The following is a 72,089-nucleotide window of genomic DNA, read 5'->3' as shown; positions in this document are numbered from 1 at the left end:
TCTTCTAGATCTGTTGCATTTAACTCTTTGCTTTCTACTTTAGATTTGTCATGATTGTCAAAGACAATCTCCAAAACAAATAATCTTTTGGGATCTTATTGGTTTTTAACCGCACAACTTCCTGCCCAAAGACAATTTCCTTACCATCAGTATTCTCAACATAAGATGCACAATCAATTTCTTGTCCCTTGAACTGATCCTCACAATTTATAAATCTAATTATATCTTTATCTTCCTCGAAAACTTGTCAATTCTAAATATTTTCAGGGTTTGAAGGCCTACTCTGCACTTCAATATTTGACACACTAGCAAATTATGTCTTTTGGCTTAATAGCTACGTTAGATAATAAATCTGTTATTTTGTTATTACTTTTCTCCTTCCAAATTATTCCAAAAGCATCAAAACACTCAATCATATCCTAGATAGCATTTCTATATTGTTTCAATCTTTTATTCTTTGAAACATACACTCCTCTAACTTGAGAAACAATTAATTCAAAATCCCCAATAACATGCATTTTCTTAATTCCATGGTTTACTACAACTTTTAATCCCAATAAAAATGCTTCATACTTAGCAATGTTATTGGTACATGCAAAATTTAGAGTAAATGAATATTTGAATGTATTTTTCTGTGGAGATATAAATACGACCCCTGCTCCTGATCCTTCCTTAGAACTTGCTCCATCAAAAAACATAGTCCATAAGCTCTATGAGTCCATACAACAAGTCACCTCTTCTGCAATCAATGGTGGTGGCTTCTCAATTTCTTGAATGACCAATTCAGCTCTAAATGCATTAACATTTGTATCCAAGAAACATGTGGCATCTTTGTCAAAACTATCTTCAAAAACATAAGAGACCCTTGGTTGTCTATCAATATTGATAGCCTTGTCTCCTATTTGAAATGTAGCATATGACAAGTCACACTGTAGGCTACCTCTCATCACAGCACTCCATTTTCTAGAGAGTAGCATTCCATAGTGGGGAGGAATATCAACTACAAGGATTGTCATGGTCATTACAACATCAAGATAGGCAGCTAGTTTAAAAGGAAATGCATTTATTGTTCCTATGACAGGCACTTCCCTTGCATCCATTGCTCTACATCTACCATGTTTGGTTTCTACTTCTAAACCAAGAGCTTCATAACTTTGAAAGGCATTATGGTGTTTAATACTCCTAAATCTATCATGCAATATTTTAAGGTTCGGCCATTTATGACTAAACTGAGGAAGAAAGGGTCAATATCTTGCAAGTAGGCTATAGATGAGTTGTAAAAATACATTTGGGGTATTTGGGACATAACTCCATTATCTTCTATTACAAGTGGTGCCTCCTGCATGACTGTGGGCTTTTTCTCAACAATATTATTGCTTCCTATCCCATCCAACCAAGCAAGAGCCTTATTTTTATGTTCCTCTATTCTAAACCTTTAAGACAAAGGAACTTTGAGAGTAATCTGAGGTAACATGGATATCATGTCAACAAGGTCATAAACAATAGGCTTAATAGAAACACCTGAAACTGATAGTGCTTGAGTCGTATGCCCTATCACTTGATTGATGACATCAAGTTCTAATTTCTTTTCATGCACATTGGTCTTGACTATTTCAACTTCTTGAAATTGTACTTTTTTTAGGCTCCCATTTCTTGTTCCTACTGTCCTTAACTTTGATTGTCACTGTATTATCCTTTTTACTATCATCATTCATCTTATGAGTAATATCTTTAATAAAGATGTCAGATGCCTTATCAGAATCATTGTTGACAATTTTGTTTCTCAAATTATAACTACTATGCATTTGGGCCACCATCTCTGTAGTGATCTTCTCAATCTCTACCTTAGATGGTTCTTTATGTGACCAACACTTGATGATGTAGTGCATACCTTGTCTTCATCAAAGTCTTTGTTATCTGAAAACACTTGCTCATGGTATAACTAATAAACATTTCTCTGATCAACAACATCATTTTTAGGTTCTTCTCCAAACTCCTCACCATCATCACATAAATTTATCATGTTGTGGCCTATGTCATCATGACTCTTTTCCTCCTCTCCTTTACTTTGTTCTTGTTGATTTGTAGCAAATGACTGAGTGAATGCACAATAGTCAGAAGAATGAGGGGACTAACATATAATACACCATGGTACATCATGTGTCATGTTCACAAAGTTTCTTTGTAGAGGGTCTGCTGTACCTTTATCCTTAGTTCCTTGAGCTAGATTAGGGATAGGTTTTTCATCTTTCCAATAAGTGGTATATGGATAGTTTTGCATTCTAGGCTACCTAATGTAATGGTTGTTAAACTGGGGCTTAGCACCATTTGTTTGCTTATTCGCATTATTGGTTGATAGATTCATATTTTTTAGCAAATTTAACACTTGACCCATTGTATACTCCTCAGGTTTCTTACCTACAATAGGCTTATCACCTTCTCTCTTATTATTCCTTGGATTGAAGGATTTAGGGTCATCTCTTCTTCCTAGCTTACCAGAGTCCTTTCTGTCATTCTCAATATTCATTGTCATCTTGTAAGCATCTCTTAGTGTCCTAGGATCTTTTTCTCTGAGGGTATAGGTCATCTTACTATCAAATGCATTAAAATATGTAGTAAGACAAACATCCTCTCCTAACCTCATCACTTGGAAAAGCTTGTACATCCCTTTCTAAAATCTCACATTGAAATCAAATGTGAACTCATTATGGTTCTTAATGTTGTTGAAATCATTCAACATGAAACCAACATTTGTATTATCTCCATACTATTCTTTAAATAGTTTCTCCAAGTCACTCCATGAACTAATGATGTCATCTGGAAATCTTCTGAACTAATCCTTGGCATCCTTTGTTACTGAATGTACAAATAGCTTCATGACCACATCTACATGCTCCACCTCATAATCATTGAGCATGTCTACAAATGTTCTTAGGTGCTCTTCACCAGTAATGGTATTATTGCCTGAAAACTTTATAACTTTATCTCTAAGAACATTGGAGATAGGATGTGGGAAACCAAGGATCCCTAGAAATGACATATGTTTATACTTTTCCATGTATATGGATCTTCTCTAAAATCTAGCAGCATTTGATGTATTGGCTCCAGTTGCTTGATTTTGGACAAGAATTTGAGGTTGTTGTATTTGTTGAATAGGAGGGATTTGAATACTAGTGGTAGAAGATAAGGCAGAGGCTGACTAAGAGACATTTTGGCTTGGTATTATTAGTTCAAAAATGGGAATAGAAGGTGTGGCTTGTGAGGACATATTTGGCCATCAAACTAATGCAAAATTAATTTTAATAAACTATATTTTCCTTCTGGTTATGTTGCTTGTGCTTCATTTTCAATTTTTTCAAGCTCTTTAGCTAATTCCTCCCTCTCCTTCTTAGCCTTTTCTAAATCTAAATCCAATTTAGACATGATTTGACTGGCATATTTGTTTGGAATGATTTGGGGTTCATTTATTTGGATTCCTACAACCTTTTTTTTCCTTTATCAAAGGTTTTTATAGTCAGATCTATAAGTTTTGGCTCAATAGATTTGTAGGATTGGACATGGGCTAAGACAAGTCCTTTTTCCTTCAGGAGATTTTCCTGCTCTTGGACTTTAGACCCTAAAACTTCAGCATCTCCAAATACATCTAAATGTACTTTGGAGGATCTTTCTTGTAGTTTCTTGTTCTACTCCTTTAGAGAAACCATTCTCCTAAGCAAATTATCTCTCTCAATGAGAGTGTTCATTGTAATTTGCTCTTTCTCCTTTTCCAAACGAATGAGTTTAGCTTCTTCTTTAGCAACCCCTCTTCTAAGGGCTCCTACCTCAAAGAGTAAATCATCATAGTTTTTGGTTGTAGCTTCAGACTCTAAAAGGTCATCCAAATCTATCAAGTTTCTCTCAATGTAAGGGATTTGCTCAAGATTTGACCTATTAGATTGAATACTTCTAGGTTTAAGATGCAGGTTCATCTCCTCTACAACACTAGATTTGAAAATAGTGTCTCTTACAAATGATACCATTTTGTCTTGGTAAAGCCCCTCTTCACGATAAGGTGTCATCAAAACATTACCCAAGAGCCTGGTGGTTTCAGATTCAAAAGAATGGGATGAAACCTCCTTCTCAGATAAAGGCCAGTATTGTGGGCTATCTCTAGGTTTCCAAGTATGACTGGATTCCCCTTTCTTTTTAGGCCAATTCTTTCTACCACCCTTTGGTAAATCTATATACAATGGAATATTAGGGTTCTCCCTCACATAAGCTCTCATATTTTTCCTTTTATCATCCATCTTTCACTTTTATAACAAGCACTAGTAACAAAACCTAAGACTAAGTCACCACCCACTAGGGGAAAATATCTTTTAAAATGGATAAAAGAAAAGGGACTTCATGAGGGAGCCTTTTTCTAAAAACAAATCTGACAAAAGGGACCCAACCCTAATACATTTTATATTGTATACTTTCAGAAAACAACTCTATGCAGCCAATAAGGCAATTTACAAACCCATTCTACATCAAACAGCTTTTGTGGTACTGGAACTTTCGGATTCTCAAGGTTTGTCGCTTAGCAGCAACCAATACCCATCCATGGTTTTACAAGATAACAAATAATGAAAGTAGATATGGAATTATAGCAGAGATTCCAGAACTTCAGAGTTTTTTCCTATCATCGACTCCCCAACAAAGTTGTCATTTTGTTAGTGTTTTAAAACTACTAGGCAAAAAAAGACCTAATACCAGAGTTCAAAAGATAAAAACAGTCTAAGGGTAGATACTTCCTATACTCAGCTGGAAAATCTTTAGATATGAACCAACTTCAATAGAATCACAAGAATTCTCTACACTTTTGGTTCTGCAAGACCAAAGCAGGTGCACCTTAGGGATGGAATGACTAGATAATTAATACTTTCTTCACAATTCACTCACTAGCATTCTTTTCTTCAAAACTATCCCTTATAGAAAAAATGGTCATAATTCTTCTTGGATTGCAAATGGTTTTTTATTACAACGGCTAACTATAACACACTGAAGATTATTGCAAATAAGTGTTGACCAGCAGTTTTAATTATCAAACAGTAAAGTAAAAGTTGGTTTGATATGAATTTGTGCTTTATGCAACCATATGATATTTAACAATTTGCATTTGAATAGATGATCAGTGCCTTATCTATTGGTACACAAATTCTACTCAGCAAAACATTGACCTAATTAATTGCCTTACAATTAATTCTATCAACAATTAACCCTAAACCCCATTCTTACAAATATCTATTTCATATGATTGGAAACTCTATCAATTTATTGAAGCACTTACTTAATTCCTTGAATTAAAAGCAATAGCAAATTGATATACAACTTATCCTAGTTGCATTCAATTGTATGAACCTTGCTCATTCAATCCCAACATAACCAACACATAAAAATGGAGACAAATTTTGGAGAAAACAGATATGGCAGAACACTTCATTTGTACTAATTCTCCTTGAAAATCATAAAATACTAGTATAAATTCTAGAATACTTCAAGGAATGACAACTTATCATTCAAGATTCAATTATATTCTCAATATATAGAATTAAGACAATACATAGAATTTTACATTAAGACTTAATGGACCGAATGCAAAATAGCATAAGACTAGAAATTACATAGATTTTGGACCCTCCTCTAGCCTTGGGAACTCACTTATATAATGTGAGATGCAACAAGCTACCGACAGAGAGGGAAAAGTACAATTGTCCTTAGAACAAAAGATTTACAAAAGGACAAAAGTTGCCACTGTCACAAAAAGACAAAACTTTGGTATTACCTTGCATCTTTTCAACAGAATGTCTTCATCATTCATCTTCTCCTGGTGGGACCAATTTTATTGCAACAATTGTTTGTTGATATTCTACATCTGGTGATTGGTTCACTTGCACTTGTTGTTCTTCCAACTATGGAGTTGCTTGGTCTACACTTGATGTGTCAAGATCTTTGATCTAGAAATTTATCACAATTTGTTATCTTTTGCCATGTCATTGGTTTGGGCTGCCATATCCACAATTGCAATTGGTTGTTCTTCATTTGTTACTTTTGTTTGAATTGACAGATCAACTAATTGCACTTTTTTTGTAGCCACTGCATTGTCTACAGTTTCTACTTCAACTGCTTCTTGCAATAGTTGTATTGTTGGTAAGTAGTTAGTTACCCACTTGTCAAACAGTATGTCATCAAGCCAATTGAAATTTAAAATTTCTTGCTCCCTTCTTAATACACTTCTTCAAGTCATTCTTATTTCTTGAAAATCTTGTTTAAAAGAATCAAAAAAAATTGTACATGTATTATCACCTCTGTGGTCCTAGAAAACCAAATATACTTTTCATCATTCATAGTTGTGTTAAGCCTGATGATCATCTATTCATTTAATTATTTAGCCCATTCCTCTATTTCCCTTATCTGGCCTATAGTTTTGATCACGTGTGGAAAAGATCAAAATTCTTGCCAAAATACTCAATGAAACAATTATTTATCTTTCTCTGTAATAAATTTCTCTTGTGATCAAATTCCAAAAGGTCATTAACTTGATCAAAAGTCCTCTCCATCCATTCATTAGAAAAATCTATGACATGATAACAAAGGGTTGTAATGATATCTCCTCTACTAATCCATCTATCCACAACTAGCCTTAAGGTTACCTCATTGTTCATCAGCTCATTCCATATCTCTGTTAATTTTTATAACTCTAGGTAAAATGAAGGCCAGCCAACTCTATCTACTAGATACAAAATTGTATTTCTAATTTTGTCTTCGTGCTTAATGCGCAATTCTACATGCATTGCATATAATTTTGTCTTTTCATCTTCTAGCTCCTCGGTTGTGTGGAGTTTGGGTTCTTGTGGGGTATCAGGATACTCTATAATTGGAATGGTATTGAAAGATGGTACTGGAGGACAAGGAGGATAGGCAATCCTGAGCTAACCAGGTTGTGTGCCTACCTTTCCTTTCCCCAATTGTTTTTCTATTAGAGCAATTGTACCTTCCAGTTGATCTATCTTCCTCCCTCTTTCTTCATATGCATCCAAAACCCTCTCAAATTTATTATTTAATTCCAAGACTTTATTCTTATCCTTGGCAGCAACTACAACTCCAAAACAACCATTTCTTTGGTCATTCGGGCAACTCTGTCATTATCCACCTCATCTACCCTATAAACCATGAGACTGCCTGTGTGCTCAGAATCTAAGACCTCTTGAATTCTTGCTTTGTCTTTTTTTCTAGATAGACCATATTACCAAGATTTGATGATCATCACTATACTTCAACCCTTTATAGGCTTGCAAGACTTCCTCCTTGATCTTAAACTGGGTGTCCTTTGCCTTTCTCACTATATCAAAAATCATTGCATTTGCAACATCTCATTCTGGTAGTATCAAAACCTCTGAGTCTTTCAACGGTTGCCTTCCCCCTTCAGGGATTACTTGTGCAAACTCTTCTATGAGGTTAGCTTTGACCTCTTCTTCAATTTCATATTCATGTCTATCAACTTGCTCTGTTTTAATCTGTTTGCACCTCACCTCAAAATTGCTTATATTTCTTCTCCACAAAAATTGGGTAAACGCTCTAGATTTTATGAAACTTTCATCATCCAAAAATTTCTAAGACGCATGTTCTATTACACGGTTAATTTCTTTACCTTGATAGTCTCCCACAGTGAGCGCTAATGATGGCATAGGAGACTCTTCAGGCACTCCTATTTCTACAGTAGTTATAACAATATTTCTCTCACCTCCTACCTGTTTCAATTGCTCCATTAAGGATTCATCATCTATTCGGATAGGGGTTTGAGAGGGAGAATACTCTTCCACCCTAGAAGAACCTTATTCTAGTTTCTGCTTCTTGGCAACAGGTTCAACAGGTGGGCTTTCTGAAATTTATCTTTTATAAAGAGGCACATGTTGTGCACTCTTTGTGGTCTTTTCCAATGTATATTGGCATGGGTTTATGATTGATGTGTTAGCCAACCTATTCTCTACCTTAGTGGCCTTATATGGGTAAGTTTGTGTCAAGATTGCTTTCTTCTCATTTAAAGTTTGCATAAAACCAACAAAGTTGTTCATTAGCATATCCACTTTAGCACCCCAATATTTCTTATCAGCAAGGGGATTATACTTTGGTTCAAAAGTATTGACAAATTCAAGCACCTTAATGTACGCTTTCCATTTTTCTTTTTTGACCTCTTATTCTTGTAGTAAAAAATGACTTCTAATTATATCATCAGGGAAATAAACAATATGTTTGTGAGATTGAGCTCTTGTTCTTTCTTTGAACAAATCATAGAAGCCCTCAGGATCTATAAAATGAGAATGAGACTGGGCCATCTAATATCTATCTAAAAAAAAATTTAATTGCCTCCAACTGTTTTCAACAAAAACAAAATTGTGAACAATAGTAATCTGAGGGGAAAAAGTACCTTTAGATCTGCCTATCGGCTCTTTTTCTTCTAGCACTCCTATTTGTTGTACGAGTTCTACGATCCACACCTTCAAAGGCACTTGATATGGCAACACGTGGTTTTCCAAGGAAACCATATACTTTGAACACAATAGAGACTGAATATGGGATGTCTCCCCAATTATGGCTCACCTTCAATCCTTTGGCATGATCCTTTGGTCTAATCAATTCCAACAAGAACTAAGGTATTCTAGAGTTATCTCCAGTCAATAGAATCCTAAGCTTGGAAGCAAAATACTTGTCAAATCTAACAATTCTAGCATCAATGAACTCTCATGTAATGTCTGCACTCCACAACTAAACAGGGATCTTTTCTCCATCTTTCTCTAGCTCTAGCTTCATTTCCTTGGAGAAAAAGGTGACACACTTATATAGACATATGTAAACCAACGTAGAGTACTAGCAAAAAAAATTTCCTACTTTCTTCTTACTGATACCTATCAATCCACTATGAATTTCCTATGCTAGATATGTAGCAAAATCAAAAATTGAGCTCATGCCATATTGCAATGTCTCAGCAATGATAAAAACAAAAGATCCTTGGATGTGATCCTACTCATCCATTCCAAATATCTTGCAAAAAGAAAAATTGAGTGTTTGAGCCCTAGGATTAAAATATTTCCTTAACAATGGCTCTAGGGTATTCGCAGTTACTAATGGCAATTGACCTATCTTAACAAAATGTTCTTGCAGTGGCCCACCTCTTAGGTATATTTTATGAGTATCATACCTAATTTGCAGATCCTCCAGGTCAATTTTCTCATGTACTACATGATTAAGGTTCAATCTAAAGACTTCCCTAATTACCTCTGGTGAAACCTCGAAAGGGTTATCTTCAACATTATTTTTTACTATCCTTGAAACATGGTCATACATCTTTTCTATCATGGCCAATAGATCATTGTCAAAGAAAATCCTTGGGACAACCAACTTGTCAATGCAAACTCCCATACGTTACTTAAAGGAGTGTCATGCTTCCTTTCAGAAAATCATTGCGAAAAAGTTGTAAACCCCTGGAAGATGTCTCAACATCCCTTTACCAGTTTTCCTTGTCGTAGTAACCCTCACTAACCAATAACCTAGGGTTTTTTGGAATCAATTCTTTTCCTTTGGAGAACTCATTAGTAGATTGTGGCAATTGTTCTAGAAAATCATCATGCACAACCCTTAACTGGTAATCTACCTTTCCTGAAAAATCCCTTCGCGGAGGCATCATATCTATATTATCTCAATACAATTGCAATTGCTCAATTAACCAGAGGTTTTAGCACTTACCAAGGCAAACTGTTTGCTTCACTGAAAAACTGCATCTGCAATAATTCGCAGCTTTGAGAAAATGTATTTTGAGCTCTAAAAAATTTCGTACTCTGAGAATTATGTAACTTGGTACTCAATAATGAGAGCAATTGCAATTGTTATGGCAATTGGTTCCACACAAATTCACATTGATTAGAGTTAATGTTCTAACAACCATATTTAAATCCACGCTGCAAAATTTGAACCCTGGCCATCGATTTACGTAAAATCAGATGATCAAGCTTTAAAATATAAAAGTTGCGTTACCTTTTTGGAAACAATATACGTGTCAAAACCTCGCTTCCCCGCTTTGGTTAAAAATCGATCGTCTTCATAATGCGGGGAAGCGATGATTGTCAAATCTTAATCTTGATTGACGATCCTAAGTGATCCTTGTTAATACTACATTTGCTCTAAAATTTTGGGCCCATTGATCCAACTCAACATCCACCTTTGCTTACCCGTTATACCTCTCGCAAATTAGGATAAAGCATTTGGTCCAACTTGGCATTACCTAGCAACCTATTATGTCGTTGACCCCACCATGTCCACATGTCACAACCTCACTTCCCTGCATTCGTTAAACTTCACACTTTTGTAATGTAGGAATGCAAGAAGCGTCAATCTTTTTCTGATCAACGACTCAATAAATTGTACCTTCATTTGTCTTTGTCATCAATTTAAACCATTCTGAGAATGCCAACCTGTCATTTTCTCTGACAACTCCTTTTGCAGCCCTCCAACTAAAAACCGGTCCCACTTACTCCACGTGTCACAATGTCACTTCCCCAGTTTGGTTAAAACCCGAGCATCTTCAGAATGTAGGGAAGCGACAACCATCAATCTTTACTTGATCGATGGTTCCACAAGATCAACCTTTCTTTGGTCTAGTCAGCATGCTTATCCAATGAGGTAATGCCAACTTGTCAAATACTATGACATGTTTATTTTTGCAGCTCACAAACAGGAATGGACCCACCAACTCCACATGGCATTACCTCGCTTCCCTGCTTTCGTTAAAATTCTGACATCTTTAGAATCTGAGGAAACAACCATCGTTGATCATCTCAAGATCTAATAGTCATGAACTTGCATTATATACAGTGTTTCAAAAAGACAAAACGGGACCCACAAGGATAGCTGTCACAACTGCGCTTCCCCACCTTGTTTAAAGTTCAAACATTTTTAGGATGCGAGGATACGCCCATCGTTGATCTTATTTTGATCGACAGTCAATGAAATAAACTCTCCAAAGGTTAAGGCTTTCAAAACAATGTTGCACAAATTGATTCAAAGTAAACCCATGTTTAAGAAGGAAATACGCAATAGGGAAAAAAGATTTTTCGTGAAAAATCAAAAGACTTCGCAAAAACCATATAATAAAGGACTTATTTCAAAATTATTTTAGGGCTTATAAAAAAATTATCATGCGTATTTGAAAATACAAACAAATGCAACCCCTCTTTTGAGACTTTGGGCAATAATAACACTAGGGAATACAAATTAGGGATTTTTATCCAGGGTAATCATCAATTTGAAAACACACAACCCCTAAATTTGAAAAGTAACTAGATTTTTCACTGTGATTTTGCAGAATTTCTATAAAGTGAAAAACAAGGCCAACGGATCTTAAGTTTTCAAATTTCTTGATCAAGGACCCAATGCTCTGATACCAATTGTTAGAAAGTAAAGTTCATTAATACAACTAGAAGGGGATCAATTGTATGCTTAATCAAACTTAAGTTATCAAATCCAACTTCAATAATCCAAACAATAAGCAATACCCAGAGATAAACATGCGCAATGAGAGATAAGATAATATTAATGTCCAACAAGAGACCACAACATGAGTCTATGGGACTGGGAGCTTACAACCAAGAAGATAGCACCGAACGATGCCGATAAAATAGCACCAAACGGAACACCAAATGGCATCGATAAAAAAGCAAACACAAAACCTAAAATAGAAGAATATTTTTTTACCTAGGGAAACCCTTGATCAAAGGGAAACCCCCAATGAAATGGTACCCACAATATGATGTAATAATATTTAAATTTTGTGTGAGAGAGAATATGACCCTCTTAGGAGCCAATTCAATACAATCACTACATATGAGTCCATGTTAGGAGACTTTGAATCTCTGTCAAAAGATTCAAGCCCTGTTAGGAGCACAAAGAAGACAACTAAACAAACTATCTGAATTGCTTCAACGCTATTACAAAACAAATACTTAGGATAAAATATCCAAATGGTAAACTAGTTGATACAACCTCTTTGCCAATATAGTTCCTTTGAAATTCTCAAATCAATCTTGACATCATCATTTTCTCTACTCTCATCAAATTTGTATCCTCAGCATCTGAACATCAATTACACAATCATAAAAACCACACTTAAGGAAACAACCTTTTTTTTATACCTTGTCCTAATAATTAATTGAGTCAGCCTACGAGGGCTTTCCCAATAAACAATGAGTAATATAGGACCTATAAGATATTACAATAAAGTTCCACACACAACAATAGACTTTACAACTTCCAAACTAAATCTCATTACAAGAGTCTACTACCAGTGAACATTTCACACAGTACACTTCAACGACACGCAAGAATAATCTCAAGCAACAACTATCATGAACATAGCATCACAAACATGTCTTCAACAACAATCTAAGCTGGCTTAACTTCATTCCATCTCGCTTATTGAAGACAACTAAAATATCAATAAATTGTTTTGTGCACAATAGAGACTCTGAATCTATATCAAAAGATTCAAACCCATTTAGGAGCACAAGGAAGACAACTAAACAAATTGTCCAAGTTGTTTTAGCACTATTACAAAACAAATATTTAGGATAAAATATCCAAATGTTGAGCTAACCAATACAACCACCTCTTGGCCAATACAATTCCTTTGAAGTTCTCAACATCATCATCTGCTCTGCTCTTATCAAATTCGCATCCTCAGCATTCAAACGTCAATTACACAATCATAAAAACCACACTTACACTCAAGGAAACAACATTTGCTTTATACCTTGTCCTAATAACTAATTGAGTTAGTCTATGGGGGCTTTTCGAATAAAGAACGAATAATATACAACCTATAAGATATTACAATAAAGTTCCACATGCAACAATGCACTTTACAACTTCCAAACTAAATCTCATTACAAGAGTCGACTACCAATGAACATATTACACAATACACTTCAGCAACCCCCAAGAATAATCTCAAGCATCTGCTATCATGAACATAGCATCACAAACATGTCTTCAACAATGATCGAAGTTTTCCCATCTTCATTCCATCTAGCTTATCAGAGATAGCTACAATATTTGTAAATTTTTTCCTGCACATTGGTTAGCTACCAATCTTCACTGAATTATCCTTCATATTAACATGTGCAAGCACAATTGTAGCATCTTAACATGTCCCCGTATATGAATCTAAGCCTACATAGCTCAACTTGCCATATCCAAACCTAGCTGATCAAGTCGGCCACTGTGATATACAAAAACTATGTCTGTCACATACCCAAACACATGTTGACATCAATGACAAACCTACCATGAGTGTTACTCATAAGCATCCAATCCAAGTGCCAACAATCTCTCCCTTTTATATATTCTCAACAGATTGTTCTACCAAAAACATTTGATTTAGTGCATGAATATCCAAGTAGCAAGGATACCTAGAAGAACTTTGAAACATTACAATCAAATATACGCATCCAAACTTGATGCCTCTATTCACCGAATATCATGGATGCACCAAAAAGATATAAGTCAATAACCAAAACAAGGACATCCATCATAATAATCCATTACCAAAAAACAAACTATGTATAATGAGTTTGATCTACTCAATACTAAAGCACAACCAACTGGTACAAGAATTTTGACACCAATTTCAACATCTTCTCAATTCTCACACCATACCATAAGCCCACAAATTATTCAACACCAAATCTCTACGATTCAGAGAAGCAAAGGAAGCAATAAATTAGGTTTTAACACAAGGGAAGAGCGCAACAAAAACACTTGTTTCACAAGCAAAACTTCAATCCCCAACAACAAAGATGAAACCGCTATGGAAAATGTCATTTCTAACCGCCACAAGCCCAAATGTAGTACATGGAACACAAAAGTCAAGAATGCCCACAACCAAGGGTCACCCAAACCTAATAGAAACTATGGAGACAGAGCAAAATGCACCGAAAAGGGCATCGACATTTGCAAGTTTTACAACACAAGGGAACTTGTTTTCAAAACTCCTAGAGAGGCACCTAGAAGGGCATTTGTGTTGGCAAAGGTTTGCAACGCAAGGGAGCTCTACTTCAAAATTCCTATAGGCTTATTGTTACTCTACATAGAGGTTCAATGAAACCTAGCATGCATCTCAATTAAGTGGCTTCATATCTAATATTCCAATATGCAATGTAGCTATGATCCAACCACAAACATTAAAATAATCAACACTGTCCATATAAGGCATTTGGTTAATCAATTCTAACTTTTACCGAAACCACTTATGGGGGTATTTCACACAATTTGAACAATTAAAGCACAATCCTAAAGAGATGGATCTTACCAAAGAAAGGAAACAATTTAAACATGCAATCAAGTGCTACATGTCCATGCAATATTTCCATAGGAAGTGAAAGAAGAGGCAACATCTTTTGCCAATGAATTCTACTCAAGAAATATCCTCTAATTGTTTACGTAGTTTTCCTCTACTAATTGATTCATGTTATTCTAAAAGGCATCAATCACTTTATGTTATACTCCAAATTCTAAAATCGTGGGCAGCAATACGTGTCATGCTTTTTATGGAATGGGGTATATTTTTAATGTTTGTAAATGCAATGTTCATGTTAACATAGGCATTTTTTATTCAATAATTTACTGACATATGTAATCAAGGAACTAACATATTATAGATACACATCTTCAAACAATGATTTACAATGTAAAGTTTCCATGAAGAAGGATACTAAGAACATCATTTCTCTTATTGAATGAAGAGACATAACTTTCAAACAGATTTTGGATAAATATATCTTTAGTCATTTACAATGTGAAGTTGTAATTTAGAAGACTAGAAAGTCGGAACATCATTCCACTTAGTTGAATGCACATCGTTAAAACAATTTTAACTTCGGAGGATGAACAACTCCTTGAAGATATGGTTATTATTTGATGTAAAAATTTCATTGCACTTTCATATAAGATAATTCTCTTAGTTTCAAGAGCTCTCAGTTGAATGAATAAGTAGTAATGATACAAGTTGGACCTTCGAATTTCCATACAAAAAAGGTGGAGCCAACAAAACTGAAAAAAAAAAAAACTTTAAACCATAGTTTACAGACTCGGACTCGGTGAGTACTCGGCAAGCCCAAAATTTTCAACTTGGCAAAAACTCGCCATATACTGGGCAACTCAAGAAGTACCAATATTTAAAATCTCTTAAAGAAACATATATTTTTTGTAGAATTCAATTACAAAATGTATTAAATTAGAAATTGACATCTCAACAGAGAAAATGCGTAGTTTTATAGCATTATCATCATGTGAAAAATGCATCTAATCTAATGTTTTCTCTCCATCGATACTTTTTACCCACATTTTTTACATCTATAAATACGTGAGTTAAACTTGAGAGTACTGGGCCAGCAAAAAAAATTAGGAAAACTCAGTAACTCTGAGAGTACTCGGAGAGTTTGCAAACTATGCTTTAAACAGTTGAAATCTTACTGGTAGCTATGAGCTAGAAATCAATATAAGTTCCAGTCTGCATGGCACTAGGTATTTTATAGATGTTGGGAGAGCATCATCTTGCAATGTGAAATCTATACAATTTTTTTGTTCAGTTCATTTCTCAAGATGAAGCTGCCGGTACTCTTCTCATGTTGAAAGATAAGCTTCTAAAAAAGAACTATAACAGAAATTGAGAGAGAAGGAATCAGACACATCATTTTCCATTAAGAAAACAGTCGGGACAACCAGTGTACAACGTGTATCACAAGTTAAAGGAATGAAGCATAGGAATTAGTGATTGCACACCCAATTTAATTTTTTCAATAGTTGGGCTTAGTTTACTAGAACACTTCACTTTCATTGATATTCAGAACCCTTGTTAGGTTCAGGTTCGTTTTCTCTACCATTTAAAACTTCAGAGAAAATTGTATGGACAAGTCATTTTAAATGCCTTGCTGCAGAAGATTATCTCCAAAATATCTGGTTTCAGATTATTCCACAATCGTACAACTTCCATCGAATACTTCTGTTTTAACCAGTCCAAGTGGACCTGGACATATTTTCAAAGGTTGTACAATGCCCACAATGCTTTGAGGGAACAAATACTAAATGGCCATAAAGGCTACGCTGCTACCACTGCCACGAACAACCTATAAAATTCACATATTTCAAGACTGTCATTTATCAAATAAAAATGGAGCTCTCAAAGGCTAAACATCAAATCAATGTCCATGCCTAAAATGTATGCTCTCAAAAGCCAAAGCATCAGAGGATAAATGTTCAAATTTCTAGCCAATAAGCTATCCATGGAGAAAACAAATAAGGTTAATATATGCAATAATAAGCTGTTCCCTAGCCACAAAAAATACATGCCTGCAGTATTGCCAAGCACTTCCTTGCTGTTAAGAAAATTGACTACATATGGTTAAATTATTTCGGCTATAACTGTAATTGTGATTTTAAAACCTAAACATTACAGTGCATATAATAATATTCTGAGAAAACAGCATCAGAAGAATCTCACTGAAAGTACAAAAGAATTGACAATATCTGTAGGTTATAGTCTCATTGATGAATCAGCCTTAATATGAAGAAGCGGCAAAAAAATTAAAAATGCACTAGCATGAGATCATACCTCAATGAAATCTAATTGTTGACACAACTAGATTGGGATGATTCAGAAACCAACTGAACAATAGGCTTCCCAATTGAAGTGATAGGTCCCATGGATGACCATTCCACAAATACTGCAGAGGAATGAAAATATAGAACTCCACTGGTTGAGGCTTTGAAGATGCTTGATGAGACAACCAGCTCTTATTCAAAGAATCTAGCATAAAAGACTCTTCATGATCCCATTGAGGGATTCCACAACTTCAGGAATTTTAGCAACAGATCCTTCCAGATTAATAGCATGGTACTCCAACCCACTCCACTGAGAGATTAATGCAAAATGAGGACGCCTGTAAAAGCTACTTATTATCTCTAGCACCACTGTACCAGGCCTAGCAGAAATAATGTGTGTGAGAGCAGCCCCATGTGCTGCCACAATAATTGAAGCCGCTTGCACAGCCCGCACTTGATCTATCATAGCCATATGTGCAAAGAGCCCATTGACAATCTTCACCTTACATTTTGAATGACTACTAGCCCATTTTTGTAGTGCATCCAGAACCTCCTCTTCATTGCTCAGTCTTGATTCCACCTTGCCTCCATGGCGAGGATGAGCTAAATAATGTTCACGTCGCATGAAAAGGACATTATGAACTGAAGTTGACCTGAAATTTTTACTTTCATCAGATAAAAGCCCAAAAGCTGCCCTGAACATCTCTCCAAATTCAACTAACCTTGCAGTTCTTCTGTCCTCAGGTTTCTGTTTCAGTTCACTTACAGAACAACCATAGCACGGTATGCTTTCAGTAAGTCCCTTGAACAAAGCAGTTTCATAGCCCAATGGTGTGAGAAGCACATGACGAAAACATACAGAACCAGAAAAATGTTTAGCATATGTGACACTTGTAAATAAGGCCTCCCAAGCATCATCCATAGGGGACTGCAGAAAAAAGATAAGCTGAAAAATCAATCACAGGAGTAAACCACCTAAATAAAGAGTAATTGCAACTTCCTCAACATGTTCAAATCTGCCTCAATTTCAAAGAATAACTGGAACTCATATTGCTAATTGGCACACTGAATTGTGAAACTAAGCTGAGCATACAATGGACGTTAGAAACAGAAACCAAAATATCAACCAACATATGTAACAATTTTCAACAAGGAAAATATGGATATGAGTAGTGAGCCTGGCATATGAAAGAAGTACGGGTCCATTAGAATAAAATCTGACAGCAAAATAACAAAAATCAAAATTGGCACCATTCAATTCTTTATTTTTTCTGTATTTCCAATGCTTGTTTTGATAAACAGGCTCCAAACAATATTACAAACTAAAGTGATATTTCCACAAAAATAAGTTGAAAAAAAAAAAAAAAAAAGCATAACTGACATTTATTACAGTATTCAATCCGGGGTAATTGAAATCATATGTATAAGGAAAACAGTTGTTGAAAATCTTATTTCTGCATGACAAGGTCTTATTTGAAGTGATGGAAAAGAACCACTTAGCAGGAGGTTTACAAAAGAAAAGGACACTTAAAACTGAGATGCTTTTAAGATATTCTCTACTCTTGCTAGAAAAGTAAGGGTCATCAAAAAGGCTAGAAGGTTAAGAACCCCCTAGATTGTGAAGAACCAGGCACATAAAAGAGAAAGAATACTATTGTAGCAGACTCCTACAAAATATATGTGTCTGTATCATATGTTCAATCAAACGCTTTAAAACAAAGTGTTAAAATGTACAGCTAATGAACTTTTCAGTGCACATCTCTGACCAAATGGATCTGCCCTCGGCAGTGAACAATGCATTGGAGGCACTGAGACCCTGGAAAGTCTATTACCTATCTAAATCTGGTCATAATAGCATACATTATGGGTCCTGAAACTGTTTTATTCAGCTCCAGCAGCACCTTATCTTTGCATGAAAACATGCAGTAGATGGACAAGTGAACTATGACAACGCTCCATAAAATCATAAGCCTTCTCAAAATCATGGTAGGACAGCTGGTATGCTATAGGTGGAAAATAAAGAATTAACCTAAAGGAAATTGAAAGAGACGAATAAACTAAAGAAATAGACGGGTTTGGTTGAGCTGCTGATAGTTCTGAAAGCAGAGAAAACTGCTGGAACCAAAAAGTGATTTTGCTACTGGACCTGAGCTTGTACAGGTGAATAAATTATAACTATAAAGAAGAAGGTGAGGTAGAGTAAATACTGCAGAACATGCTTTGCCTAGTTCCATGATGGAGTTTCTTGGACTGACAACATTTTATTCAGCCATTTCTTATGTCAGTTTTTGCTATTTAAGCTAGGCACTTCAGGTTCTAGCTTGCATGCTAGCTTTTAGTAGCCAAATACCCTGTAATGCACTGCCTCAACCTTGAACTTTAAAGTCCTTTTTCACAATTTACATTAGTCTAAATTTTTTATTCATTTAGTCTGATTCCCTTGAGCTCACCAACTTTCTCTATCTTAAGCTCGACTTGTAATTTTCCACCACTCAAAGCCCTGAACTACTCAATTACGTTCTCAATCTTATTCTTGGGGACAAATTCTTAAATTTTCCATGGTCAACTCTTCTAATGTACTTGTATTTGCCACCCAAGAAAAATTTGTTCGGACCTTATGCTCTAACCACTTTTCAGGCTTGACCATTGGGATTAGAAAGACTTTTGAATATACTCCAGACTTCTGCCTGATGATCTCATGAGTCCCAACCTTGACACGTCATGCAATTATAATGGAGCTTCGATGTTTCAAACTCAGCTCCCGGATTTCATGTCCTTTACCTGTTCCTCTCTCCCATGTGACTAACTACAATTTTACTACTCCGTGATTGCCAATTGCAACTTGTTTCTGAAAGGCTACTTAGCGGCTCTTAATTTAATATAATTTTGCCTCATGGTAATTTGTGGAACACCAAACCGTGGTCCTTGGAATCGCTTTCTACAGCCATTGACTCTTTGGTATATGCTAACTCCAGTTTATCATTTGTTTGAACATGGCTCCAACTCTATTTTTTGATGACTTTGTGCTACTATTACTCTCATAAAAATTCTTCTCCCTTCTTCGTATCGCATGCAACATAAGAAATTTCTCCCCATGGCTTCAATATTTATAGCACGAGCTTTGCCTAATTCAGTGAACATACAATTCATTAATAGCAAGCTTTATCCCACTTCATTAAAAAGACTGATGTACCGTTAGGTCCCACCATTCAGATCTCTGCTCTCAACTTCAGCCAGAATATTCCCCTTTCTTTGCAAAATCTTTGTTAACGGTTAACCTTCAAAATCAAGACTTAATGCATACATTTTATTTCACCCAACATTGTAATATAAAATCTTTGAAACCTCATTAATCCTGCCAAGGATAATAGCATCAAAGATTGAATTTTTCACCTTCACAATTTTCGAAACCTTTTGAAACAGCACTATTGGACTAACCCAACTCCCTCAGCTAGCGAAGACTGCACTAACTGCACCCACTAATATCTTAACAAAATAATGACATAGATTGTTTTTATCTCTATGAGTGTTGTTTACCGTAAAGCTTTCTACATCATTAGAATATTATCCAAGTATGAATTTGTAGGAAACTGACCATGGTATTATTTATTAGAATATTATTATTTTATTACTTAAGTGGTCAATTATGTATTATATGTAATTATTTGTAGATAATATCATCTTTACAATCAACTTTCTATTTTGTACATTTGTAAACTCTTTATAATGATCTCTTCGATCATTTGTTGATACATCAAATATCTCACCAATCGCTTTACGTAATATGGTATTAAAGTGAGCTTAATTTTTTTTCCAAAAAATTTATGATTTTTCTCATGAAATTATTTATATTAATGTTTTTTAAATTAATTTCTTCAGCCTGAGCTCATTAGAAATTTGGTCTGCTAAATCCCAACTAGTGTTTGCATGTTTTTTTGGGCCATTTTTGCTGTCAAATCCCAAGCAGCATTGTTGTGGGTTTTTTTCTTTGGTATTGGGATTTTTTTCTGCAAACTCATGTGTCTGCAACCCGTGATTTCTTCAACAATCCTGTATTTCCAGCTCCTTGTTTATGCTGTTTTAGGGCCACCAACCATTATTGCAAGCTATTTTACAGGCATCACCCTCTCAGTCTACCCATTTTTGCAATCTCAGACACCATTTTCGCGCTCTACAAACACCCCTTGTTGGTTTTCGACCATATTTTTGCTTGTTTTTTGCTACTGGTGGTCATTTTTTCCCCTAAGTTGCCTAAGGTCACTAAATTTTGACTTAGGGTTTTGGCCCTTCAATTCATGTAGGATAATTTTTCTGATTGCAAAGTCCTCATGGGTTTTTCAAGATATCATCTAGGTCATCATCAGATTTTCTAGGTGCCTCGAATTTTGTGTTGTTGATATCCTTTTTTGATTTTAGATTCTTTCTCGTTTTTTGTGATCTTATCTAGGTCTTCATTGAATTTTTTTGGGTCAAGCAAAACAAATTCTTGAAATTTGTGACAGTTGTACTTCATCATTTTTTGAAGTTCGTACATGCATTTGCTTCTATTTTCTGCATTGGGATTTGTGTTTTTGAATGTGTTATTGCCTCTTCTATAGTTTTCATTTTCTGTGCATTGGGAAATGTGCAAGATGGTGTCATTGACTAACTTAATGTTGGAGGGCAATCAAAGATTCAATGGCAAGAATTATAACACCTGAAAGCAACGCATGCTAACAATCTTTGAATATCGTTGTCTTGAGATGATTATTTTGGGCACAAAGACTTGTACCACCACAATAGAAGAAGATATGGACAAGTTTGATGATCAAAATCGAAAAGTTGTCACACTTCTCAAGTTCTCTGTCACAGATGATCAGTTGCATCAGATTCCTTCTAGCCAGTCTGCAGCCAACATCTGGAAGCATTTAAAGGAGTTCCATGAGAAATCCAACAAAAGTCGAGCATTCTTTTTAAAGAAGAAATTGTTCTCCATTATGATGGATGAACATATATCCTTATAGGAGAATCTCACTAAGATTAAGGACATTTGGGATCAGCTTGAAGGTATTGGTCAGAAGATGGAGGAAGAAGATATGGCAGTCATCATGTTGAAGAGTCTACCAATACCTTATGAGCAATTTATAGAGACTCTCAACATTACTTCTACTAATGTTGATCTAAAATTTCCAGAGTCATGCACCAAAATTTTATGGCACAATCATTGGAAACAATAGTTTGGTAGCAATGCCACCTCGTCCTCGGAGCATACTTTTTAACAAAATCCTTTCACATAGAATGTCAAGATGGATGGAAAGTTAAAGAGTGTCATCCTCACTGGTGAGTTGCAAAAAGAAGTCTATCTCAATTTTGCAATGAGCTACATTTCACACTTCATGACAATCCCAAAGGTTGATCATTGGGTAGCAACGAAGTGTGTGCTGTATTATGCGAAGGGCACCTCTAATTATGGACTTCTTTACAATGGGAGTCATCATTCCAAACTCAATGGGTTCATGGATAAGGCATCAACATCTAGATATGTGTTCAGTTTGGGATCTAGTGCAGTCACCTAGACTAGTAGTAGCAGCCTGCAGTCTCACTCTCCTCCACAAAAGAAGAGTACCAAGGAGTTGTTAAGGATGCTTGTGAGGTAGTTTGGCTTCGTTGGATGCTTGTGGATATGTATTTATCTCAACTAGGCTCGACTCCCTTGCTCTTTGATAATCGAGACTACTCAATCTTGCCAAGTACTTGGTCTTCTATTAAAAAGCCAAACATGTAGATGTCTGTTTTCTTTACATTCGACAGTTGATTGAAGACGGGACTGTTCACTTGCAGTATGTTCCAACAGCAGAGCAACTACAAAAATTCTCACCAAGCCTCTTGGTCTAGATAAGTTTGTTCAATTCAAGGGAAAAGTTGGTGTTGTGGGCAGATTGAACATTAAAGGAGGGTATTAGAATATTATTATTTTATTACTTTAATCGTCAATTATGGATTATATGTAATTATTTGTAGATAAGATCGTCTTTACGATCTTCTTAAGTTTCTTATTAGAAGCTTTCTATTTTGTACATTTGTAAACTCTTTATAATGATCTCTTTGATCATTTGTTAATACATCAAATATTTTACCAATTAGTTTGTATAATATTATTGACTAATTAAATATTTTCAATCCAAAGTGTTTCAATTCTTATAACAATCACAATGAGCCTCTTCAATATCTACCTCTTTAATACCTTTTCCTTCACACAGCCACAATACCCTAGCTAAGGCCTCCATTTCAGGCTTCTTGTTCGCAGCATTTCCCAATTTTCTAGAGAGAATCCATGTATTTACCATTAGGTTAAAAAATGATTTTCAATTTAAATTTAAATTCTATACTAATTTTTTATATTTAAATTTAAAATTTTAGTATGTTCTCAGTTAATAATATTCATAACATACCTTATTTTATTTTTAAATTAATTTAGATTTAAATGTTTTCTACTTATTGGTGTTTTTTTTATGAATGTCCTATCTCACTGTATCTATATCAGGGGTCTTGAAAAATGGTCATATCTGTCTCCGTATCTGGGTCCAAGCAACTTTGCCAAAAACAGAAAAGAAAGGAACAACAATTCTGTACATAGCATGAGAGTGGGAGAGTGAATCAGAAAGAAGGAATAAACCATGCATGGTTGGACTTAAAAGTATTCAATGCAAAAAAGCACACAAAAAATAGGGAAGGCGTGAAGTGAGTTTTTCACTTGTGACTGTTTATACATTCCAGGGAAAGCACAAAAGATGCACGTTTGCTGCTTCCAACCAATTTTCCTCACCATAAGGTTTTCAAGATAAATTCATGTCTCTATGGTGTAATTTGCTTATGTTATGCTTGTTTATGAAGTATAAATCAGCCTTCCATAGTTAGAATGCATGCACTAACTCTTAACTCTTAACAGATTTCCACTATAAAAATAATTTAACTGTTAATTTAGACAAGCATAATCTTGTAGAAAATTACAGATCAATACCTTGCAATGACCATCCACAAAAACAACACGAGGTCTTTTAGGTAAAGCAGCAACTCGTGAAGTGATGTATGAATTGTACCAGTCTGTATAAGTGTGAAATAAATTGGCATACTCAAATCGTGTTATCAGAAGTGTTGGCTCCTCAATCCACTGAAATCAACAAGCAATACACGTGTAAGTGGTATGAAATTAAGAAAATCTCTTTGACAATATGAAATAAGAAACACTCTAAAAGAAATAAAGCAAAGTTCTTTAATAATCCTGTACATTATGACCCTTCATGTGAACAACTTCGGATGGTTAATAACAAAAAACATGAACTAAATAGGAGAATATTATATCTTAGAACATACAAAATAAAAGTTTTAACTAGTTATTTACTCTGGGAGTCTGGAGCTTACAGCTTACAAGCAACATTTAAGCTCTTGGCCTTGACTATATTTCATACACACAGAAGAAACATTTGTGCTCCGTTAGAGTAAAAGAGAAATAGCTGTGTTGAAATTCATTGACTCGCGATATAATGAAATTTTAAATCTTGGATAATATAATAATTATTAATTAATAAATGATTAGTTTTCAATTCCCTAAACTAATCAAAACAATTGATTTTTGTACCCAATATATTCTAGGTTTTTTATATCACCTGACAAAGAGAATTATGCTGGCTTGTGGAGTTCAAACAGGAATATACAATTAATGTCATGTTTTTCCCCAGTTCATGACAAATGAAATATAAAGTTCTGTTAAAAACTGCAAGGATTTTTACACCAACATTTCAGATCAGACTGGAATCCAATCATGGATCATGTAATACGATAAAAAGAAGGAAGACAGAATGTTTTACGCATCCTAAACCTGCTCCAATCTCACATCTAGTCAGAATAATTGACATAAACTAGATCAAAAATAAGGCAACATGAATACCCAATCATCTGTTTGCAATATCAAAGGTGTCCCTTCTATTAATCATCGAAGTTAAAACTGAAAATCGTTTTCTCCGACAATATTTGTCATCATAAATAAAAGAACATTTATGGTTTTGGAAAATTGCATCTTCCCAAATATCAGATGACAGATACCAATATTTATGTCTTTGAAAATCTTAGTAAAATATTTTTCTTATAGACCTCAATGATTTGGGCACTAGTAATCCAGTCAGGATAGTCATCATAAACTAAACTGAACATAAGGCAACATGAATACCAATTATCTGTTTACAATGCCCAAGGTGCCCTTTATATTGATCGTCGAAGTTAAAACTGAAAATAGTTTTCTCAAACAATATTTGTCTCCATAAATAAAAGAATATTTATGTTTTTGGGAAGTTGCATCTTCCCAAATACCAGATGACAGATGTCAATATTTCTATCCTTGAGAAATCAAAAGTAATAACATCAACTACTTCAGGTAGAGTGATAGTTAGAATTTGTCAAAGTTTTGATCAAGTTTACAATTCAGATGCCAAACTACAGGATAAAAATTTAACAGTTATCAATTGAATTAATGGTTAATTGTTGCAACATGCTTTTTGAGTTTTTAAACTACTAGAGGAACTCTCTTGAGAATATTAGCAAGGAATGCCTTAAAGAAGCTCCTAGAGTTTGCAACAGGCTATAATCAGCAATAGAAGACAATTTCAGTAGCATGGCAACAGAACAGAGGAGATATTAATGTCACAAGTCCAAGACAGCCATACCAGTACAAAGGAAGTACTACTGTATCTCCAAGGACCGAAAGCATGAAAGATCTGAATTCATCCTTAAGATTACTAAACTCGGTAAGAGAAGGATTGAACTGGTAGAAAGCAGCTCAATCCCAGTTCAGAAGTGTTAAGGGGGGTAGCATAGTAAATATGAATGAAACAAATGAAGAGAAAATTCACCTTAAACCTCATGAATTCAGAATTCATTAAGACCACAAGACTGACAGTTGTGTTATTCACCAGCATAGGATGTATATGTCACGCAACAGATAGTGTTAGCATGTAAGAGGATTAAGAAGTCATTTCAGTGTAAAAAACAAAACTCCTGAGATGAACCATGAAGGATAGCCTGATGATTCTGATCATTAAGCACATTTATAAACCATCAATTAGGGCTCATTTATGGCATATAACCTTTCTCATTTAGATGCGAAGAGATGCAGAAAAACATTATCTTATCATTCCTATCACGCTGTGTATGCCAGTAATTCAGTGAGTGACACATTTGTAAACCCTCAATTAGGGCTCATTTATGGCATATAACTTTTCTCATTTAGATGCGAAGAGATGCAGAAAAACATTATCTTATCATTGCTATCACGCTGTATATGCCAGTAATTCAGTGAGTGATATCATAGATAATTATTACAATATATCACGGTATCACATGTATAGATGCCAAGGGATGCATGTCAAGAGACACAACCATGAATTAGTTATTAAGCATAGGGAGATAAGCATACATATCCATAAAGGATTGAAATTGCCAAAATGATTCTTCCTAAGATACAGTCTCCAGTTTTGAGAAATACTTCCTACTATAATGTTTGGCTACAAATATTGATGCTCTTTTTTAAATCATGGTCTCAGTTCAATGAATTGACACAGCCTTACATGGTAGGGGTATAAATACTTTAACTGTGTGTCATTGACCTTCCCAATTAAAATTTATGACTTTGTGGATTTATTGAAAACATATTCAATTCTTGTAACCAATCAATACTCAAAACTATATCAACTCCTGCAAGAAGGAAGGCATAGAAAGTATTCAAAGGTTGATTATGCAAAATTATCATTTTGACTTTAATATTTCTCTTGCTAAGTTCTGCTGACACCTTTTGTGTTGTAAACACACATGCCCCATTGCAAATGGGGTTCTCCTCTTTTTTCTGCTTAGTGGCTTAGTGTTCTTACTTTGCAGCATTTTTTGGGTTTCTTGGTCTCTTGACTATTAAAGAATTGGCAAGACAAGTTAGAAATTCCTAAGGTCAAGTGCAGAATGAAGAAATTCTCCAAAGATTGTAAATCAATTGCAAAATCCAGGTTTGAGAAGGATTTCCTTTGGGAAATCTGCCTCTAGGTTTATGCCCCCTTCCAATCCTTACATAACATGAGATGGAAATTATTTGTCAGATAAGCGTGGAGTTGGAAAGTTGATTGCCAGAGTTGGAAAATGACAGCAAAATTGTGAAAATTTCAATCAGTGTGAGAAATGTCAAAATGATGTTTAAATCTTGTCAAGGTTGAGAATCAGGGTTTTTATGTGAAATTTGTAAAATGCTCAAGTGGAAATAAGAATTCCAATTCAAATTGGAAATGACAAATGGAAATCAAAGTTCAAATGGCTAAGTACGGAACAAGTGGAAAATTTCAAAGTCTGGTCGGAAAATAAGAAATCCAAGTGTGAATGAAAGGATGGGAATATTTTCTCATTTCCAACACCCGTAAGGAATTATGATTGCTCATTTCCAATCATCTATTGGAAATCCAACCAGATTGAAAGCCATTTCCAACCTCCTCATGAAATCCTGCCAAGAAATGTCGGGGAAAATTACAAGTTTGGAATTGAAAAGTGAATTACCTTTAGATTAGAGATGGACTTTCTTGTTTGCAAATTGAATTTCAAAGAAGTGAAAGAGAAGATTTCAAGAACAATTCCAAGAATAATTCAAAGAGAAGATTCCCAAAACGGTGAAGGATAAAGTGAAGAAGAAAACTCGTGAAGATCAAGTATTTTGGGAATATGAACCATCACAGTCAATTCAAAGGATTAATAATGTTGAGCATTAAGAGATATTACTAGAGGTTTAGAGACTTTTTTATGCTGATGAAAAAGTGGAATTGAAACAAAAATAACAAGACATGCATGTTCAGGTGGCACCCGCTTATCTTCAACCAATCAGGTCATTCCAAGTTGACATATCCAAGTTCGTCCAACCAAATTCATTCACAAGTGAATGTGTGGAAGCTATTTAATCTATTGCTACAATGTTTCATCCTTAAAAGGATATGTACTTAAAGATGTGTAATCATCTCATTGGACTGCATTAAATGTTTGTAAGCAATGGTTGCAACTAGCCCTCATAAGGGTTTCTATGAATTATCTTGGTCGTTGATTTCAAATCAATCTAGACCCTTCAAGGTAATTGAGAGACCTATAAAAGCCTTGACCTTCTCATTTGTAAAGGAGTTAGTCAATAGATAGGAGCAAGTAGAAGCAATAGTAAGAGGAGAAAAAATTATTGCCAAAATCAATTGAAGTTAATATACAATTTCAATTGAAGACATGGTGGATCCTTGTCTGTTTCTCTATATTTTGCATAGTTTCTATTTCTCAAGTTTTAGTTAAAATTCATTGATTATAATGGAGAAATGTGGAGATATTTAACAAATTCCTTGGTTCATACCATTTGTAATTTGTTGGTTGTACATTGCAATGTATGGTTAGTCTGAACCTTACTCAAGCACAACTTTGATTGTGGATTTTCATTGGTTTGTGCCAATATTGAATATTTAAATGAATGTTTACAATATGAAGATCCTTTGTTACCTTTAAGAATCACATCAAGTTGTGAGTAGTTTTTGCATGGCAAAGCAAAGCTTGGCTTATGAAATTCTAATATCAAACCACTATTCATTGTTATTGTTGTTCTTAGGTATTTGTCTAGATCCTTTAAACCCTTTCCTTTTTTATCTTTCTTTGAAGTTCAATATGGTTCAAGAATACAAGTTGCAACCACTTTGAGGGAAAAGAATTGATGAAGAGCATGAACATTTATGTAAGCCCCCTTGCGATTACCAATAATATCACATCAAATTCAACTGTGAATTATATCCAATACAAAGTCTCTACTTCGCATTGTAGACCTTGGGGTTGCTTTATTTGATCCTACATTAGTTACATTCTTTAGCATTTGAAGTTTCCTTGTTCAAGAGAGAATAGATTACTTGTATTTTTTCAGCATTTGGAGTGGTCACAAAACTCATAACAACAGTACTGTCAGCAAGACATTAAAAACCCTTCACAAAACAAATGAATCGGCCATAAAATTTAAATACCTCATTGATTAAACAAATAAGAAGAGTGTTTAACTAAAGACATGTCAATAGAATAATGAGTGCTTCTTGAGTCAAAGAGGGCTATAACTTCCATCCTGATATGCCCTTAAACTTTAGGGCTTAGGGGAGAATATTTTTGATAACAATTGCTACCAATACTACTTCTTGCTCAGTCTATAGATTGCTATGAAAATTTGAATTGTTTAAACCTATGCTCCAAGGAGTTTCTGGGACGGAGACATTTTAAGGGATAGGGACATGATTTACGAGTACGGGTCGAAGGGGACAGCTATAAAATATAGGGAATTTTTAAATCTATATATATATATATATATATATATATATATATATTATAGAGTATTAGACTTTAGAGACATAATTCAAATATGCATATCATAACATTGATAAACCATTCACCATAGAATCACAGATTCATAGATAGTTTAGAAGATCAACACGTGGAAATTGAAAAGTAGCAAGATTAAAATCAAAATGACAATATGATATATTTGAATATAGCATACAATTAGCAAAAATGCCCAAAGGCTCCAAATATCAATGTATCATCATCATGCATGAAATCAAAATGACATAATGAAAGTAAATACTAGAAGTGTAAATGAGATGTCTAACTCCATAATAATCAAAAGCAATAATGTATCCGAGTATCTACAAAGCGAAAAGCCAAATATATGGTTATCCTCTAGGAATCTAAATCTATATCTAAATCAAGATCAACGAGAGTCTCTTCCTCTAAATCACTAGCAGGGGTAGGCAAAGGATCCTCATCCAATGCAACACCAAGTAGCCCTGGAGGTGTGTCATCCTCATCAATCTAAAATGTAACCTCGGAATTAACATCCCAACGTAGTGCTCGAGTTTGTCGATACTCAACACTGTATCACTCCTATAGTTGCAATACACTATGAACACCCACAAGCTTCTTCGATCATCTAGAGGTAAGGTTGTTCCTCTTGACTAATTGGATGAAGTTGTATGTAGATCAATTCCTCTTTGTAGCAAAGGAACTTGTAACATGTGAGAGAAGACGGATGGGAAGGCCTTTCAACTCAAGTGTGTTTCTACCATGCCATGTCCACCATCCAATCAAGTCCCTTTGAGCTAATGTAGCTCTATCAATCCTCGCCTCTGGTCTACCAAATATAAGACCACAAAGATTGGCAAAGTCAAGCCATTGCCCCCGAATTTTTGCAACATCCTCTACATTATACATTTTTGAAAGGGTCTTGAAGAAGCCCTCCTTCACCTATATTGAACAAACAAAAATTTAGAAGTTAGAGTTTATAAACTTCACAAATTAAATCAAAATTTTAAAAACATATTAAAAAATCAGAAATCTTAAACATAAATTAAACTCACCTCCTCATCAGCAGATGGAGGCACTCTCCCAGGCCTTGGTGCGTACCATTTTGGATTGACTACATAGGCTGCCATATGAAGTGGGGTGTTCATATTGTTTCACCTTTTCATCACAATGGGCTTAAGATGCTCCTCATAGAACTCCAAAGTAGGTTCCTTGTCTTCAATAGCTTGCTTGATCTGCCCAAGCATGCTATTAAAGGTCTCATAAATCTCTCCAAGGCTAGGAGAGTCACTATCAGCATCTCTAACTTGCAAGTGAGTAACATCATATTTTTTTAAAATTAGCAAGTGCTTAAATCGGAAAGATTTTTAATAAATCAGCAATAATAATTATGATGTCAATTATTTAAGTTTCTTACCTCATTGTGGTCCACCAGTTCTCATCCAGGATTCTTCGTTTGACAAGTCTTCCATCTGGGGTGCTTGATTCATGCCATCTATTCCACTCTGCATTGACCACCATGGATTTTAAGGTCTCTTGGACCTCAAGCATCCTCTCCAACAAAATGAAGAAGCTAGTATATCTAGTGTCCACAGGCTTGAGGAATTCTTTTTTGGAAAATGTGCTAAATAATACAAGAGATCTGTGATGATTGCAAATAAACATTTGCACATTTCTAGCCTTGGACACCATAGCCTTTATCCAATCAATTTTTCCAAAGTCCTTCAAGGTGTTATTAAATGCATGTACACAACATGGGGTCCAAAAAATGTGTCTATAGGTGCTCTCTACTATCAATCCAGCTGATTTCCACAACTAAGCTGAATCAGTGACTACTTGCACAACATTTGAAGCCCCTACCTCTTCTATAGCATCCTTCAAAATCCGAAATTTGAAACATGCATCCTTCTTTTTTCCTGAACAATCAATGGCTCTAAGAAAATAGGACCTTGTTATACTAGTGACAATAAGATTGATAAGTGGCCGATGTTTGATATCAGTCCACCCATCCATGATGATAGAACATCACTCATCTATGTTTGTCTCATTCTCATATCCTTCATCAAAATGTTTACATTTGAGTACTCTTTATCAGGGATAGTGGTGCGTAATTTAGTCTCTCCTGGTGGTACAAATGAGGGACCAGCAGCATAAATATCTTTGCACATTTGTTTATAGAATGAAGAACAAGAAACATGGAATGGTATACCATGAGCAAAAAGAAATCTGCTAATGGACTCTTCATCTCTCTCTTTTGCTTGTATGTTAAATAAACCAACCACATTGGTATCTCTCTTGGCCTTTCCCTTCCCTTTACCAGTAGTGCTAGTGGGAGTGAGTATGGGACTGAATAAGGGTGTGGGTGTGGTACCTATAGTACCCCCTGATTTCAATAACTCCCCCTCCACATACAACCTATTGGCCTCAAGTTTTTCATCATCTTTAATTTTTTTTGCAACCTTTCACCCCTTGTCCACCTATTCATATAAGATGACAATACACTCTTGTGTAGCTCCCAAAATAATGTTTCTTACATATATGGCACTCCCATTCCCAACTACCCCCCGAATTTTTCTTCTTATTCTTGACTATTTTTGTGGCAAATTGTTGGAGAGGTTTCTTCGGGTTGAATGGGCCTTTGGCATATTTTTTTAGGGCTTTGCAAGGGCACGCAAATGGATTAGGCATTGCATCTTCCATGGGCACATCTATATTAGAATCAGTTGAAGAATCATCCATGGCTGCCCTAGGTCTTTTTCTTGGTCTTTGTAAATGTGACACTGGAGTTTCTTGCATGGCAACATCCATGCTATCACTACTTCCCTCACTCTGACTGTTGCTCATGTTTTTGCCTTTGGATTTTACAATGTATTATACTGCTGCTAGTTATGGAAAAAAAAAACATTTCAATGTTTCATTCAACGTGCCCTCTTTGTCATTGCAAAAAATGAAAAATGGCAACAAACAACAATAAAGTTTGAATCAAACAAAAAGAAAATAAAAATCATACTTGAAGAAGAAATGAAGTCAAAACATCCTCTAGCACCTCCAAAATGCACTCTTGTTCTGTTGTTGTTTTCCTCTTTCTCTTCCCAACTTGCAAACAATACTCTTTTACCTTTTGTTATTTGAAGCCACATTAGGGTTCCCTTATTTTAGTAATCTCCAACGTCCATGTGGGGCCATGGTAGAGCTGCTGTCCCCCCGTTTCTTGGCTTTTTTTTTCACACGTTTCGGGGACTGTACACCTTTTCCCCAATTCAAGACATCGTAGGGGACGGCGAAACTAAGTGCCCACGTCCCCTTTTGTACCTGGTACGAGGACCAGCCTAAAGAGGCCAAGGATGCGTCCCCGTGGAACACAGGTTTAAACGCATGGTACCACCAATGTTTGTAGTATTATTCTTCCATCTTGGTATTATGCTTCACATGAATTAAGATTCTTAAAGAATTCCATACGTAAAAGTTCCCCTCCTGTTATTTTATGTTAATGCCATGCCTTAATCTTTTCTGAAGACAATCTTGTAGTCTACTCCATCAAAACTAATTTGGCTTGGTAGTGACGATATAACTTTCTAAATAAGGTTTTGTATTTATTCTACCTTAGAAAATACAAATTACAATTTATCTCCAACAGAGGATTAATGACCAATATTCCAATAATAGATGTTTGGAGAAGTTGCTAAGGCCTCGCCTCTGAATCCAAGGAATACACATTCGCCTAAGTCTGGTGAAGTCCTACAAATTAGTTAAAGTAGATTAGTATTTGGTGGACGAAAACATTTTTAAAAATACTGATAATTCATTTCACTTTCATGTTATTACAGAACCTTCCATTTAATGGTGCCACCAATTCTATCATTTATATGCAAAACCTTCAACATTTCGATAAGTGTACCCTGTCCCATCTACAGATAAATTAATTAGCAAATAATATTTTTTTTAAATTGTCTTAATCTGTAAGACTTCACAATTTTTTGTATCCTAATGTGCCAAGGGAAGATACCAACTCTATCTAGTATGCAGTGATTTTTTCAAAACTAGTATGCAGCAATAGTATGTAAGAAGATAATCAATTCTCATTGGAGTTAATAACAGCAATCTCAATATTCGATAATAAAATGAAGTCAAACTTAATATTGATTGCAAATAAAGAAATCGTCCCACGAATTGAGCACTAGAAACTAGCACACAAATAAAGTAATAAGATAATGTAGAAAGGAATGAACTAGCAATTAAGGTACATTTTGCAGTGGTTAGGGAGAATTATTAGATAGCAATCAAAGTAAAAGAAAAGTATCCATTAAAGATTAAGGACTGTGTTAACAAAAGAGTGAGTCTTTCCAAATGAACACACTTTTCAAAAAGATACGCCTCTTCATATGGAAGCATTAAAGTTTCTTCCAGGGGAGGCATCACTATAAGAGAAGAGAAAAGACATCGATAAGGACAAATTATAATAATAACTCGGGTCAGCGATTCCTTGGTATGAGTATCACATGATATATATGTTGCATAGATGTACTTTGATGATTGTTCTCTATTTGAATTATGTATGCATTTCAGAGCTAAAATTATTGACTTCCTATATGTAGATATACACACACATTGATATATATACATCTGCATGCCTATGGCCTAATATGCATTCTATTGCAGAATCATGAATGTTGTAATATAGAATTTGTATAAAATAGCATTATTGTCTGCTAAAAATAGCCGTGTTATGGGAAATGAGAGATTCGCAAGTGGCAGAATGGTGACAAGGTCACCTTCTAAGCATGCCACCTCATATTAAGTGACAACAAGGTCCCATGGGCCAAAGGGGAACAAGGGGACTGGCTTCAGGCTTACGAAGGAGGGACTTTCAGGGCACCCTCTTGTGATGATGCTCATAATCCTTATCCTGCTAAATGTGTGTTCAATCATTTGAAAAAGATTGGAGTTGCAAGATGGAAGAAAATGGTAATAGGACACCACACTAGCTATGCCACCTCATATGTATGGCACAGGCCACATGAAGCCAAGAGGGATGGTAAAGATCACCTCATCAAGTCATCCTACGGTTGAGTCGTCTTAAAATTAATTCTAGCTGGAAATTGATTTCTCCTAAATTCCTAATTTATGTTTACCCCTAATTAAAGAAATCTGATTATAAATTATACCAGAGATGATTTTGGCAATTCTGGCGATTTGGTGATACAAACAAGGCTGGGTGGCTTTTCCTGACTCAATGACTCGCCTTGGTGATTTTTTCCACTAAATTGCCTGAAATCGCTAATTCAGGCAATTTGATCAGAAATCAACAAAAATTGCCCAAATTGGCCATGTGGTAGCATACTTGGACAACTTAAAAACAAAAAAAGCACATTTTTTAGTTTTTTTTAACATCTCTTTTCCTTATAACCCTAAAAGGCCTTCTATTTGTTTAGTATGACAAGAAGAGAGGAAAAGTGAGAGAGAGGAAGAGAAAAGAGAAACCATAGGTTTACACCAGCAAGAAAGAAGAGTTGAATTTATAGCTTCAGCTGGATTGATATTCTTGGTAAATTACAACAATCTGATATGTATAATAGTAAGCACACACACACACACACACATATATATATATAGATTGTGCTTTATTAATGCATTCAAATTCATTAATAGCAAACTAAGTTACTATATTTGCCGCAGCAGATTGCACATAATACAGTACACTGAAATATATATATTACATGCTATGGTGGATTGGGGTTACTCATATTACGCATGATCATTGCATATAGAATGTATCATAGCACTTTAAGTGCCAACTAAATGATTAGTTGAGTCATGGTTACATAAGACCAGGACCCTTTGTGGGTCATACCACGTAAGGGTTCCTTACATAACCATGACCTGTCACTGATCTATTTATGTTGGGTATCAATTCAGAGAGAAATCAATCACAGCGGCAATTTCCTCTTCTGCATTCGATACACATTCAAACAAGTTTCAATCATTATCTCTGGCATATATAATATATTACTGTCAACTTTATTATATATATTTCTGTGAAGATTTATATAAACTTTGTCATGTATAACATATAATTCTGAACAATCAGAATTGTAATCATAAATTATATTACATATACTTTTGCAAGAAGATTACTTCAGGTCAGTGGATACAAAGAAGAAATATATAATTATTCTCCATCTTCGAACCTACATTCCTTAACATGGTATCAGACCTCGTTTGTAGATAGAGTTTAAAAGGCAATTTCTGAAATTTTTCTCTTTCTAGAACATTTAAATCTATTAAAAGAGAGCAATCATGGGGAATGGAGTCAAACTAGAAAACAGACTTGATGGAGCATCAAACTTCGTATCATGGAGAATACGAATCATGATCATTTTTAGAGAACTCAAATTAGAGCAATATGTGGAAGAGAACAAAACAATGCCTGAAAATGAGCCTGATAAAAAAGTATGGAAAAGACATAACAATAAAGCCATGAAAATTATAATTGATTTTGTAAAAGATCACATTCTTCCATTTATAGCATAATCTACAACCGCATATGAGATGTTTATGACTATTCAAAACTCATATGAAATCAATAATACAAGCAGATAGCTTACCCTAAAAGCACAACTCCTTCATATTAAGACGAATAAAGGACAAACTATCACATCATATTTCATGAGAATACCTGAATTAAGAGATCAACTTTCTACTCTTGGAAATATTGTAGATGATCAAGAATTATCATTCATAGCTCTTAAAGGATTGCCAACTACATGGGAATTCTTCATTCAAGGGGTTGGTGCCCATCCTACTCTAACAAAATTTGATCAACTCAAGAAGAATCACGAATGATTACAAGAGGAATCATTCCTAATAAAGAAGAGGAAGTTCAAGCCTCGCATGTGAACTCAAACAATAAAAGGAAGACATGATTTTAAGAAAAGAGGAAAGAATAATCAACACTATAAGAAAATACGAAAGAATAATCAACACTACAAGTAAAGATATTTGTCAAAAGTTCAATGCTACAAATGTGACAAATTAGGACATCCTCACATGTATTGTCTAGAAAGAAAGAAAGCTCTTGCCAATATAAATGAAGTCAAGGAACCTAAAAACTCACTATTCTTCCTTGCCTTATCAAGTGAGCTAAACTCTAATAAAAATGCTTGGATAATTGACATTGGAGCATCTAGACATATAACTGGATTCAGAGACCAATTTGAAACTTTCGAAGAACACTCAACTGAAGAAGTCACAAAAGGAGATAACTCCACTTACCCTATGAAAAGAATTGGGACCTGTTCAATTCAACTAAAAATTGGAGTTACTTTACAACTAAAAAGATGTTCTATTTGTATCAAGTATCAAGAGAAATCTAGACTCTATCTCAAGCCTAGCAGATCAAGGGTATTGCACCACCTTCCAAGAAGATTAGGTCATTTCTTGGCCTAAAAAATTAAATATTAAAAATGCAATCTCTACTGGATTCAGAGATGGAAGTCTATATAAACTATGTAATACTCAAAATCTAGCCTTAAATCATGAAGTTATAAAAAACAATGAGATCCTACACAAAAGACTAGGTCGTCTACATTTTTGCGCTCTACCCTTCATATAGAAGATTGTGAAAGGCATCCCAAAATGAAGAAACATGTAAAGGTTGTGCATTAGGAAAGAACTCTAAAACATCCTTCCCTCATAGTCAACACAGATCTAAGATTGTACTTGAACTCGTTCATTCTGACTTATGTTGACCAATGTCAATACCTTCCCTAGGAGGATACTTGTATTACATCATCTTTGTCAATGATTATTCTAGGAAAACCTAGATCTACTTCCTAAAACTAAAAGAGCCAAATGAAGTTCTATCTAAATTCAAAGAGTTTGAAGCCTTAGTCAAAAATCAAACCAAGAAAATTAAAATCCTAAGATCTGACAATGGAGGAGAATACATTTCTGAAAACTTCAATGAATTATGCATATCTGTTGGGATTAAGAGGGAGTATATAGTACCATATAATCCTCAACAAAATATAGTAGCCGAAAGAAAGAACAGAACCATTATTGAAGCAGCTAAGGCCATGATGCATGATCAAAACCTTCACATAGCATTCTAGGTTGAAGCCTCCAATACTGCAGTATACATTCAAAACGGATGTCCTCATTCATTTTCTAGAAAATGTAACACCTGAAGAAGTCTTCTCAAGAATCAAACCTGATCTAAGTCATCTAAGAATCTTTGGGTGCCCTATATGCATATTATTATACCTAAGGACAAAAGCACTAAACTAGAGCCTTCAAGAAAGAAAGGCATATTTGTTGGCTATAGTGAATCTTCCAAAGTTTACAAAGTATACATACCAGGGTCAAGAACAATTGAAATCAGTGGAGATGTTAAGTTTGAAGAAGATGTTGCCAATAGTGGCATGTTGTGATGGTTAAGTTGTTGAGTTGTTATCCTTGCCAACAAGGTCCAAATCTAATGGTGATGAGGTCCCCTATTTGTGGCCTCACTGGTCATAGCTCCAAGTCAAAGCGTTTACCCCTCCTTTAAAATAAAAAAAGTTTGAAGAAGATGTTGTATATAAACACTCTAAAATATAGAAGAATCAAATGATGACCCCATCCCAGAGTTAGATGAAAGTTCTATGATTGAGAGGGAGAGTTGTATAGAAGATAATGGACCCACAACCCCTAACCCTAAGTATGACTCAAATCCACTCAACAAGAAAAGAACATTATGAGCAAGGAAAATGATTGAAGAAAATAATGTGGCTCCTAATAAAAATTTTAAAGAAAATAAGAAAACAACAAGTCACTCATGTTATGTTAGCCATATAAATGAGCCCACTCAATCAAAACCCTTAGATGTTGAAGAAGCCTTGAAATCACAAGCCTGGAAAGATACCATGATTGATGAATATCAATCCATATGAAAGAATGATGTTTGCGCCATGTTAGTGAACAGATTGTCCTTCGAGGAAATGTGTACAAATCTAACCCTGAATGCCCAAGCAAGAGGACAAATAAGCACCAACAGTTGGATAGGTTATCACTTGGTTGATAACCTTCCTCTGAATTTTATCGGGTACAGCTCCCCGTATAAAATATACAATGAATTAAATGTAAATGCTTTTACCAGAAAGCATAAAAGGACAACAGACATCTACCCGTAAACACATAGTAGATGCGAAACCTAAAAGCCTAAAGAAAAGAAAAGCAAGGAGCAGCAAATGACACAAAGTTCATTTACTGAACGCTGCATTACATAGTAAACATGAGAAAATGTCTTCCATTCTCTTGAGAGAATTGAAAATCAAAGCTTTTAAAGATATTTCAAACTGATAATGTAATAAGAAAACAACGATATTGAAATGCAATTCAGAGAAAACTGAAAATGACACAAAGTTCATAATCAGTGGAGGGAAAATACAGCATAATCAAAGTTCTGATATACTTAACCCTCAGTCTCCCTTCCCTGACTGCAAAAGATCACAAAGTATCTTGTGCACATTACAACCAAACCACTGTTTTAAGAAAGACAGAAACTCCTTTCACAATATTACATCAGCTATCAAAATCCTATCTCTATCTCAGACACACAGTTCTAGAAAAGAAAAACAGCCCTTGCTCTGCCTCTCACAGCCTCTCAAGAGAATGGAATCATCTTGCAAAATCCCCTCCCTGGCTGAAGCCCAAAGTCTACAGTCTGGGAGCCGGAAGAATGGAACCCCTGTTTGCTTAACGCTTTCAATCTTTATAGAATTTGGTGGCAAACTGTTCAATTTCTATAACTGATTCTTGCAACTATCCCCTCTTTGGTTGCTTCTATTCCCATCTTTTCAGTCCTTGCGTTCCTTTAAAATTCTCCCTCTCTTTACCTTGTATCTTATTTTAATTAAGAATTACAAAAGATATACACTACTCTCTGGCAAGTGACATATGGCTGATGACTCATCAAATCTTTTCTTTAAGATTATCACTTCTCTGAGTTAACAATCACTTCCTAAGGTAAAGTGACTTTTGCTTTATTTAAACTGATAATCGGCTCACTGTCTGTTCCCACGTGTTTTGTATTTTGCATTAATTTTGGAAGCTTGAACTGACTCAACCATCATGATCTCGGGTATCAAATACCGTGGATGCGTTTGAGCATATGTATGTGAGAAAGGCGCCACCTCTTCTTATAGAAGATTCAAACTATCTGCACCAGCTATTATAATGATTGTATTTGCACTCGAGGAGGAATATTGTATGCTTTGTATTGAACATTGTGTCAAACAGTTCGTCTACATCCTTTGGGCCTTTGATCAAAATGATTGCAGAGGATTTCAAACATCATTAGCTCACCTTTCTTTTGTTCATGCCGTGGGTTGGGGTATCTTTGCACAGGTCTTCTATATGTCCATTCACTAAAGTGACTATAAGAAGGGTGTCAGCTTACAACCCTCTCTTGAGCATGCGTAGCTTTGGAGCTATTTGGACACACTTCTATCTCCATCTTAAGTAACTGACTGTGCTGACAGTGTTGAATTTATACACATGTGTAGGCATAAGCAAAGAATGACTTAGAAATGTTTCTTTAATAGAGTAATGGTGACAGATGCATCAGATTCTATTATGGAATCCTCGCCCTGTACTTATGAGTACGTATTCTTTATATTTTTGCAGTTCATACCCGATTATCTTCAACTTGAAGGTCATCTTCATGCCCAACGCTATACCCAATGATTGTCACACGTATTGAGCCTGAGACCATATGGGTTTTCGAATGATCCACACTGCACTGTTCTCCATTAAAGCCGAGATCGAGCTTGAGTCTTATTCACCTGATAGCATATCATATATTAATGCTGAAGTCTTTCCCTCGATTTTATCTCCATATTGACATGAGATGAATGATTCATGGCTTTTCAACATTAGTGCGTGGGTTCCATCCTTGCGGATCTTAGCATAGAGAGGGTTGGCATGATCGATACTCATGTGCCTTTGCAGATTGGCACCATTGTTACCTTGTGGAGATACGTATCCTTACATCTGCTCTTAGCTTTTAGTTGAACAGTATGGTGATGCTTTACAACTCGGGTTTTATAATAAACTATGGAACTAAGACGTGGTGCATAGTCTTGATTCATGTTTGGTGAAGCCTATCCCAGTCGAGCGGTCAGCATATACTTTGCTATAATTTTATCAATGTTTCCATGCCGTAAGATGTCCAATTGTTAATTCTCTGCAACGGGAGAATCTGCAGGTTCCAACACTATTTTTCCACAATGTCTCCATTCATAGGCGAGTCCCTATGACTTGATATATGTTTACTCCAATGTTCTTTGTTGAATACTCCACATACTTTCATCTTGAAGCTCAAATGATACATTGTCCAAGTTCTATGTAGCTTGCGGCTTTAAGAATCTCCAATAATGGATTGGCAATTATCATCAAAATGCTCTAGCTCACATGTTTTCCCGTAATCTACTGCAACCACGTAAGTCAAGATGTGAGAGGGACACCCGATTTGTGATATTTTGGGGCAACACTTTTAATTGCTCGCACTCACAAAAGGTTCACATGCTCGAGCTCTGTCACTACTGCAGTCACCAAGGATACGTATGTATTTGTTCATCTCTCTCTTTGAACAACCTCATTGAATGATGGATTATTGCTGGTTGTGGCTCTCTGTAGATGTTGGATCTTCGAACATCAATATTGAACTCATGTTGAAAACTAGAATTTGCGCTTCAACTTTTGTCAGCCAATGAACTTGGGAAATGAACCTTTTTAAACCACTAAACTGGCCTTCATCTTGACCTGTACTTTGCAATTTCTCAAGTCTATGAACTGGCAGAACCTCAGCTTAAATGATGAAATTCTGAACTTGTTGAAACTGACCCTGCATTTTCAAACACATTTGGACTAACAAATCTGCATCTCGAACCACTTTGAACTGCTTTGAACTGAGTTCAAAGCACTTCAGAGAGGTTCAAAACCTAAAACTAAAAGTTTTAAAACCATGTCCACATTGATTGAACATGAAACATTCAATCAAGATCGAGCTCAAAAACTAATCATGTATCCTGAACTTTCTTGAATTAATGGATTTGCATTTCGAACTTTGATTGAGCCTTTGAATCATCGGACTCATTGAATCTTTGAAACTGTTGAGCTGGTGGAATCTGATTAAGCCGACGAAGTCTGAGCTTGAAACATGAATTGAGATTGAATCCGGGTGCTAAACTAAACATGGGCTCTGAACTTTTATGAACTGAAAATTCTGCATTTCAAACCCAGAATTTGAACTTCGCTTGTATTGAACCTGCAGGACGGGTTACCTGAACCATTGAACTACTTTGAACTACTTCGAACTGAAATTCGAAGTGGTTCAAACTCTGCACTTGAAGTTTTAAAACTGTGATCATATTGGGTACTAACACGCCATTGTACCAAGACCCAAAGACAAATTTGTTGTTTCCTCAAAGTGGCTATTTAAACTAAAAACAAGCACATGATGGCAATACTGAAAAACATAAAGCCATATTTGTGGCCAAAGGATTCTCCCAGAAGGCAAGAATTGATTACAAAGAAACATTTGCTCCTTTTACTCGACATACATCTATCAAAACCATCATTGCAATTACTACATCCAAAGGGTGGAAGATACATCAAATGAATGTAAAGACAACATTCCTAAATGGTGTCAATGATGAAGAAGTATACCTGGAACAACTAGAAGGGTTTGTTATCCATGACAGGAACACACATGTATGCAAACTAAAGAAAGCTCTTTATGGTCTTAAACAAACCCACAGGGCATGGTATGAGAGAATTGACAGTTACCTTATTAAATTGGGGTACTCAAGAAATGAAGTTGATCCTAATACATACTTTAAAGAATGAAAGGGTGATATGCTAATACCTGTTTTCTATGTTGATGATCTTCTAATAACAGGGGAAGATCACCTTATTGTAAAGTGTAAACAAGACCTTACATCTGAATTTGAAATGAAATATTTAGGTCTCTTACACTGTTTTTTGGGATTAGAAGTATGTTGTTACGTCCAAAAATTTTGACTTAATTAGAATAAGTTATAGCCGTTGAGATGATTAGTTAAAACTATCACTTTCTTGATCATGTGAAAAGGGAAGTTATAATTCACCATTTATTTCATGTGGAAGTGGTTGTTATAATAGAATTGGTTATTAGTTATCATGTTTACTTGTTTATGGAAAAAGGTAGTTAATCGTTGCTATAGTTATTTTGCGAAATGTTCTAATATTGATTTAAATGGGAAAACTTGTTATTATAGTGGAAGTGTTGCACTGGTGGTTGCAAGAGCAAATGAAGGGGAGAAAGCATTGCTAAACGGGATTTAAGGAATGGGGCCACTATTCTAGTCCATTTGTTCGATCGCCATGTATGACCTCTAACTACCTTGGTAAAAATCTAGCGACTTCACAATAGGGTACACACATGAGCTACTTGGACAAACATATAAAACATATATATATCTAATACTTATGACAGATTTTTGTGACAACTGTAAGATGCATGGAGCATCTACAATAGCTCAAAATAGTAAATTTTGATAGCCCAACAGAGGAGGTTTGAATGGGGAATCATTTGAAGACGTACATGTGTTGTTTGCATATCTTTAGGTAGTTGAAAAATGGGGCAAAATGTTATGCATGACCCCATCGTGTATCTTCCTCTAAAAGCTACCTTGTGTTGTATTTCTCTATAAATGGTAGCCTTGGAGAGTATGAGTTATCTAATGTTTGCAAGTGAAGCAATATGTTGTCGGTATTGATTCAGAATTTTGAATTGTTGATTGAAAACACCTGTTAAAGAAGCAGTGTATTGCTATTGTATTGTAACTGTTATTTCAATAATATGAAGAAGTAAAATACATACTTTTGGAGTGTGGGGTTTTTCTCCCGAAAGGATTTTCCACATGATGTGTGTTCTCTAGCATCCTAATGCATGTTATTATCTCCTTGTAATTGTGTTTTTTTATTTTGTAAGAGTTCAGATCAATAAAAAAATTGCACTAGATCTCCCCCACAAGATTAATGCTAGGAAGCATTTCCACAACTTACTTTCCTTCAAGTTAGTATTGGAGCCTGGCCTGTTTTGCTTCCATTGTTGGGTGGTAGGTTTTTTATACTGATTTAACTGAGTGGGAGCCTCTGCAGACTATTTCAAAATCTTGTTGCAGGAAGATGGCAAGCACATCTCAAAAGTAGATGGCAGCAATTTTTAGTTGTAAAAAACTCACAATTGAGATGCTCGTGGATAGAGATCTATGGGCTGCAGTTTCTTCGACAAATCCCCAAAATACACCCCAAGATGACTGGGATAAAAATACATTAAAAACCCAAGGATTTGATAAGACTCTATCAAGCTGATTTAGTGCTGCTAAATATCCATGAAGAGAAGTTTGTGAAAGATCTTTGGAAGAAGCTTGGAGATATTTATCAAACTAAATCCTTGGTAAACAAGTTTTTTTTGAGAAAGAAGATGTATTCTCTGCAGATGGAAGTCGGTGGATCCATTGTTGATCGTCTCAATGCTTTACTATGATTGTTCCTCAGTTGGCAAGATCAAGGAGGATTGTTCTATGCTTTCTTTGTGTTCTTTGCCTGACTCACCGGACCGCCTTTTTATTGCTATTGGGAGTACAACTACCAAGTTCAAAATTTGAGGTGGTAGCATCATTATTTTCTAAAGAGATGCAGAGGAAAACCTCTGAGGCTCTTGCAGTTCATGGTAGATCAAACGAGAAAAACAAGAAGGACAAGAAAGATGTAAGATGCAGCAGTTCCAAGTCCAGTTGGAGATCTAAGTGTCCTAGAAAAATCCAAGGCAAAATGTTGAATTGTGGAAAACATGGTCACTTCCAAAAAGATTGTTAGGAGAAAAAGAAGAAAAGGAGATGCTCTAACATAGATTCAAACAAATCCTCACAGGATGATGATGAAGTGTTTGTCACAATCTTCACGACCCATGAATCAGAAGATGTATGGTTGATAGATTTAGGGGCATCTTTTCACATTATCGCACATCATGGTTGGTTTTCAAAATATAAAGAATATGATAGTGGGAAGGTGTATCTCGGTGATGACTACCATCAAGAGGTCATATCGGTCATAGACGTGTCAAGATTAGATTTCCGAAAAGTAGAATGAAGGGGATCAATGGTGTTATGCAAGTCCCCAGGTTTGGCATAGAAACTACTCTTTGTAAGTTGAGTGATGTAGGTGTACAGATCGTTTTCTTGCAAGGAAAATGTAAGATGACTAGAGGTTCTACAGTGATTGCTAAGGTTGTTCAAATTGGCACCTTGTGCAAGTTGGATGCATAAACAATTCAATGCAATAGTGCTTCTATGGAATCTAAGGAGAGAACTCTAGATTCTTCATCCTCACTGTCAAACCAAGTTGTGAAGAGGATTGTTGTTTCTACATCAGATGGTTGTGCTTTCTGGATACCTAAGGGTGCCAATGCTTTGGAGATGAAACTTCCAGCAGAGAAAACAATGTTATGACACCAAAGACTTGGTCACATTGGTGAGAAGGGACTCGTAGCCCAGAAAATAAATGTCTTGTTGGGGGACTTGATGATTGTAATATTGAGTTCGATTTCTATAAATATTGCATATATGGTAAACAAAATCATGTTCACTTCGACTTTATTTCTCACAATTCTTCTAGGTTATTGGACTTGATACATTCTAATGTTCTTGGTCCTGTCAATTTTCCTTTGATTTCAAAATCTGCATTTTGTATCATTCATTGAATATGACTACAGCAAGAGGAGATTTGTTCACTTTCTCAAACACAAATCTAAAGTCTTTAGTTGGTTTTATAAGTTTAAGGCACTTGTTGAGAATCAGAATTGTAGAAAGATTAAGTGTTTGAGGATTAATAATGGTGGTGACTTTTGCTCCGCAGATTTCGACAGATTCTATAAGGATCATGGGCTTGAGAGGCATAAGACAACTCCATAACCCCCTCAGCAAAATGTTGTTGCAAAAATAATGAATAGGACATTGGTGGAGAGGAGTAGGAGTATGCTTACTAGTGCTACCCTCGGCAATTTTTTTCTTCTAGAGTTGTAACCATTGCGTGCTATTTGGTAAATGGATCTACATCAGAAACCTGTAGATAAGACACCTATGGAGGTGTCATACGGAAAGAAGCCCTTATTGAGACATCTCAGAGTATTTGGTTGTGAAGCTTATGCTCATGTTTCGAGTGAAAAAAGATCTAAGTTGAAGAACAAGGCAATGAAGTGCATCTTTATTGGCTATGGTGTTGGTTAAAAGGGTACAAGCTCTAGGATCCAATGGGGGAGAAGGTTCTCTACAACATAAGTGTTAGTTTCATAGAGATGAAACCTTCCACTGTTGATCTACAGCTTGAGTTCAAATTCCTTCTACCCCTAAAAAAGATGGATATGGTTATTCACCAAAAAGGTTTGGATCGTAGAAGCATTAATCTGCATAAAATCCTGATTATACCTGATTAATCCTGAATTCCAGAGCTTGCCAATTTTTTCCCTCAATGACCTGATTTTCAATGGCCTTTTTGCATTTAAATCGTATTAAAATCCCTAAAAATGACAAAAAATATATATTAAAAAATCATTGCAAAAAACTATGAAAGCCTACAAATAAAACTCATGAAATTGACGAATCACTCAGCTTGATCCTGAGATGGAAGTGAAGTCAATGAGGAATTGGCTTGGAAAAAAATTTGCAATTCTGTCCTTTTAGCTTGTTTTCTAACCTCGAAAACCCTACCCAGAGGAGAGGGAGGAGTAATGGCGGTCATCAACAAAATCTTCAAGGGCCTCAATCATCCTAAATTGTCAAGGGCATGCGAGATAGTGTTGAAGCAGCTAATGAATTTGTTTTAAATCGTAGTTTCAATATGAATTGATCTCTTTGCACACCTTGACTCATGAATTTTGATGAAATCAACTAACATAATTAATACTATAAACTAATCTTAAAATTATTACTATTAAGTATTATTATAGATTGCCCTTTCAACAGGAAAGCAGCGAGCCCCTATAGTTTATAATTAATATTATAAAGTAGGTTTCAAAATACTAATTATCATTGACTATTAATATGTATTAATAGCATAGAAGTTGAAAATGGGAGAAAATCACATAATTAATCCGGAGTTGGCATGTCCACTGATCTATTCTCAAAAAACTGAGACTTTTTGGTCACTGACTCAACTTTTTTTTGCAATTTGTTGGGCAATTAATTGGCAGAAAGCAACAGTTAAACAACAAAAAAATTATGGGAAAAACATGCAGTGTGACATTATTGTCTACAAAAGTCATGTGTGACGCTGAAGACACAAGTGGGAAAGTTGGGTTGAAAATTTCACAAAGTCCCGAAGTGTTGCAGTGTCAGGAAGTAGCATGGGAGATAGACAATTATAAAGATAATTTTCCTCTCTTTCTACATTGAATATATTGTATAGCTTGATTATACTATTTCTCTTTAACTTTGATTTTGTTTGTATAAATTTCAAATATTTGAATTGTTGCAATATGAAGCAAAATAAGACCGTAGCAAAGCTACCTTATTTATTTGTTATAATATGATCTAAAAGAGCAAGGTAACAAAGTTTTGCCTAATTTATTTTAGAGAAAACAAAGAACCTACAATAATCAATATAATCATTTTAGGTTTGTCAAGTATAACATATAAGTTTTGACATTTAATCATAGTGCAAGATATTTATACCTTTACTCAAATTTAAATTAAATAGTTTGTGTAATTCATTCTTCAAGTTCAACATCTATAAAATTGTTTTGGTATATACGTGTATATATCACTTCACATGTGTGTATATCAGGCCAACTTTGCATTTAATTGTTTATTGAGTATATATAATAAAAAGAAACTTGAGAGAATTCTTGAAAACGAATTATCCTACTTATCAATTGATGATATTAAGGTGCTTCCTAATAAATGGTTCATAAGGCACAACACATACTGAAGGTTTTGCAAATATCATTGCAAGCAAAGTGGGCTTAACCTTGGAGGAAACTCTTTGGTTAAAATGTGCTTGAGATGGAGAAGTTCTGGGATGCGCGACTTTTTGGGAAGTCTCGGTGTTTCACCTTTGTGAGCATCACCTAGATGCAATGAGTGCTAAGTGTTTCATTCATTCTCATGAGATCTGGGTTCTTTTGAACCACTACTTATGAAACTTGGGTCAATGAGTTTGACTAAAAAACTACACAGATGAATCCTGATAGCAATATCACAATTTGACTTGCTATGGATAATATCTCCTACTTATCAATTGATGTGCTTAACAGCCTTTCTAATGAATGATTCATAAGGCACAACACTTGTTGAAGCTTTTATAAATGAGGTTGCATGCATAGTGGGCTTAACCTTGGAGGAAACTTCGTGGTTAAGTGTGCTTGAGCTGGAGTAGTACTAGGATGGTTGACCTCTTGGTAAGTCCCGGTGCTTCATCTCTGAAAGCATCACCTAGATGCAAAGAGGTGAGATGCGTTTTAATGAACCACTGCTCATTAAACTTTGGTCAATGAGTTCGACTCAAAAACTACACAAATGAATCTTGATAGCAATATCACAACTGGACTTGCTGTGAGAAATATCTTCTACTTATCAATTGATGATCTTAAGGGGATTTCTAATGAATGGTTAGTAAGGCACAATACTTGCTAAAGGTTTTGCAAATGGAGCTGCAAGCAAGTGGAATTAACCTAGGAGGGAACTTTATGGTTATGCACACTTGCGTTGCAGCAGTACAGGGATGGGCAATCTCTGACAAATCCCAATACTTCACCTTTGTGAGCATCACCTAGATGTAATGAATGCTAAGCGTTCCATTCCTTCTCGTGAGAAATGGAATCTTGTAAACTACAACTTGTGAAACTTCGATCAATGAGTTTGACTCAAAAATGACATAGATAAATCCTGATAGTAATAATACAAATGAAGTCTAGTTATATGAATATGAAAGTTTTCTTTTATTGACAATATTCTACAAAGAAAGCTTCATTCTCATTTTGAAAAATAAGAAAGCTTACATCATATTTTGGTGCTACTTCAAACCATAGCTTGATTGATATTTATAATGTTTAAACTTTGAGCCCTCCAAGCTTAGCTTAAATATAACAGAAGGAAGTTGTGCAGGTGCTTTGAATCATTATATAAGTCTTCCTTCAATTTTTCACTTTTTTTTGCTATATCTGATTTTTGCCGATATCTGCAAAAAAAATTTCAATAAATTCTACACCTCTGATTGCCAATTTATTCCCAAAATGATTTATGCTTCTACAGTTTGGGTATTCATTGTCACATTCTAGCTGTATTTTTGCTTTGATAGCTAACATTGTTAAGCCTGGGACTGTTAGAGAGGCTATGGATATACATGATACAGATTCTTGGATGGAAGCCATAAATAATGAGATGGCATCTTTAAAGAAGAAAAATACTTAGGATCTAGCACCTTTGTCTGAAGGACGTAAGCCTGTGGGATGCAAGTGGGTGTTCAAGAAAAAGTCGGGTCTTGATGGTAGTGTTGAAAAACATAAAGCACGATTGATTTTGGTTGTGAAGGGGTATTCCCAGGTTGAGGGAATAGATTATAGGGAGATTTTCTCTCATGTGGCAAAGCTAACATCCATTCAGTTCTTGTTATCACTTTCTATAGTTCATGATTAGGAATTTGAGTAAATGGATCTTAAGACAGCATTCCTTCATGGTGATTTGAAGAAAGAAAATTTATGTCACAGCCAGAGCATTCTGTGGTAAAAAGTAAAGAAAAATTGGTTCACAAGTTAAAAAGGTCTTTATATGGGTTGAAACAGTCTCCTCAGATGTGATATCAGACGTTTGGTATCTATGTGTTGAGTATGGGATTTCAAAAGTCTAAATCTGATCGTTGTGTTTATTTCAATTGGATAATGGTTGCATTTTCATTATCGCATTGTATGTGGATTATTTACTATTTGGGAATGATCATTTGAATTCTGACTTGAAGTCTCCATTATCAGCACAGATTGAGATGAATAATTTAGGTGTGGCTAGGTACAATTTGGGGATGCAGATTAGAAGACACAGAGATAACAGAAAGCATTGGTTAAGCCAAAGTAAGTATTAATTCAGCATTGAAGAGATTCAGCATGACAACTTCTAGATCTATGATAGTTTTTGTTGCATTCGGAACAAAGTTATATGTGGAGGACTGTCCAAAATCTCCTTCTGAGTTGGAGGGCATGGTCGTTATACCATATGCAAGTGTTGTTGGCAATCTTATATATGCCATGGTTTGTACTAGATAAGACATTGCACAAGCAATAGGAGTCCTAAGTCAATATATGGCTAATCCCGGAGAAGTGCATTGGGATGCAGTTAAGAGAGTGCTCAGATATTTGAGGGGTCCTTCCAGGTATTCCTTGTGCTATCACGGTTATCCCTCTAGACCTCAGCATTCTGTGTGTATCTGTGGATATGTGGGCAGGTGACATTGACAGCAGACGATCCACTAGTGGTTATGTTCACAGTTTTTACTTTGTAAGGTGATGCTATTAGTTGGATGATTAAGCAACAAGTTGTAGTCATTTTCTCCACAACAAAAGAAGAGTATATGCCAGCTACTCGTGCTTGTAAGGAAGCCATTTCGCTTAGATGGTTGTGTTTAGATATTGGGTTTGATGCAAGATTGATTGCTATCTATTGTGAAAGTCAAAACGTAATTTATTTGGCAAAGAATCCAATTTTCCATGCCAGAACAAAACACTTTGATGTACAGTTTCATTTGTTCAAGGTATGGTAGAGGATGGGAATGCAAAATTAGAAAAAGTCGACACTTTCCCTAATGTTGCAGATGCATTCACAAAATGAGTGAGCATAGAGGAGCTCAAATGGTGTTCTAGATCTATTGAGGCCTAGTGCAATTAATCTATGGACCATTTGAAAGGTCTTAGTGGGAGAATGTTGGGACTAAGTTGTCTCAACTTTTGCAAATTCTAACATTGATTTTGTTGCACTTATTTTTTATTTTTTATTAACTAATTGCCTACAAATGTCTAGTCATCTAGTGGGACCCACAAGCTTGGTGACATCCTACCTGGCAATGACTATATGACATATATGTTGCATGTGAAGGTAGGCATCCCATTTTGAGAACCTTGACGAGTGTCAGCCTTTGACAGTTTTTATGACAAAATGGACAATCGGCAGAAGATATCTTTTGCATGGAGAAGGTGGGTGCCCAATTTGGTTTACGATGAATTGTAAGAGAATATGTTATTCACAGTCTGTCTATGACAGATTCTCTTAAAGCTGTAAGTTGTAACAATATTTATCATATTCTTATCAAAATTGTAACATGCATCTGTCATAGCTCAAAATAGTAAATTTTGGGTGCCCAACATAGGAGGTTTGAATGGCATGTGTTATTTGCGTGTTTTTTGGTGGTTGAAAAATAGGGCCAGTTGTTATGCATGATGTCATCTTGTATCTTCATCTAGAAGCTACCTCTTGTGGTGTATTTCTCTATAAAAGGTGGCCTTGGAGGGTATGAGTTATGTGATGTTTGCAGATGAAGTGTTGTGCTGCTAGAACTGACTTAGAGTGTTGAATTGTTGGTTAAAGACTCTTGTTGAAGAAGCAGTGTACTGCTATTGTATTGTAACTGTTCTTTCAGTAATACAAAGTACTATGCTTTAAGACTGTGGGCTTTTACTCCCTAAGGGTTTTCCCCACAACATATTGTGTGTTCTCTGGTATAATCTTTACCCATGTTATTATCTCCTTGTAAATGTGTTTTTTAATTCTGTAACAGTTAACATTTGAAAACAAAATTTGCACTAGATCTTCCCCACTAGATTAGTGTTAGGAAGCATTTTCCACACCTTAACTTCCTTTCAAATTTAATATTAATGCCTCTACACTTGGCATGGTGATAACTGATAGATCAGTCAAAGCATTTTGTGGTCAGTCAATAACATGTGAATTGCATTAATTCGATCGAAAGACTAATCAGATCATCATAATTGTTTGTTAAACATGGGAACAGGTAAATCATATAAGAAGTCTGTGAGACTCAACCTTAAGGGCCCATTTGGCGAGCGGAATAGGAATACGTATTCTGGAATACGTATTCCAAAAAATTTGAATTCCTTGTTTGGATGCACCAAAACGGAATTGGAATACGAAGTAAAATATGAATACGTATTCCAATTTTGGCCCAAAAAAGGGGTTTTGCAATTCCACCCAAAAGGGGTTTTGCATTAATTCGATTGAAAGACTAATCAGATCATCATAATTGTTTGTTAAACATGGGAACAGGTAAATTATATAAGAAGTCTGTGAGACTCAACCTTAAGGGCCCGTTTGGCGAGCGGAATAGGAATACGTATTCTAGAATACGTATTCCAAAAAATTTGAATTCCTTGTTTGGATGCACCAAAACGGAATTTGAATACGAAGTAAAATAGGAATACATATTCCAATTTTGGCCCAAAGAAGGGGTTTTGCAATTCCACTCAAATAGGTGTTATTGGAATACGTATTCCTATTCCACTTTTTTTTATTTTAGAAAACATAAATTTTGGGGTCCGCAAATTCCCATCAAATATTGGCTGAACCAAACGGAGAATAGGAATACGTAGCCCCATTTTCTATTCCAGAATACGTATTCCTATTCCGCTCGCCAAATGGGCCCTAGGGCCCGTTTGGTTGCTGGAATACAACCGGAATAGGAATAGGAAATTAGAATATGATTTGTATTCTTTGTTTGGTGCGTGGAATAGGAATAGGGAATAGGAATACGTATTCTCATTTTAGCCCCAAAATGAGCTTTTGTCCATTCCAAAAAATACCTGTAATTGGAATTGCTATTCTTGAATTCATTTTCGCTTTCTCAAATTTGATTAAATTTTCAAATCCGCTTTGACATGGGGTGAGCGCGGGAACTTTGTTTTCAATATTTTCAAATATTTCAGCAATTTTCCAATGGCGCCGATTGCATCTTCAAAAATATTTTCAAACGGCGCCGATTGCAAGTTAACCCTATTCCAATTTAAGCTTGCATAACCAAACAAGAGATAAACAAGATTGGATTGCCTTTTTCCATTCCTATTCTTCATTTTCCATTCTCATTCAAATTTTCTATTCTAATTCTCAATTCCTACGCTTGCAACCAAACGGGCCCTAAGGGAATTAGATCCTTACAAGAGGTTTTTGGGTTTAAGTCCTCAGGAAACAATCTCAATAACATTCAAGAAATATGGGGATGCTCCGTGTTTTGGAAGTCCATAGTTTCGAGTCTCTTAGAACTCGCTGAGACTCAAGCTGAAAGATCCCTAAGGATTCCAGCTAACAGATTCCAGAGACACACCACTTAAGCATTTGTTTTCAGAAAAAAAAATGAAACGTAAAGAAGTAAAGCCAGAATACTACCCAAGGAAACACCTAAATATCCTGTTTTTCTGCACCCACAATAGAAAATTCAGAATTTGCAATTAACTTGTAGTTACTGATTTTCTTCAGATTTCATTGAATTTGGAATCAATTAACAAACATTTTCCAAGAATTAGCCCGTTATAACGGCCCAGCCTAAGTAGAGTCTAGATCTCGAAACCATGTGGGAAACAATTCCCCTACTCTTTACTGTAGAGGGCGTTTCCTAAACATAATTCATGAGCATCTTCCTTCTCAAATAAAAAGAAGCTAAAAGAAGAAAGAAATCGACCTAGTTTAGGCAAGTCCGGAAAGATTGTCGTCGAACAAAGGTCAAAAGGAAACTTTGAAAACCAAAAAAAAGCATCTAAGATTTACCTGATCACAGACAAAATCGGCAGAAGGGACGACACGCAGCGCCCGCAGCAGAGACCTCATAGTATGCGTATGGACGGCTCCCTGAGGCATTATCTGATTCAATAAGTCATCACTTACGACCCTCCCATCTCCAGTTACGTGATCAAGATGTGCTTTGATTCGAAAGGCTCCCTCCGAATACTTAGGAAGTTCGGCCTCTTCCCCTCTACCCAACACAGCCTCCACATCTTCACCTCCCCTCGACATCTCAATTCTCTCAGGAAACATAGCCATGTTTTTTCCTTCACATATCGATGTGTCTAGGGTTTCGCTGTAGAAACAGTTAAATGAACCCCCGCCGGACAAATTTCTGCGACTGTTGGGATTGCTATCGAGCAGACCATAGATACGATTGAAGCCATTTCCAAAATAGGCCTCGCAGGAACCTGCTTTAGCTTTGACGGGACTGTGCCAGGGCATATATGACGGAAGGTCTGGCCATGGCTTCCCATCAAACGACGAGCTTTTGTGTCCATTATGCTCTGCTCTGTGAAGCTCGTGGATCCAACCCATTGAAGCATTGTGAAGAAAATTTTCGTTCGTAGAGGGAAAGTGAAAAAAATAGTAGCAGAGTATGTATAAATTAAATGCTGCTAAAATTATAAGAAATCCCCTGAGCTTCATAGCCATCGCCGCTGTTGTGAAGTTTCAATCTTCATTTATGTGTAGAATTATGAATTGTAAAATTTTCTGGCCATTCATGGCTCCAAACTTCTTCCGACAGGTGGAGATTCTGGTTGGCACCGGTGGTCAAGAAAAGGAATATGCTCCCTCTTTTTAATCGTACGAAACTTCTATTTGCATCATATTTACTTTACAGCTTGGAAATTAATATTTGTTAGAACACACACTTGCACCCGAAGGAGCGAGGGGTAGGAGTGACAAAAAGAAGAGGGGTACGCGCATAGTGACAAAAGTTACAAGTCGGATGTCTACATATGATTTTTTATTAGATATTTAATATAATATGAAAAGAAACTTTAAAGCTTAAAAAACAAATTACACATTGTTAATTTGAAATAGTTTCATTTAGTTGCTCTTAAATTCATATACATTTATTACAAAACTAAAAGATATGTAGAATAGTTAATGTGGTATATATTTTTCCCACAAAGTAAACTATATTGGACAAAGAATAGTAGATATTTTTAGACACTTTTTTGTTTGCAAGTTCAATATATTATATGTAGTACAAGGTAATGGCTAGATTATTTTTGGAACGAGAAGAAATGGGTTTCACACACTATTATTTGCATCGCCACAAGGGACAAATATGGTAAGGCTAGCTTTATGCACTACTTACCTAAGAATAATAAACATGGGTATCATGCATTTTGTAAATATGACTCTAATATAACTTGTTTCAGTTTTTAGATATACACAATGTAGAGCAAATAAGAGGACGAATTGACCATTGAAGTCAATATGAGTCTTAACATATAAATCCGCATGAGAAAGCAATCATATTTCTACAGCCCTCCGAAAGAATGGCCATCTAATGGGACCAATACAAATAATTAACTTTCATAGCAATAATCAACATTGAAGGATCAAAACCTAATCACTCTTAATGACTGTTTGAATGTCTACAGGGAGAGAGGCCATTTTTCTCTATAACTTAATGCCTTCCATCCCCAAACCCAATCTAGCTAGCTTATCAGCAACCATGTTCCCTTCTCTATAGGTGTGTTGGATAATTGACTCCTCTAGCTGTCACAATCCAGTGAATAGAAACAATATTGAACACCTCTTAGGAACTCTTCTTATAAAGGTAAGCTTTTTTCATATACTGGCAAATAGGATGTTTATACCTGTTCTAAAATTTGGACTTGATTTTTTATGGCATTGGATCATGTTGTGTTCTTTGATAAATTTATTTACTAATGTTGGTAGTGACGAGTGTTAATCATGTGAGAAAAGTTGTGGAATTTGTTGGTTTGGGATATGACTGCGTAGGCCTCAATCTTGATGTGTGTATAATTGAAATGCTTAAATGTATTCAATTAAAAAGTAATGAAGGAAATACACGTAGAGTCATATATAATAAGGGAAAGAATGAGATTTTATCCCTTTCTGCACTATAATGAGAGTTGTGACAATTGTGCCTCTTCATCTTTCTTGATCAATGTATATGGATTGTTTTTCATCATTGGGTATTAATCAAAGGAGAATGGTGGTTCTATATGAAGGTTGTCTAGTGATTTAACTCTTGATATAATTATTTCTTGAAGTGTCGATCCTTAGGATTTATGTATGGTGAGTGCACATGAAATGGATAGTGGTATTTTTCTATGATTACTAAGGAATATAGGTAAATTTTTTGAGTCATCTTGGTTCCAAGGTGGTCCATTGTAATTATCAAAATTAGGCAACCACATATAGAAGTGGTTCGGGGGATTTATAGCCAAGTGTACACACAATATCTACCACCTCCCAATTGATCCATTTTCATAGCCCATTTGAATGCATAGGTTTTTTATTAACATTGTCCATTGGCCTCTACATAACAAGAGTTCTTTTGGAAGTCAGTCAACATCACTATCAATGTCAACTAGAAGATTGAGTAATTTAAGCATTCTTTTCTATTCTTTAGCCCCACTAAATTGTTTATAGAGTGAAGGTGTGTTGATTGGTCAAACACACTTTGTTTAGAAACATATAGCGTTTTGTTTGTAAAGGTGTCTAGACTTATTTCTACTATTTGGGTTTTATTAGATTATTGTTTTTTTTTGTAGTAGTTTTGTTTTAATTTATATAATCTAATCAAAATAGTGGTGGTATTGTTTTCCTACATAGTTAAGAGTCTTGTTTGATAAGGGATGGCTATTTGATGAAATTTTGTAAAAAATGATAAAATTGGATTGCATTTGTTGTTTTCTTTGTTAGGGTTCCCAAAAATCTTATTTTACATGAGGGCATCTAACAATTTATAGTTGGTCTACCCTAATTAAAATGCTATTACTTGCTAGTTTCAAGTTTAACATTTAAGCTATCAAAGCCTTATTTTACAAGGAGTGGATATTTATGAAATCGATTAAAAATAATAAAAATGTGAATATTGTAAAATAATTTACCATATATCTTTCTTGATTGTGCATCATTGTGTGACTTTAGTTTCAATTTGTACGCTAATATCTTAGAGAATATGATTTAATTTGTGCATAAGCAATACTTTTATTTTTCCAATATTTAAAATACTATGTATATGTTTAAAATAATTATGCATAGAACATAAGATTTTTAGTTTAACATTTAAAGAATGATGACAATTTGACATAGTCATATTGTGTATAGATAGATATGTAATTCCAAAGTCCCGATTATTTTTAGCTTACAATAAATATCAAATTAAAATCTAGAAGATTAATAAAAGATTATCCAAATAGGATGGTGAGGTGTTTACTTCCTTTAAATACTAAATAAAAAGTACAACCATCTAGATTTTGTGGTGAGGGGTTGTATAACTGATTTTTTTCTCTTTTTGTTGATCAGAGATTTTATTCATTTGTAATAATAATATTCAAAATTATGTTTTAAATATGGTTTTAATTTGTGATAAATTATAATTTAATAATAAAAAGTCACCCACATAACTAACCGTTATCACTAAACAACATCAAGTAGGGGGAAGTTGTTCTAGAAGAGGAGAATGAAATAGTAGTTGAGGCTATTTCTTTCTTCAATGATCTTCTTTTGAAAGATCCAAATTTGGTGGATCAAGATCAATTGGAAATCCTTTCGAATACCTCGGCTCTAATCCAACCTGAGGAAATGCTACGATTGGGGAAATCCCTTCCCCTTTGGAAGTTGAGCAGGTTGTCTTTTCTCTTGCAATCGACAAGTCCCCAGGCCCAGATCGTTTCCCATCTTTTTTCTTCCAAATGTTTTGGAATGTGGTCCACCATGATGTGACCAAAGTGGTGCAAGAGTTCTTTGGTGCAAAGAGTATGCTCAAGGAGGTAAATGCCACTTTCCTTGTGCTTCTTTCAAAAGTGTCTGGGGCAGATTCTATGGGCCAATTTAGACCTATCAGCCTATGCAACTCATTCTATAAGATTATTTCTAAAATGTTGGCTTCAAGGATCATCAAGGTACTCCCTTCCATTATAGCACCTCAGCAATTAGGCTTTGTCCTGAGGTGACAAATCCTAGACTCAATTATGACTATCGACAAAGTTATCCAGTCTTTGGGAGAAGGTAAGAGAGAAGGTTTCCTCCTCAAGCTTGACTTGTCAAAGGCTTATACTTGTGTGGACTGGTCCTTTCTTTTCAAAGTTCTTAGGGCCTTTGGGTTTAATTCTAGGGTCATCAAACTTATTAACCAGTTGGTGACTACTACCTTCCTGGCTGTGTTGGTCAATGGCTCCCCCTTGGCTTTCTTCAAACCTTCTAGAGGGCTCAAGCAAGGAGATATGATCTTGCCCATTTTTTTCATTACATTGGTTGAATGTCTTGGAAAGATGGTTTCTACCAATAGAAATTCTAGAGCTTTGTATGGAATTAAACCTACCTCCCACTAATAGTTTGTTGATGACACTATAATGGGAGGGAAAGACATTATTGGTGAAGTCAAGGTGGTGAAAAAGATCTTGAGCTCTTACTCTAGGGGCTTGGAGCATCTTATCAATTGGAATAAGAGCTATGTTTTCTTCATTAACACTCCAATTGAGAGACAAAGGAAGATTGCTTCTATTCTAGGTTGTAAACTAGGAAGCCTCCCTTCTATATATTTAGGTCTCCCCATGGGACCGAGACCCCCAGATTCTTTTTCGAATAGCCTAATAGACAGGTTTAATAAAAATTGGTTGGCTAGAAAGCAGTCACTCTTAGCCAAGCTGGTAAGCTTTAGTTGGTCAAATCTACTCTTTAGAATCTCCCAACTTATGTGTTGAGTCTTTATCGGATTCCTAGCAAGTATGTGAATCTCTTGGAGAAGATCCAGAGGAACTTGTTGAAATATTCAAAAATGGGAAGAGTACTTTTGAGAGGGGGACTGAATCAGAAGTAACTAGTTTTCATCCTTTTAAAACCTTTTCAACACATAACTGAAAGTAAAATGCATGCATATAAATATTTAAGCAAACATGAAATAAAAGTATGCATCAACACATGACACCAGGAATTCGGTAACCCAGAAACCCTCTAGGAATAAGAAGGTAAAACTGGGGTGGGAATGATACCCACGAAATCACTGCAACAATAACTGTTTGACCACTTCTAATGGTCTACCCTATGAAAGGCCTACCCTGTTAAAGGCTTTACACTATATCAATAGTGACCTGATTAAAGGATTTACAAACACTTTACAAGAAGTGTCACCCTATTAAAGGATTTACAATAGGCTATTAAACCCACCTAATTCAATAGGATTTTCAATCACCTTCTCCAAAGGTTCTCCCACCTAGCTATTAAGCTAACCTATCAATATAGGATTTACAACATCTAATACAATGGCAAGCAAGTATTAGGACAATTAACCTGACAGTATGCAATCTTTAATTGCTAGATTTAGGCACTTGATCTACTCTCTTTGACGTGACCCTTGCTTGATCTAATCTCTGTTCTTATCCCTTGTCTTGTTCTGATCAATTGAATGTGTAACGGTTGTTCAATTCTCTAAGTCTATGATGCCCCTTGTTGTTTGCCCTATTCTACAATTTGTTATCTTCTTAGCAACTTCCTTCTAACTTTTCTTTAGCAACATAAAATCGTGGGGTCTAAGCGTCCTTATAAAGACTTCATAGACTTAGGGTTAGGTATGGATCTACGATCCATATTGAATCTTGAATTCTCACTCATTCCTTGCATTTTTCTCATTGGTTGCATGCCTTCTCCATTTTTCTGATTGGTTGCATGCTAATTGCATAGGAAATATACAAGATTCATCCTTATCCTTTGTTTTCCTTTGAAATCTTTCTATGTCGGCTCCAAAAATAGTTTACATCTGAGTTTGTGAGAGCACAAATTCATATGTTGTTTCTGTGTTACTTGGCACATACTGGACTATTGGTGCTCGACACATATACTATCCTAGTTTGCTTGGCACCTATACATTTTGTCTTGCTCAACACATTTATAATTTTGGCTCACTCGGCATATGAAGCACTCTGACTTGCTCGGCATCAACTATGACTCGGCACCTATATCACTCGGCATCTATTCCTTACTCAGCACCTATTGAAATTTTGGCTTGGCACATACTATAGCTCGACATACATAGTGTACTTGGCATGTATAATGAAATTGGTTAAGTGTGTTGAGACTCGAATGTCAAAACCATTATGAGACCAACAATCTCCCCCTTTGATATGAGTGTCAAAAACACTTAACTATGCATTCTTGAACTAACCTTATGAGTACATTTTTTCATTCTGCTCGGCATATATGCAAAATTTCAAAATTTGTTCAAAATTTTGTAAGGAACAACATACCTTATAACTCCCCATGAGCTGATTGTGCCTTATTCATTCTTGAAACCAAAATTTTGTCCTGATACTCTTTGTCTTTTGCCCTGTTCTTGTATTTTGTACCTGTGTTATGTATCTGATCTATCAGAGCTATCGAATTCCTGCATTTTGTATTAGATCTTATATGGAATATAGCTATCTTCCATATGATTGCCAAAAAAATTGTATCTCCCCCTCACTTTGTCTTATTACTTATCTCCCCCTTTTGCTATCTACAAACTTTCCTTTTTATTCAAAATGAATGAAAGAATGTAATCAAAATTTATAGTATTCTCCCCCTTAGTTATATCTTCATCAAAATATTATATCTCCCTTATATCTCCCCTAAAACATATATCTCCCCCTTTTTGACACTAATGTCAAAGGGTTCTAAGGAGTAATACCATACTTAGCCAAAAAATTACTATTTACCTCCATTATTATTTTTAGAGCTGCATCCCAATTCTCCAAAGCAATGTCAAGTGATTTGTGTTGCATGGTAGTCTCTACGGTAAGGTGTACGAGTCCATCAAGTGTAGAAAGATTAGGATCTTTCTTTAGAACTATTTCTACATATACTTTCTCCTCGTCGAGGACTTCCAAATGTGGAGTGATAGAGGATTGAATTTGCATCAATTTAGCCTTTATATTGGCTTGCTTTGTTGTAAGTACAGCTAACTCCCTTTGAGTGTGAAGCGATTGTACAAAATGCTTCTTACTTTGAGCTAGATTTAAGGGTAACTGCATGCTAGAAATATTAAGATTTTTCTCCAAGCTCAATATGTGTTGGCTAGTCTCTTGTGTGAAGTTGGAAAAGTCACACAGTTTGTTGTACAATGAGAAAGTGTTCTTAAGTATAGTTTTGATTTTTTCAAGTTTCTTAGCCAACTCTACCTATGCTAGTGTTATATCACCTGATATCTTTTCATTTACCTTCCTTGAAATTTTCTTTCTGACCATTCCATGAGTTTAGCATTAGTATCCTAGTCTTCATTAGTCACTTGGTCAACTATATGTGACAATTGCTCCATTATGGGCTTAGATTCATCTAGTGACAGCAAGCTAAAGGCATCCATGAAGATGTCCTTAATGTCATTCAATGCTTGCTTGTGTTTATACTCTTTTCTGAGTATCTCCTACCTTTTTCTCCTATCCAGTGCATTCTGCATCTTAGTTATCTACTCAATGGTTATGGTCTTGGAGTCATAAGGAGGTATAATAATCTCTTCATCTAGCTCAGGATCTCTAGAGTGAAGTATCCTGGCAACCTTCGTAGAGCTCAAGCCTAGTGTTTGGACTTACAATGATATCATTTTGGTGCTTGGCTTTTGAGGAGTTTGTGTAGGAGTGTCAGTTTTTGGTAGTTTAATCAATGTCTGGATTACAACTTGCTCCTCATCTTTTGTTTCCTCCTTTTCCTCTTCTGATTTTCCTTGATCAATCACAATTGTTGGTGCTGGACCTATTATCTATACTGTGGGATCAAATGAAGAAGTATGTCCTATTGTTCTTGATTCTTCCCCTTTTTTTGCACTCGGCATCTAAACAGTATCACTTGTTGCACTTGGTGGAGGTGGTGGTGGAAGCATCAAAATTTTAGTGCAAGTAGTTGTATAGGTGAAAGTGGTTCATTTGCTTTCACCTTTTCTCTTTGTGGTTCTACTACTGCCTTCTATAGCTCATTAACACTCACTAATACAAGGTTTGTGCATAATTGTGCTTGTAAAGTAGATTGGTGAAGGATCTTGGAGAGATCCTCTGCAATTAAGGGATTGATGTTTTGACATGATGTGTCAGTAACATCCTTCACTATTATAGTTTCTGCAGGTGTAATGGCTACATGAGGAGGACTAGGAGGTGGCATTTGTGTGTCTTGCACACTTTGTTCCTCTTGCTACTCTTGTTGTTCAATTGTTGCGATGTCTTCTCCCTTAGTTGATTCCTCCTCTTCTTTCTCTTTATTTTCTTCTTCTCCTTTTTCTTCCTCACCTTTCTTTTCTTCTTCTTGCTTCTCGGTTTCCTTTGCCTCTACCTTCTCCTTAGTACTAGCTTCTGCCTTATTTGCCTCTTCATCTTTGTCATCAGTTATGTTATAGATTGTCTTCCACAATTGTGTGGATTTATTTACTACATCCTCTATCTTGTTTTGTAGGATACTGAAGGCTTTGTATTTAGGTGCAAATTTTCCACCATGTTTCTTATTTACCTTTATTATTTGACATTTTGTCATGTTAGGCTTTACATGAGCTAAGGTAGATTCCATTATCTCATTTTCCATTTTTAGACAATAATGCCATTTATTCTCAACTATCTCATACAATTCCTTGAGCATGGTATTGTCAAGTTCTAGAGGTGTGTTTTTGAATTCTGCCATCATGGTATACACAGATTCCTCTACTTTATTTTGCTCTTCTCTACTGAGCTTATTAAAATCAAGAGTCTTTAAATCATTTAAATCTACATTCCTAATCTTTTCACAAAGTTTATCAATTGCAGACTTGGGAGGATAGCTTACCACTTTAAATTGGCTAATATCTTCTGACTCTATTCTTTCTTCATCATTAATATTTGGTTGTACCACATACTTTCTTCTTTTCTTTAGCTCTTTAGTAGGTTGTTCAGTGGCTTTATTTTTCTCTTTTGCTTCCTCTTTGGCCTTTTGTGTTGTTGCCCTTGTAGTAGCCCTTGTTATAGGTTTCTTTGGTTTTTCTTGAGTGGGCTTTGCTACCTTCTTGGCCTTTGGCTGAGCTACAGGCTAAGTTTTAGCCTTTCTCTTCTTTTGCTTGGCTTGAGTAGGTGCTTCCTTGACTTCTTCTTCCTTAGCACCTTCCTCCTTATCTTCTCTTAAGCCCTGTGTCAACTCCATAGGCCCTTGCCCTTGTTCTTCTTCTTCTTTACTTTCACCTTCTTCTTCTTCTACTTCTTCTTCTTCACCACCTGCTTCTCCTTCAATATTTGCTCCAAATTTCTTCTTTATCTTTTTCACTAATTCATCCTTCCTCTTGATAATAGAGGCTATCTTTAATTCAATTTCAACCTTTGATTTGACAACATCATATGTGCCAAAGTGAGGAGCTTCCTTATCTATTTCTTCTGCAAGTAATGTTGTGATTGCTGCTGAGGCTTCATCTATATCAATTTCATATCCCAATGGCCTTAGCCATCTTACTCTTGGTATTGATGCCTAGATGTATGTGTAGTCAATGTCAACCAAAAAAGATATGTCATTGACATGTTGCTCTACTAATGAAATTGGTATTCTCATTCTCTACTTCATGGATTTCTTAAAGTCTTCAAAATAGCTTGTCATCTAAGCCTCAAAATTATCTCCCATCTGATCAATGAACTCATTGATTTGTGTGATTATAGACTTGTTGGAATTCCAATTTACCTTCCCAATTGAAGGGAATTCTTCCATCACATAGAAGAATATGCAGACTAATACTAATCCAAATTTGCATTGTGCTCCCTTGGATCTTCTTATAGCTCCCAAATTTTCATTTATTTGTTGAAGCATTAGTTCTACCAAATCATAGATATGATCTTTCTTTACCAGTTTATAAGCTACATCAACAGCTATACAAGATATGTTGTTCAGTCTACTTAATTGGTAGAATTTGTGTGAAATCACTCTAACTACAAAGTCAAGTAGGGGTTATGTTACAGTGTCAATGGTCATTCCCCTATTGTTCCATTTGGCTCCTATATTCTTCTCAATGGCCTCCCTTCTATCGCTTCTCAAGGTCTTTGGCCAATCTAGGGTTGGGAATCTCGTAACTCTCTGTACTATCCTTTTGGTAATCTTAATAGGTCCTGTCTCCAACCATAAATAGCCATCATGAATTTGACTCAAAATAATGTGAATCCATTTAGTCTTAAACACCATGGGAAAAACTAGGGCATTTGTCAAGCCCTTTTTCTCAACTATCTTGAATTCATTTTTCAGTATCCCATTATCACATAACTTGTCATAGGCTTGGAAGATTTCAAGATCACCTATGGCACCAACTTTGTAGTTATAACACTTTCTCACATCTTGCACCATGACTACTTTGGATGGGATAATAGATAAAGCACCGACTGGGTCGTTTTTATATGCAACCTCAGGAATGGGTTTGAACTTAGGTTATTTGACCTTGTTGCTGACTAATTGAACCTCATGAGTCTCTTTTCCTTTGGGGTTTGCTCTACCAATGAAATTGGTATTCTCATTCTCTACTTCATGGATTTCTTAAAGTCTTAAAAATAGCTAGTCATCTAAGCCTCAAAATTATCTCCCATCTGACCAATGAACTCATTAATTTGTGTGATTGTAGACTTGTTGGAATTCCAATTTACGTTCCCAATTGAAGGGAATTCTTCCATCACATAGAAGAATATGCAGACTAATACTAATCCAAATTTGCATTGTGCTCCCTTGGATCTTCTTATAGCTCCCAAATTTTCATTTATTTGTTGAAGCATTAGTTCTGCCAAATCATAGATATGATCTTTCTTTACCAGTTTATAAGCTACATCAACAGCTATACAGGATACGTTGTTCAATCTACTTAATTGGTAGAATTTGTGTGAAATCACTCTAACTACAAAGTCAAGTAGGGGTTATGTTACAGTGTTAATGGTCATTCCCCTATTTTTCCATTTGGCTCCTATATTCTTCTCAATGGCCTCCCTTCTATCGCTTCTCAAGGTCTTTGGCCAATCTAGGGTTGGGAATCCTGTAACTCTATGTACTATCCTTTTGGTAATCTTAATAAGTCCTGTCTCCAGCCATAAATAGCCATCATGAATTTGACTCAAAATAATGTGAATCCATTTAGTCTTAAACACCATGGGAAAAACTAGGGCATTTGTCAAGCCCTTTTTCTCAACTATCTCGAATTCATTTTTCAGTATCCCATTATCACATAACTTGTCATAGGCTTGGAAGATTTCAAGATCACCTATGGCACCAATTTTGTAGTTATAACACTTTCTCACATCTTGCACCATGACTACTTTGGATGGGATGATAGATAAAGCACCGGCTAGGTCATTTTTATATGCAACCTCAGGAATGGGTTTGAACTCAGGTTGTTTGACCTTGTTGCTAACTAATTGAACCTCATGACTCTCTTTTCCTTTGGGGTTTTTTAAGCTTGATGCCATTTTACTAAACTAGGGTTTAAATACGTAATAAATTTTTAACACTATGTAGCTCGACACTTGATAAATACCTTTAAATCGATGAATTTGTGCTGAATTACTATTGAAATCTATGCAAATGGTTGTTAAGTTGTTGCTTGATCGCTTCTTCGCTCTTCTCATCTTTACTCTGTGTTTGAATGGCATAAAAATGAGCAAAATTCAACCTTATACGATTCAAAACCTAGCATTAAATGCTTAGTGCATACAGCTGTAAACTTGGCACTTGAAGGTTTCAACATAACTCGACATCCATTGAATTTTATTCACTCGGCATCAACTATCAACTCAGTCGCTACTAGAAACTCGACATGTAATGGAGCTTTGCTCGGCATCCAAGGGTAACTCGACAGCTTCTTCAAAATTTTGACTTGGCATCTTTTCTCATGCTGATTTCTTCTTGATAGTACTCCTTTGTTCTTTGGGACTGATGTATGATATAACTTTGTATACCAGTCTCATACATCTTTCTTTTGCTTAGTTGGATGAAGTGTGATCACTTGATCTCTTAGGTGAAGTGATCCCTCCATCTAATGTGCTACACTCATCTTTCTTCTTCCAAGTCTTGTGCATTTGCCTTCTTATTTGTTCAACATCAACCTTCTCTTTTCCTTTGTTGACTTCTGTCTTGGGTGCTTTTGACTTTGTTGGGCAATTCCTGCTGATATGTCTAGTCTTCAAGCAACTGAAACATGTGGTTTGGCTTAACCACCTATTGTAATTCCCTCTAAAATGTGTCCTTATGCAATTTTCAGGAATGTGTCTATACTCCTGACAATAGTGACAGCTATACCTGGTATTGTAATCCTAGTTGTAGTGATGATCATGGTTGTTTCCTTTTGTAGGCTGATTAGGTGTCCACATAGGGTTTGATCTGCATTCAAATGCTCTATGTCCATAATTTTTGTAGTTGTAGCAGTGACCTTCAAATCTTGGTGTCCTCATGGTCTTGGTTTTGCATTCATGTGTTTGATGTCCTTGCTTTTTGCACTTGTGACAAAAGCTTACTTTCTCAGACTTATCATGATGATGACCATTCTTGCTCCTACACACATTAGAGGTATGTCCCTTTTTACCACAGAAATGACAAGTAGGTTTGGTAATCTTACCTTTGTTGTTCCTTTCTTCTACAGTCTTGGACGATTCTCCTTGCTCAGTGCTGGTGTAACCAAGTCCTGAAGTGTCATTACTGGATCTTGGTGATTTTAGCAATTGTTCAAAGTGCTTGATGGCTTCACTTGATTTGTTGAAGCTCTCTAGTATCTCCTTTTCTCTCTTCAACTCATTCTGCATTTTTAGAGTGGAGATCTCAGTGTCCTTCATGTTCAGTTCATGATGAGCATTCATCATCTAGCTTAAGGTGTCTAGCTGCATGTTTGAGATCCTTTCATACTCAATTGTCTTCTCCTCTAGTCTATTGGTAAGATTTCTCTTGTCATCTTCTATCATGGCCTTGTCTTCAATGGCTTTCTTCTTTTGTTCAATCACTTCACAAAGTATTATGGCTTGTGATTCTTGTTCAAGTTTGAGTATTCTAATTTTCTCAGCTTGTGCTCTATTTTTCTCCATCAGTTCAACTATTGTTGCATCAAATTCCTTGGAATCTCCATTAGAAAACACTTGTGTGGTATCAATTTCCTTGTAGTGTATGTCATTTTCAGCTATGGCTATATCTTTCCTTCTTTTTAAGGACTTTCTCAATTCTTCTATGGCTTCTTCCAATTTATGTAGAGCAAGTTGCACATCAATCACCTAATTGTCTATGATCTTCCCAAGTTTGAAGATTTCCATCTTTAGACCTTTTCTCTAAGTTGTTAGGCTTCTCCTTGTGAGAACCTAGTGCTATAATACCAATTGTTGAAATATTCAAAATGGTAAGAGTACTTCTGAGAGGGGGGGTGAATCAGAAGTAACTAGTTTTCATCCTTTTAAAACCTTTTCAACACATAACTAAAAGTAAATTGCATGCATATAAATATTTAAGCAAACATGAAATAAAAGTATGCATCAACACATGACACCAGGAATTTGGTAACCCAGAAACCCTCCAGGAATAAGAAGGTAAAATTGGGGTGGGAATAATACCCACAAAATCACTACAGCAATAATTCTTTGACCACTTCTAATAGTCTGCCCTGTGAAAGGCTTTCCCTGTTAAAGGCTTTACACTATATCAATAGTGTCATAATTAAAGGATTTACAAACACTTTACAAGAAGTGTTTCAATAGGCTGTTAAACCCACCTAATTCAATAGGATTTTCAATCACCTTCTCCAAAGGTTCTCCCACCTAGCTATTAAGCTAACCTATCAATATAGGATTTCCAACATCTAATACAGTGGCAAGCAAGTATTAGGACAATTATCCTGATAGTATGCAATCTTTAATTGCTGGATTTAGGCACTTGATCTGCTCTCTCTGATGTGACCCTTGCTTGATCTAATCTCTGTTCTTATCCCTTGTCTTGTTCTGATCAACTGCATGTGTAACCGTTGTTCAATTCTCTAAGTTTCTTATGCCCCCTATCGTTTGCCCTGTTCTACAATTTTTTATATGCTTGGCAACTTCCTTCTAACTTCTCTTCAACAACATAAAATTGTGGTGTCTAAGCCTCCTTATAAAGACTTCGTAGACTTAGGGTTAGGTATGGATCTATGATCTATATTGAATCTTGAATTCCCACTCATTCCTTGCATTTTTCTCATCGGTTGCATGCCTTCTGATTGGTTGCATGCTAATTGCATAGGAAATATACAAGATTCATTCTTATCCTTTGTTTTCCTTCGAAATCTTTCTATGTCAGCTCCAAAAATGATTTACATTTGAGTTTGTGAGAGCACAAACTCATATGTTGTTTCTGTGTTACTTGGCACATACTGGACTACTAGTGCTCGACACAATACTATCCTGGTTTGCTCAACACCTATACATTATGTCTTGCTCGGCACATGTATAATCCTAGTTCACTCGACATATGAAGCACTCTGACTTGCTCGGCATCAACTATGACTCAGCATCTATATATCACTCGACATCTATTGCTTACTCGACACCTGAAGTCACTCGACACTTGTTGAAATTCTAGCTTGACACACAATATAGCTTGGCATACATAGTGTACTTGGCATGTATAGTGAAATTGGTTAAGTGTGTTGACACTCAAATGTCAAAATCATTATGAGACCAACAAAACTTTCTTTGGTCGGGATTGAAAGATAACAAGAGGTTTCCCTTGGTGGTGTAGGATGATGTGTGCCTCCGGAGGACTAGAGATAAGGAAACTAAGACCTTTCAACAAATCCCTCCAAGCTAAACATATTTGGAGAATCTTTTCCAGCAAGGGGGACTAGAGGGACATCTTGGAAGACAAATACCTTCGAAGACCTTCAATTAGAAACTTGCTCTTTGGAGGGTCTATTCCCAAAGGATCAAATACATGGAACAACATTCTAAGTGCCAAAGAGACAACTAATAGTAGGGTGAAGTGGAGTGTTGGGAATGGAAAGGATACCCTTTTTTGGCAAGACAACTAGTTGATCCAGGGGCCTCTTATCTACATTCTTGATTATGAAAGATGGGCTTGCATTCACATCCAGAGGTTTGGTAGATTTGTTAGCAATTATAGACAAGGCCAAGGTTGGAGGGATCCTTCTTCTATACTAGGGGGCCTAAAACCTCTGATGGAAATTCTCTACTCTATGGTTTTGAATGATGATTAGGACCATCTTGTTTAGGAGAACACTTTAGATGGTATCTATTTGGTGGTTTTGGGATACCAAGATATTATGAGGCAGGATTCGAGACCAAACTAGGCTAAGGCTTGGTTCCTTGGTCTTATCCCTAAAGTCAATATTTTCTTTTGGCTTTTAATCTAGAACAGGATCTTGACAATTGACAATCTGAGTAAAAGGGGTATTCCTATTCCTAATAGACGTGTCCTTTGCAAAAACCAGATTGAGTCTGTGGATCACCTATTTATTCATTGCTCCTTCACTAGAGAGGTGTGGTCTATTTTTAGTCAAGCTTTTGGGTTGAGTTGGTGTTCTCCTATCTCGACTATTAAATTCTTTAGGCAGTGTGATAACTCTTGACAGGGATCAGGGCTTCAAGCTATAAGTAAATGGGCTCTACCTCATTTTGGATGGGGTATTTGGAAGGAATGCAATAACTGTATTTTCAGGGATGTTTGCCTTCCTGCTAAAATTATGTCTGGTAAAATTCAAAATACCCTTTTGGAAAATTATATGTTTATTAAAGGATCTAACCATTTCACAGGTGAAACTGGTAGCAATAATGATACTCAAACAAGAAGAAAGGAATGTCACTGGTTTTTACCCCCGAAGGCTTGACACAAAGCCAACTTTGATGGAGCGGCCAAAGATAACCTAGGAGCAGCAGGATGTGGAGGGGTGATCATAAATAGTCATGGGAATGGTATTGCGAAGGTTACTTGTCCCTTGGGACACCAAACAAATCATTATGCAGAGGCTTGTGCTACCCTCCAAACTACTAAGTTGGAAAAAGAGGTAGGGGTCAAAAGCCTATGGCTAGAGGGGGATTCAAATAATATTATTAAATGCCTAAGGGGAGAACACCCTCCATCATGGAGTATTAAGAATATGATGGAGAAAATGAAATATATTTTACATTCCTTCAAAAAGGTCTATGTGTCACATGTTTACCTTGAGGGAAATGTGGTTTTTGACTGGATGGCTAATGAGGCGGTTAGGAGGGACACATCACATAGATGGCCACATGGTGAGGGGATTCCGGTGGCTACTAAAATTTTAATAGATATTGAGAGAATCTAGGGGAGGATAGGAAACATAAAGTGTGATTATGGAAGTTAATGTTGTCGATCAAACTTTTAAAGTGATGAAAGCTTAGCATGGGACGAATCAAAGTTATCATAATTGGGGGGCTTTATGACACATTTTCTAGGTGATTTTATGGGCAATTGGTAATTACTATTACAATGCTTTACTGAGGAAGGAGGCAGGTATAATTTTTGTGAGAAAAACCAATGTTTGGTTCACAGTTCTTGGAGAACACAGAGGTTTTGTTCTTCTTTTTGCAACATAATGGTTGGTGAGAGGCATCATAGAGAGTTGGAGGGAGAAGTGGAGAAGTGTAAGATTAGATCAAAGATGTGGGAGAAGTTGAGGGAATGCGACATCTCGACCTTCATTGAAAAAATTTATGGTTGGGATCCGAAGATAACTAAACTTATGGTTAAGTCATGGAAAGATGGGAGGTAAAGATTGATGGTATCAACTTCTGAGTCAATGAAGGGGTCATATCCAGGGTCATTGATTCTCCTAATCAGGGCATAAAATTCTATAGGGATAAGAAAATATCCCTGAATGTGGTGAAAGAGTTTGTAAAGGACACTAAGGAGATGAAGGATTTAGTGAAGATTGGTGCCTACTATGAACCTACATCAATTAAGAAATTGTGGAAGTTCATCTTAAGGGCAATTATATCCTACATTATGCTTAACACTAGATTTGACAAGATCCATACCCACCATTTTGTTATCCTAAACCACTTTAGATATGGAACAAAAATCTCCATCCCCTTCTACCTGATTTTCTCTAAAAATAAGAGTATCATGGGTTTTGAGAAGAAAGCGTACACTAATCCTGCCTTCCATGAGGGTTTGTTATTACTCATATATGAACATTTTAAAGCTCAAACCTGCAGAAGGGTTGTGGCCCATAAGGCATAATCCTCAGAGGAAATAGAGAGATCTTACATCCCTTTGGATATAGAGGATAGTGGAGGTCTGGATTCAGATGATGAAGAGGAAGTGGCTAAAATCATGAAGGACATGGACATGAAGAAGAAAAAGAAGTTTGGGAAAGGAATTAAGAGAAGGATAAAGCAGGAGGTAAACCCAAAGGAGGATTACAATGATGAGGAAGCGGGGATGGAAATAGATAAGGAGGGCAATGTGAAAGAGGTGGGCACCAATAAGGCTTAGTTAAGAAGGAAGGATGACATCTTAGTCAAAAGGAGAAGGAGTGGGGAGAAGGAAGCAGAGAAGGCACTTAGTAAGGGTAAGGAGATCAATCTTGAAGCTTAGGAAGAGAGTAAAGAGGAAGATGGTTTGACTAAAACCACTGTCACTCTTGACATTAAGGGCAAGAAAACTGCATGGAGGAACTTTCATTCTAGCACTATGAAAATGGGTCTAGTTAGAAAGCATATACAGCTAGAAGTTTTGGAGGGAAGGGATGGCAAAATTCAATTAGAGAAGCTCATAGACCTGACTTTGGTGATTCAAAGCGATAATTCAAGGGAAATGAGGATGAATCTCCTAAACAATGCCCACAATAGTAGGGTGGACAATTTATGGTCCATTAAATGGATTTTCCATGAAATTGAAGAGATTAAGTTCAAGATGCAGGGGCAGGAAAGGACAGAAAGTGGGGATGGGAATGTCAGAATTAACAAGCTAGATGTGAGGGTTTTTGAGATTGAAAAAAGAGTGGAAAGGATAAAGATCTCTCTCCATAGCTCAACTAACCAGAGCCTCAACATTATAAAAGGTCTTAATGATGATATCATTCAGCTACACTCGATGATGGAGGAAAGAAAAATGGGAAGGAGGAAAAGGACAAACAAGAAACCAGGGCTACTAATGAAGATGATTCTTTATAGGATGAGAGCCTGAACAAAAGAAGGAGATCAGAAAAGAGGAAGAGGGAAGAAGAGGTATCTCTGGATGATAGTCAATTGAAGATTGATGAGGTTGAGGCCAAGGGAGAGCTGAAGCTCAAGAATGCGGAGCTGATCAAAGTGCCCTGATCAGTGCTCCTAGTTTTTTGTCTATACCTTAGCTTTTGGCTATTTGTTTTTTGGCTTCTTCTGATGGTTGGGTATGGCCTTTTTTTTTTATTGCTTTGTTGCTAGACTTGAACTTTTAGTAGTATTTTGTTGTTAACTAGTGGGTTTTAGGAACCCTTGTAAAAAACTTGTTTTACTTAATCAAAAACTAACCATTATCACTCTTCAATTTTACTCAATTGAACATGTGTGCATAAGCTTATTCATCATCTAACCTCATTTGGAATAAATGTGAACATAATTCAGCCACGTAATAAATTTATTACTTTAATTGTTACAAAACACCAAATGCACTCATAGATTCCAAACATTGGCATCCACAAAATACCAAAACCCATAATTTCCACACTACCATTTTTTTGGGTTCCCTTCTAATCACTTCCAATGTCAATCCTTGTAGCACCTACACCATTGGCGACATCTTTATTAGTTTTGGGCACCTTCATACTCCAAACCCTATTTTCCAACTCAAGCAAGATGCTCTCTGCATTGACATTCTCAAGCAAGTAGAATTGCCTTGTAAATGGCTAGTTGGAAAACTCAACATGGTGTCATTGATCTGTCTTTCTCCTTGGAGAAAGCTGAGGTTGGGGTGGGTATGCTAAAATACATGATATCTCACACATAGGAATGAGAATCCAAGAGTTCAAAATGATGAGTTCCCATAGACCTCATGCTAAGGGTAGGTCCG

At 35.8% G+C, this 72,089-nt stretch overlaps 1 protein-coding gene across 1 annotated transcript; it reads right to left on the bottom strand.

Annotated features, from left to right (window-relative positions):
• Positions 1-15,736: 15,736 nt before the first annotated feature.
• XYLT (beta-1,2-xylosyltransferase) lies at positions 15,737-53,772 on the bottom strand. The gene is made up of 4 exons (XM_089831971.1): positions 52,881-53,772; positions 23,672-23,821; positions 16,682-17,599; positions 15,737-16,196 (listed from the first exon to the last, which is right to left on the bottom strand). The coding sequence occupies exons 1-3, from the start codon at positions 53,547-53,549 to the stop codon at positions 16,877-16,879; spliced, it is 1,542 nt and encodes a 513-aa protein (XP_089688097.1). The 5' UTR covers positions 53,550-53,772; the 3' UTR covers positions 15,737-16,196; positions 16,682-16,876.
• Positions 53,773-72,089: the final 18,317 nt, after the last annotated feature.

This window comes from Cupressus sempervirens, chromosome 5, assembly GCF_028749045.1.
Source record: "Cupressus sempervirens isolate cs-2001-9-10 chromosome 5, ASM2874904v1, whole genome shotgun sequence".
Classification (NCBI taxonomy): domain Eukaryota; kingdom Viridiplantae; phylum Streptophyta; class Pinopsida; order Cupressales; family Cupressaceae; genus Cupressus; species Cupressus sempervirens.
Note: the sequence above shows the minus strand (reverse complement) of the source record. Positions and strands in the feature narration are given on the sequence as shown.

Excerpts from the sequence above, each read along its gene's own strand:
- XYLT (XM_089831971.1), bottom strand. The coding sequence starts at position 53,549 with ATGGCTATGAAGCTCAGGGGATTTCTTATAATTTTAGCAGCATTTAAT. Across the intron at positions 23,822-52,880 it reads CCGATTTTGTCTGTGATCAG|TGGATTGAGGAGCCAACACT; the intron begins GTAAATCTTAGA and ends TGTTGATTTCAG. Across the intron at positions 17,600-23,671 it reads TTGTGGATGGTCATTGCAAG|TCCCCTATGGATGATGCTTG; the intron begins GTATTGATCTGT and ends TTTTTTCTGCAG.